Source organism: Cyrtonyx montezumae, unplaced genomic scaffold (genome assembly GCF_038088225.1).
Source record: "Cyrtonyx montezumae isolate F1298 unplaced genomic scaffold, pur_monq_1.0 scaffold_4, whole genome shotgun sequence".
Taxonomy (NCBI): domain Eukaryota; kingdom Metazoa; phylum Chordata; class Aves; order Galliformes; family Odontophoridae; genus Cyrtonyx; species Cyrtonyx montezumae.
Window position 1 is genome coordinate 5,461,179 of NW_027072045.1, and position 72,089 is coordinate 5,533,267.

The window sequence follows — 72,089 nt, forward strand, 5'->3', positions numbered from 1 at the left end:
CCTTGGACTGCCACCCCACTCAGGCTGTGCTGAGGGCCCCCTTGCCTTGGAGATCAGCAAAGGTAGGCCAGCTTTGTACATTGTTCTCTGAAATTCCCTTCTTAGGCAGAGGTCTGGTAACACAGAGAAGGGCTGGGGTGGCATCCCAGGAGGGATCTGCTGGTACTGTTCCCACAAATGACAGCCTGAGAAAGGGCCTGGCAGCCTGGCTCAGAAGCAAGGAGACCTTGGGGACAAGTGTGATCTTTGGAAGTCAGAAGACTTGGGGGCTTCTTTCTTCTTAAGGGAGGAACTTCTTGAAATTCCACTCAAAATAACTCTAGTATTCCCCCAGCCACACGGTATCTAACTTAAACTTATGTTTATATGGTAATATTTAAATTACAAAGCACTAGCCTTTCACCTTTAGGTTCCTGACTGGATTCAAACTCTCCTCCTATGGGAAATGAGTTTGGTGGCCTAAGCTCAGTCTCGAGTAGACAAAAGTCCTTATCTGCAAACTCCAAGCATAATTCAGCACAACATGGCATGATTGGAAGTCCCTGCTCAGGAAAAGACAAGGAATGAGCTTGTGTCAAAAGTAAATTACCTACGTAATCAAATCAATACTGAATTCAAAGTGGAAATATCAAAATTATCAGGTGGTGCTGTGGAGGCTATAAAATTGCTGTTTAGCACAATGTTTTCCAGCTATATTCAAAATGAGAAATGTCATTTAGAGCAGATAAACTACAAAAAAATGAGGGCAAAGCTGCAAAGAAGCATAAGCTGAGAACCTTAATAAATTAAAAAATTTCCTTGAATAGCACCTTATCTCCCCTGGAAGAATGCATACAGTCTGGAACTGTGTATCTTCCTCTCTCCCAAGTACAAGGCATAGAATGGGCTCAATCTGCATCTCAGATATATTTAAAGATGGTGGAGCATGTTGTAGAAATATCATTTCAAGATGAGTCCTTAAGAAAATTTGATGAGTTTAAAATCAGACACTGCAAATTGTTGCAAAATAACTATAAATGAACTAAAACATCTTTAAGTTTAAAGAGATTTGAGAAAATACAGAAAAGTATAGTTTTCTTCTTGGGTTGGAGGTGATAAAAAGGTGTAACAGTCTGCAAACCTCTTCACCTGATGACGAAAGAGGCAAAAAAACTGTCTCTTACTGGAAAAAAAATGTTACGTTATGATCCTTAAGCCATTTCCTGATCAAGTTAACAAGACATTAGATATTCACTTCTTCCGTGCTTGCTTCCTTTACAGCCTCTGCTCTTCTCTTACAGCAAAATGGATGACAGTGTCATTACCGAATGGCATCACTTGTCAAACTTTGAATTACTGATCATAAAAATATCAGTTATTCTTTGAAGGATTGTTTGAGCACTCTTTTTTTTATTATTATTATTTTTTATCAGCATCACTGTTTAGTGCAACACACACAAGGGGCTGAGGGGGGAAGAGATGGTGGAAAGAAATCAAACCTGGCTGAAGAGCTATGAGTTTGCAATACCCTACCCATACAAACAAGCTTCTATCACAGTTATAGACAGCAGAAATAAAAGGCAGCTTTTTGGCTCACAGCTATAAAAAAAAATTATCATAGTGATGAAGTTCCTCAGCCATCAACAGAGCTGTGATAACGCTGTTTGATGATGATTTTCCCATGAATGTTAAACAGCCGCCACTGCGGAGGAAAAGGAGCTTATCTGCACCTAATACTGATCTCTAATTCCTGCCCTTCTTGAACCATCCATTTTCTAACAGCATTAACTGGCAAATTTACATCCCATCTTAATGCTGCTAAAGAGGACAGGAGATGAAGAGTAAATGACAGCAGTGTAATGAGGATGGCTTTTTTCTCCTTTCTCTTTAATGGCTGAAGATTTACACAATTGTCTGTAAGCTTATATAGAGAGCTTACCTGAACCTTTTGCCAGCATGGATTCAACTTACAGGAGCTTTTGTTAACTAAATACACATAAATATTTTTAAGGAGGTTTAATATTGTGACTTCAAAGAAAGCTAAAAGATAGGATGAGAAAAAATATTTTTTAGCATTTTGATGATGGATAAAAATTGCTAGTATTTCTTTCCTAAGCAGATGCAGTTGTGTTTCCAAAATACAAAAATCTGATTGTAATAAAAACTCTTTTTCTGCTGTTTTTATTCTTTTGCTCTTCTTCTTTTATTTTATTATTATTTTTTTGTATGATATGGAAGAAGAATCTTTTCTAAGGTTTCTGAATTTCAGTAAAGTATTATCTCCAAAACTCAGAAATCAATGGTTATCCAAGTGCATGGTGTAGAGCTGTGTTTCGCATGTCACCCACAATATGGATCGCTCTCTGATCGTGTAGCTTCCATCCAAACAGAGGGCATTACATTACATGGCAGAAAGGAGAGTAAGAATGGAATGTTCTAATATAGGAAACCACAGCAACAGTACTTGGCCAGATTCAGTCCAAATATTTCTATACATCCAGATGATAAATTCAGTAGAAATTAGAACCAGTTCAAGATGTGTTGTTGATACTCAAAAGGTTATTGGCCTGGCTCAGGTTTGTGCTCAGATATAAAAGACTAAATTTAATTAGTAAGAATATTTTTTAATATAAACAGCATTGTTTTCCAATTCCTAATTTAGATCATATACATTGTTTCTCCAGGGTGTATGAGAAAGCTGTACTTGAAAAGAAATATACAAAATTTTGTTCAGAAATGCAAGGGTTCAACTCCCCCCTCCATGAAAGACACACAAGATATGTGTGTCTATGTATATGTGTGTCCCCTATGACTTGCTGCATTTCGAAGACTTTCACTATAATCTATTAGTTTTACTCTTCAGAAATTTCAGTGTTTGTTTAACATATATTGCCATTGTTTCCTTTTCATGCATGCATATCCAAGAACCTCACAAGTATTAAATATGTACAAGATACATATTTATTTATTCATGTATACGTATCTACAATCATGTAATATTGTAACAAATATATATGAAAAACTTTAATGCCTAGCATAATAAAATATTCAAAATGAATTTATTTCTTCTTACAGCCAAACTATATACTTGCTCTTTTTTTTTTCCCAATGGGAAAACTGTAAATGTACCTTCACGAGAGCTTCTCAGCAGTGTACTACTGCCTTTTTGACCATATACCTATCATCATTCATCTAATAATGTTTCATGAGTCCTGGACATGTTCTGTAAGTGGTAAAAACCAGTAGTTCAAGGCTAACTACTATTGCTGTGCTAACTATTTTGACCCATGCTCCTGGAATCACATGTATCTTAAAGTACAATTTGTTCTTTACACTTTAGATAATAATTGACATTTACGTATACAAAATCTAGGCCCTAAGACTTCAGGGCCTAGATTTTCAAATAGATTTCAACTTTGTTTTACTACCATTGATTATCCTGTCTATTTTTAAGACATATTGAAGATGAAACCCAAGATATCCAAAATACAATTTAGCACCTTTGCCATCCTTTGCCATCATTTAAATGGAAACATGGGTTGCTGTCTTCTGCTCCTCTACAGGAGTTTCTTGATCCTAAGAGGCTCAGCAAATAAGTAAGCTACTTTAGAAGCTGCCATCCCAGTCCAAAACCACCTAAATAATTTGTGCTTCATTGCAGTCTAGCCAGCCATGAATACCAGAAAATTATCTGTATCTTAGGCACTGTAATTGCCCACTGTAACTAGATTTCAAAGAGTCAAATGGAAGTGGCATGTTTTTAGATTAAATAACAAATTATTTCGAGTGTTTCTGTGTTTCTGTCTATTAATTCTGATCATAAAGCAAATTCCCTCTTCCCTCGACCTGATGTAAATTCAGTATTAAGTAACAAATTATATGTTGCCATTACAGTACATCACTTAAGTCCCATAACCACCAAAGGAGTTGTCACAAAGATGTGCTCAGGCTCATAGAAGAAACACAGAAGCCTGTATTTTGTGATTGATCAAATGAGTTTCAGAGGCTGACCTTCATGCATCATCCAAGCTTTCACTTAAGTTGTTTTTTTGGCAGGTAGAAGTGTCCTGTTGCTGAACAGTTTGCTCCTTTCAAATAGATCTATGTAGTTAAACAAAAGTTCTTCCAACAGAATCACTTTCCTCATTTTCCAGATCCGAAATAACTACATGCTTATTAATTCAGCTAACTGCATGCCATTTTGGTACTCTCCAATCTCTCTTTCCTGGTAGTCCATCCTTCTAGTAGGTTACATGCGTGCCTGGAGTACCAAAACTATACCTTACTATAAATTGCAGATTTTTTTTTGTGCATACATTTTTACATAACAGGACTTAGTAAAGATGCTGTTTCAACAGTACTTTGCAAAGTAATTTCTCCAGTGCTGCATATTTTGGAAGAGAAGGGGGAGAAAATAATGGAGAAAAAAATACAAAAATTAGAGGTTGGAAAGAAGGTGCAGACACAGCCTTAAAGCAAAACAAGGTTTTAAAAAGCCTCAACTGTCATACAAATTGCTTGAATAACTCATGATACCCCAGATTCAGTTAACACTAAGCCTTACAAAGAGAGATGGAAAATATGATGTGGGAAATACACTCTGCATTTAATCAAGGTGAATCCCTCTTTGCTGATTATCAACTGAGGATAGATTTCCTGCTCCTTTCTCTATATGAGAAGAATGATACTGTGATTGATAGCATCTAAAACCATAATAAGAAAAATAGATTATATTAACTGTTGCTTAAGAAGTTTCTTTCTGCCAAAGAAACAAACAAATCGAAGGTTTTAAAAATCATAGGGCAATTTAATGCTGCAGCTCTACAGAAACACAAAAAGACTAATAAAGACATGCTTCCCTTGGTGCAGGTAGATCACACTGTCTTTTTTGAGTATGTCACTGGTGGCTTACTACTATCACCACCTTACATCAGCAGTGGGGATACGTGGGCAGAGCGCTTCATTTTCAAAACTGGATTATAAAGTTTCGGATTCAGATTATTGTATCTGAGAGGAGAAAAATCCGAGGACATAACTTAGGAAAGGTGACATTTGACATATCTGAGTAAGTGTCTTTTCATTGGTAGTGTGGCATTTTGTGTCCTACTACCTATCTGCAATTCTGAGCCAGAACTGTCCCTGAAGTTGTAGTGGCAATAGAATGTATAAAGGAAATACATTATATTTGGAAGAAAAGAAAAAGCTAAATACAGAATGAACAGTCTGCATCAGAGATCCCTAAGTCAGGACGCAGAACACTAAAAATTCCAATATTTTTTAATGAACTGAAAATCACTTCTCACAGAAGCATAGAATGTTTAAGTTATTACACTGCACACTTGACAAAGTTCATGAACAATAGGATCCTTCTGCAGCAAGAAGTGTTTCTTCACACAACATATCCAGAAAGTGGCTTTCAGGTGAGAGATACAGATGATTGTCATGTAGACTCACGAGATGGGGCAAGGACATTGCAAAATTGCAAGGACCAAACTGTGGAGCTCACCTCTGTTGATCCCCTTGATCTTCCACCTGCTCACTCACAGGAAGAGAACTGTGCACCCAGAAAGTCCAGTGTCAGTAGCTTTATATTTGTCATGACAGAATCCTGGCATAACCTAGAAATTTTCACAATTCTTTTGTGGGCACCTTTATAGTATGTCAAGGTGTTGCCTTCCTTTAAATCACAAACCAATATTCTTATTTCAGTCAATGTAATGAGAAAAAAAAAAAAGAGAGAAGAAAAAAGAAAAAAAGAAGAAAGAAGAAATTATACCATTGAGTGAGTATATATCTAACCACTCAACTCTGGGCATCCACACCTGATCAGATATAAGGGAACTGTAGGCAGTTGTAGAAGAACTGGAGTAAATCTCAACTGGCATCTCTAAATTTCTACAAAAACCACACTGTTTTGTTGGTACATTCATTTATTTTAGTGTGTCAAATTATGATGCTTATAATGCAATTCTGTGAATTCAGCCTGTACAAAATATTAACAATCACATTTTTAAGTGGTCCAGTTTAAAAATGTGACCCTTAGAGACATGGCAAATAAAATTAGCCAACTCCGTAACTTTAAAATAGCTCTTTTCTAATTAAAATGTGATGAAGCTTTCAGTCTATCTAGCTTGGGATGCAGAGTGCACAAGGAAGCCAATTAGAGATAGTGGCAAAAACAAAATGGTGTCACAAAAAGATTTACCACATCAGTCCCTCCAGTAGCTGTACCATTTATGCTGATAAAGGTGAAACAACAGCTACTGCTGCAGCTAAGTCTGAAGCTAATGTTAAGCTGACAAATCAACTTCTAGAGTCTTGGGAGATTCAGCAGAGCTATCAAGAGGCACAAAGGCTACTAATGCTTATGTCATACTCCTCAACTCTCACATTTTACCCAGGAGACACCAGATTTTTTTGGCTTAAAAATTTTTGATTTTTGTATTCTCCTGGGCAAAAATCAAAGAGACCCATTAATTCAATGAGAATTTCACATATCTTTCTGCTTGAATTTTTTTTCACAAGACTCACACTGTTCGAGGTTGAGAAGTATGTTCTACTTTGATAATGACACCCTGAAGGATAGAACTGGTAGAAAGATGAACTCGCAACAAAATCCCAGCTGCTGCAATGTGAACACTCAGTACATGTCAGTGCTTGAATTTAGGTGGAGAGACCACCATATATCATTACATTGCTTAAGACACAAAGAACAATGCAGCTAGTATTTGAACCTGCATAGCACAGAAAAGAGAACAGATTGGTCTGACTCTTGTATGCAAGCACACAGCAAGTAATAATCTGTCAAACATTTGCATGCCTTGTGATAATCTGGTTCACCACTTCTTAGAGGACGTGATTACATGCTTACTTGAACAAATCTCCCTGGCTGTCTAGCAGTGAGCATTAGTACAAATGGAACAAGACAAACAAATATGATGTCTGGAAAAGAAAAACAATGATTATTATGGCAGTCTTTTCCTAGTGCTGTTCCAATCTTTCATACCTCAGAATGCTTTGAGAAAAAACTTCAGTTGTACAAATTTTTGCAAATGTTAAATATCTAAATAGAGAAAAAAAAAAATTAGTGGTAAAGGGAAAATCAGGTTTTTGTAGGTGAAGTACTTCTTATGTTAGATTCAGCATAAGTTGCAAACAACAAGAGTAGAACTCCTTTTGCATCAAAAGCGCACGTGTTTGGGTACCTGAGGGCAAAATTACTAGATCTTCTGCATGCTATGTGTTTCCAAAGCAACACAATGTATTCTATGTTTACATTCAGCCATATCCCAGGTGGCAGATCTTAGTAGCACAAGATGACTGCTAAAAATCCAGGAAAAGTATGCAGCTCAGATTTTATAAACCTATATCTAGCTTCAAAGAAACCTGTTCTCTTCTTTGACTCGGTTACAGATAGTTTTGTAAAGAAACAATATGTGCATAATACACTATCATTCAGAAATGAAAGTGAAATACAGAAAACCAGATGTAAAGTTTCAGGACTCAGTGTCTCAGTATAGAAGGGTTTCCCACTCACAGAGTTCAGATTTGAAACTAAACTCGAATTGTAAGTGCATGATTCTTCAAATCCAGAGATTTAATTCAAGCTTAGCTGCAACATTATTAAAAAGAAGAAATAATAATTAAAAGACTGAGTTTTCCAGAGGAACTGTGATGAGCTATAAGAGAAAGAGAATTTTGGAATATAGGTAAATGTGAAAGAATGACATCTAATTAATTAAATGTAAAGGAGAATGGAAATAATATGGGCCAGGGACATGTTATTACTGCAGGCAGTAACACTCAGTAATGTATCATAGATTACATGAGATAAGTTGAAGAAAGAATAGAGTTTTTGCAGGTGCAGTCAGAAAAGGTTACAAGTAACCACTGTACATGTACTGTCTACAGAAGTGATAAGAAAGCTGGCCTTACCTTAGGAAATAGTATAGGCATGGTGGTTGGAGTCTTGTATAATTACCACTCTGTTTTTTCAGAGGAGACAGAACAAAGGTTGACAGATTTTCAGATTCATGGGATTTGCAATACTTGCAAAACATACTGAAAGCCTCTGCATTTGATGTACAGTGGTGCAGCCAGAGAGGAGGAGGCCTTTGGTAAGGAAATCTTACTGTGGGCTTGGTGATGGAAATGGGGAAAAAAAAAAGAGGCAGAGTTCTGACAGTTCTAAAAACTCAGAAAAAGAAAAAAAAAGATAAATTCCCAAGATTGACGTTTGGTTCGTAGTCTTCAAATAACAGAGAAAAGATGTTCAAAGAAATATTACTCAACCTCCAATAGAAATACATTTCTAATTGACTGAGGCTATTCCGCCATTATAATGCTGATACCTGTATTTCTGATTTTGTCTTACCAAAAATGTTCTCTAAAACTGTCGGTTTAAGCAGCACATGCAAAATACAATCTGTTTTTTTCCCGGGGCCAGCTTTTTTTTCTGGGCTCTGAAAGCATTGCTCTGATACAAATCTACATCTATGTGTGCCTGCTGCATTAGTGATCATACGCAGTGGCCTGTCTGCTGTGGGAGATTATGGGGATATTGCAGGCAGGGGGCACGGGATCAGCCAGGATGTGTACAAACTTCAAATTGCTGGCTACACCCCTGACTGAAGTCTACATAAATTATGTCCACCACGTTCCCATCATTTATTTCTTTTGTCATTCCTTCAAAGAAATCAGTCGTATTCTGTCTGACAGGATTTATTCTTGGTAAAACCATTGCTGATCTTCTTTTAATAACTCTTTCTCCTATAAATACCCAGCGCTTTCATCCCTAATGATTGATTCTCATATCTTAACTTTCAGCAATATATCTGAGGATAGCTATTGAAAAGCAAGTTTCATCTGCCAAGGCAAGTATAAAGATGAACTCAGGTGGCCCTGTGCTTAAATGTCTATGTATCTATTTATCATCTGCTAAGGTACAAACAGCTCATCATTACAACAACCACTGAAGATGAAAACAGTATCCTTCACTCTGTAAATTCTAAACAGGGATGCAGTGCCTGGAAATACCAGTTAAACTTTGTCGAACATAAAAAGGATAAACCAGACTTTTATCACAGACATTTTTTTTTCTGTCAGAAAATCTTTTCCCACCCTTTCCATCAATACATGTCCACTACAGCAAGCAAACATGTACTAGTAAATGTCATGAATTTGTTCTAATGTGGACTCCCAACTTATCTAGCCCAAGCTGTTTTGCCACCTACTTTAGTGGCAAAAACTTATGATAAAATGACAGACAAAAAATCAACGTTTTCTACTATTAAATCGTTAGTTAGTCAGTATTTTATCTCCACTTGTTTTGAACCATAGATTAAAAGCATGGTATCTGCTCTTGCTAGTAAAAGTGTGTATGCCTGTATCCACTCTAGAACCAGGTAAGGCAATTTCACATTGGCATTTTGAGGTCCTCCTATTGCACTGATGAAGAAACCTCAGTTAGTCTGGAGCTCAGCTGCTGAAATTTTGACTGACACTATGCATGAAAATCACATTACCCTGGTTGTAAAAAACCTTCTCTGGCTACCTGTAAAGTACAGGATTATGTGTAAAGTCCTAGTTATTAACTTACAAGTCCTTAAATTGACTTGGTTTTGAATACCTCAGAGACATTCTGGAACCATACATCCTCAGTCGTTTTCTTTGGTCTCAGTCAATTGGATTAGTTCTTTTTGGCTGAAGACATTGAGCTACAGGGCATTTTTAGTGTTTGCTCTCTCCTTATGGAATTCATTAACCATGGAGGTCAGAATAGCTGACTCTCTAACATGCTCTATATCTGAACTTAAGGTACGTATTTTCAGATTGCTTATTTGGATGTATACAAGTTATGTGATTCTCAAAGGTTTCACTAGTCTTTTCACACAGATTGTGGCCAGTATTTTGGAGCTATTATTAGTCTTGGCTTAAGGCTATTTTTCCTCTAGGTACTTCAAGAAGAAAGTACTTTCTATTATTGAACATTTTACCAATAACTTGCAGAGTAGAGACTTGGCAGATGGAAGTGTAACACTCAAAATTCCTATTTTTAAACCATGATCTAGATTAATGTTTCCAGGAAGGACAGGAGGTGAAATAGAGCGTAAAATACTTTTTAATTTTTTTGAAGTCTTTCATTCAAATTTTTGAATATTTGCTTTTAAGACATTTATTTCTGTCTTCCTTTTTCTCACCTATACTCAGCTGAAGCTCTAGCTGGTCTGCAGAACAGTAAACAAGCACTGAAACCAGGCGTTAGACCAAATTAAGCTCTAAGCTAAATAATTAATAAGACTAGATCAGATCATAATTTAACTGTACTAGCAGGCATTCTTATGAATGTCTGTGTGATGTGATGGAATTTACCTTCCACAGTGGTGCTGCAGGTGGACATATTATAAATTATAAAAGCAAAATAAACTTAAAAGCTTGATTAATGAGATGCACAGCCTAACGCTACCTGATTTGGCCCTCCCACTGTGTCCTGGGAAAAATCCTTCCCTAGCTGCAGTGAGGATGATGCAATCAGAAGAGAAAAGCGTGGATGCATATAATCCATGAATGCACTCCTTATATTGGTGTATCTTATAGAGATCAATTCCCTATCAGCAGTGTATGAATAACTGTCTTGAGCTTGCATGCCAATAGTTATGGGAAGATGTCATCGCTTTAAAAAATAAAAGCTGTTTCTGTAGACATGCAAGACAGATTGGTGATTTTACCTGGTTTAAATTAGGCTGAGTGGTTCATGATGGTATAAGGAGGGGAAAGATATTTTAATAAAACCAGCCAAATCAAACCTTCCCTGCCCAATCGACTCCTCACAGAACAGGTTGACAGAGTATTAAAAGCTGTTCCATTGCATTCTGCATGTGAAAAGGGTGCCTTGCATCTAGATTTAATAGAGCCCTAAATAGCTATAGATAATTTATTCTAGTTACAGCTTTAAGTTCTGTTTTTCACAGAATATGAGTCTTACAGAAATGGTTTCCATGCAAATCAAAACCAGCTGAAAGCTTGCCAAGGCCAAGATGTAATTTAAGATGGCATTTAAGCTGCTCTGTCTTTTCTGTCTCTAGAGATATCATCATAAAATAAAAGAATTCATCAGGTAATGTTTTCTTCATTATTCAGCTGCACAATTCTGAAGTGAAAAGATAATTAGACATACAGTGCTGTCGACACATAGTTTATGAGGAGATTCTGATTAATTAGCTATGGTAAAAGGTTTTTATATAGTCATAATTAATTTATATTTCAAGAAAAGAAGCAAATATTCAGTACACAGATTTTAATATTTTTTCCTCTGACAGATTTATCAAAGTAATTCTGAAGTTCTGTTGAACTAACTGCACTTCATTGTTATTTTATAAAACAGGAATAAGATCTAACAGCACAATTAATATTGACTTCCCTGGAGTCAGAGAGTTTAACACTCACACCACTTTGAAAAATGCCTTTTTTCTCTTCCAAATCAACAAATGAAACCACTGTGACTGATCAAAGTGACACACATTGATCAGATGTTGAATTTACACTGAATCAGGAATGAAAAACTTGGATGCGTCACATAAGTTGCTTTATGTGTTTTATCCCACTTTCTTCTTCTCACCTGTCCAAAGTCAAAAGGTCAGAAATCCTTTCCAGTTATTCTGTATCTCTTTTCACTTTACAGATTGAACTTGAAAGGAACAGGTAAATTGTCTTGAAATACAGTGTAGTGGAAATGCTAAGTCATGGCTTGAACCACAGATTGAGCACCTGGTGGGAAGGCAGGGCCCATCCAGGGCAGCTCAGGTGCAAGCAATGCTCCTGAGTGACCAGCAGGGCTGGAGTCATGATCCATCTTTCCCAGACCTCATGTAAAGGTTGGCAATAGAGGTAAGTGTACCCTTCTGGAGAGATCCCTGCATACCTGAGGCCTTCTGAAAGTAAGCAGCTTCTTTCCTTTATTTTTGTGCTTGCTGTTGTTGCGTTTGAGTTAACCTTCAGTTGCTGAAGCCTTGGATCTTGCTGCTCCGCTGACGTTGTTGTGCTTGGTGTTACTTATGGACGTGTTAGTTTTCTACTTGTGCTCACTCTCAAATCTAAACTTCCTAAATGACCTCACAGCCTGCATAATGACTTATGCTTTGGTTAACTCTGAAGTGAGCCAACCAGCAAAGCAGATGAAGAGATAGACTGATACTTGTCTATCCAGGGTGAGCCTACGTACTCAAGCATAGCTAACAGAAACAAAGCCACGGAGACTAACTTGTGCATCTTCAATAAATTAATACAGAAATTAATTTAAAGCAAATCTGATCTTTAAGACAGTCTTTAAACTGCACTGCTGTCTTTTCAAGTACACTAACCACAGCACCTATACAATTTAGCAAAACATTGATACACAGTAATTTAGCTCCAAGATTCTTTTTGAAACAATGGGATTATAAATTCATGTTTTGATATCAGGAGCGTACATGCAATCACCAGCTACTGATCAGAAACTGCCATTTGCTTCTTTTAATCAATTCTTCTGAGAGAGATTTAGATGTAAATCCTCCTCTTGGGACCTATGTCAACAGCTACTGGAGACAGTAGAATTCTGTCCAATATAATTCAGTGCAGTCCTCTGAAAATATTCAGGTGGAACTTCTATGAACAGAATCCAAAGTACTGTAAGAAGCCTCTTCTTACTCTTTTCACTAAAGTTCTTGCTGAAACAAAAGTTAGCCTTAAAATCCTAAACTGTAGTATACCAAGGACTGCCCATCCATTTTTTGATTAAATTTCTTTGATGCAACATATTACTCAAAATGATTTGGAGCTGTAAGAATAGTTACAGTAGTGAAGATTCCTGAATAAATAATTCTCAATTAAGTGTTAGCACCTAATTATATTAACTTATAGTAATTACTGATTCAATTATGAAATTGAAGATTAACCTGAAAATGCAGACTGGCTAATTTATTTTTGTGATAACTATACATGCAGTTGGACTTCTCTGTGCACAGGAAAGGCAAGGGCTATTTTAACACTCATTTAGGAAGCTAGTCAGTCTTGCAACACTTGAAGAATATCTGACTAGAATACGTACTGAAGTGTGTCTGAAGCAGTACTGTATTTGATTATTTTAAAGTCTCAAATATGCTGCACAGCTGTAGCAGAAGAAATAAACAGACCTTGTTATTTATCATCCATTGTTATGGTTTTATATGTTTTTCCCCAGTAAAAAATTAGTATGGGATGTTTCATGTCAGAATCTGACTGTTACAGTAAGTAGAAAACACAATTGCGAATGTTTGTGTTTGTATTTTGTCTTAGCAAGAGGAATGCTAGAAATTGTTTTCTGATTCAAGTATGGGTAGAAGAGAGAATAGGTTCAACTGTGAGTTTAAAGGACTTTAGTTAAGCTAGGAAATGCGTTTGAATATTAACAGTGGGGTAGGAGAATAAGTTGTCTGACTGCTGTGAAACTTTGAAGATCTTTAAGAGCAGGGTAGCAGTGAAAGTGATACAGCTAAAGCTTCCTGTGAGTCAGAGAAGATCAACAACACGAACTCCTGAGTTCCCTCCTAGACCTTAAATTTTTGAAGAGATGTAAAGTAAGAACTTCAGTGTTTGTTTTCTCTTGTAATGTCATGATTATATATATGCTTAAATGTAAAACAAGTGAAAGAAATTATAAGCAAATGCTCATTTTAGTATATTGTGCATAGCAGAAGAACTCAGCTAACATTCATGTTCTGCAAGTAACAAGAGTTTTATTGGAGATTTGTCCAATCGTACAACTAAAAATCTAGCAGCTTGTCTTGGAATTTTAAACAGGTGAATTCTCCCAAGTCAAAATTTCAGGGATTAATTACTTATTGTATTACTTACAATAAATATCATTATTCTAAACTACAAAGATAACTGTACTTGTGAATGGTGCATGTAGCATGTTTAAAAAGTAACAATGAAGTAAAGATTACTTCACGTGTACAGATTATGTATTATTTGTTAGTATGTCACTTCCAGTATTCTTTCTTTTCCAAGTGAGAGTATAAAAAATGTGTGATTAGCTATGACATTTTATGTGTTAGCTTTTACCCAGATAAATGTCAGATTTAGATAATCCTATGGGATCTATACTTCAAATGCTTGGAAACATGATTCTGGAAGTTTAAGAAAATATGTACATACATATTATTGAGATTAGTAGACCCAATACCAATACCACAGTCCTGCAATAATAATGTATGGAGCAGGATTGGGTTTAACAACCATCTCCAAACATCTCCTATGTGAATTACTCAAAACCAAGTGTATGGGAAAGGGGAGTGGATTATTCAGTGAAGAGGACTGTTAAATAGATGATTTCTCTCTAATCCGACTTGCTCCTAGCATATTTATGTATATTTATTTCAATACCACAAGAAAGTATATTTTTTAACTTTCAGGATGATAAAATGTAGTGTATATGGTTTCCAAGAGTGACTGATGTTTTGAGGAAGACATGCACCATTTCTTTTATTTCAAAGTGTGGGTTTTTGCATAGGCAACTAGTTTTTCCTCTAACTTTCTTTCCTGTTTTTAATTTTCTCATTTAAAGTACTGGAAAGAATATAGAATATTCTGACAAATATAGAATTGTTTATATAACAATTCTATATGTTATATATGACAAATATAGAACTGCTATAGAATGTTCTGACAAAATGACATTCCATATGAATATCTGCTTCAGAAGACCAGAAACTTTTTGGTGATAAGGAGTTTCTACAACTGATCAACATTGAAGGCTCACTGTGGGCTAAATCTCAGCTACTATTCAGCAAGACTTATCAATTACTACATTTTTTTAAACAGACTATTCTTGAGAAATGAAGCTTGCAGGAGATGTTGTAATTGATCTTTAAGCATTCCATTTATTTTACAATACTATTTTGCCTTTTTAACTTTGTCATTTTAAGGCACAACCATGCACTATGATGCTACCTTAAGTGGAGAATTATAGGTCTTGCAGAGCACCTCAGAGATACAGTTTTATCTGTGTACTTGCTCAAAGGGTGCTCTATACCTGGATTTTCTTTTTATCACATCTCATTTTGTTGTTATAAAGTGGAAAAGTCTGAGCCCTGACAATTTGTTCTTTTGCCTTGCTTTCCTCATCAGTTAGGTGCTGGAAAAGTATGAAGGATTCAAAGATAATAAAATATTTTAAACAATTTTACTTGTAAGAAGTTGAGTGTATGATATGAGAGTAGGAGTGGAAATTGAACCTTCCACTGTGGAACAGAATTTGATGTTGAATGTACAGAACAAGAAGTGTGATCAGCAAGTTTAGTGTTGTACTTGAGTCCTCCTTTTCCTGTTGATGATGGTTAATTGACAAATGCAAAAATTATACACCTGTCTGCCAACTAAGCACAACTGCATGGATCTTCCTGTTGATTCAACCATCTGCAGAATGTAGAAGGCAGTACAACAGAACCTTTGCATTCTTGAAACAATACTTGATTTGCCAAGTACTGCCTGCAACTCGAAAGAGATATCAATTCTTTGATCTTCTTGACTGACAGCTCTGGATTCAATTTGGGACCCTAAATGGACAGACCAGCCAGTTTCCGTTTTCTAAGGTTCATCCAGGGCCTGATGCAAACCTTACAGTTTTTTTCATTCATACACCAAAACAATCAGGTTGGAAGAATCAACCCCGCTATATCTATCCATAATAAAACAGTGAGCAGCAAGGAAGGTGCAAATCTTAAAAACAAACACTGAGAAACAGCACGCATAATTTTTCTAGCAACATTCCAAAGCCAAAGCTTTTGAAAAATTGCTGTTGAAAAATAAGGCAATATCATTTTGCAATAAGACGATGCTAAGTTATGCTGATCTGCCTGACATGTTCTGTATAGACACAAGAGGAAATCTTTTCCAAAATGCTTCTTGACTTGAGACCACTAATTCCTGTTTTGTTTAAACTACATATAAGTGATAGGTGGATGGATGGACTGGTAGGTCTTTTCCACCCTTAGTGATTCTATGATAATATTTTCTCATGAAGTGTTTATTTTTAATAAAAGATCACCACATAGGATACTTCTAAAAATGCATGCAGATAACTATATTCAGTTGCCTCTTCCATCTCCCAATAGACACACCAATTACCTTATCTATTCCAATGAATCTCAGTGTTTTTTACCATTTTAATTGAAAACATGGCATGTCAACTTCCACTGCAACCATAATTTCTGAAACTGTCTATACTTGCCAGTATGGTCCAAACATTTAAAACAAAAGTGAAGAATTGTTTATAAGTCCGGGGGCAAACAAAACTGTCTAATTTCAAATTTGGTCAATACTTAACGCTAGGTTTACAGTCCAGCTCTTATTATTGCATTCCCATGATATCTCGAATGTTCAGTGGCTCTCAGCTGCATAATGCCTGATAATGCTTTATTAGGCATCAGAATGCATGGAGTTGCAAAATGTCAATGTGTAGTGTTTTTAAGAGTTCATATATTTCCAAAATACTCATTTGACGTAGTTAAAAGCGAAGAAATAAGGGTAGATAGCCTGGCTGCACCAACTACAGAACCATGCTTTACTGATTTTAGCTTTTAAGGGATCATCAGGCTATAGGTAGTCCCGAGTATCACCTGGCATGTTCCTAACATATTGCCTAAGATAAATTGAGTTGATGCTTGCAGCTACAGGGTCCCAACATATTGGAAGAGTCTCAAGCTGGTCACTTGGGCTACTCATCAAAGACTTACAATGATATCTTCTATGCAACACAAGGTATTACAGTTAGAATTCATATTGATGCTGTGGTTCAAGAATTTTGTTATATGAAACAACAAACTGTGTTTACTTTCCCTAGTTATAAAGGAGGAAGAGCATTGCTCCAAAAATGTAAAGCTGGATCAGCAGTAAAAGATGTTGAAGCAGCAGCATTTCCCTGAGAAGCAGCCAACTTAGAAGTGGAATATGGATTAGTGTCATCAGGAGCAGCAGCAAGAGCTGCACAGGCAGTCTGATGGGGCACTTTCCTAGCACATCATACTGAAGCTGAACATCTGAGCCACTCAGAATATCACAGCTGAAAATTTTTGTCCAGAATCATCAAGCAGATTTGCACCTTCTGCACTTTGAATTTTGCAGGTTACTGAATAAAGATGAATGAATATCTTACATAGCTGGTATAATTTTGATCTTCATAAAATAAAAATGTAGTTCCACTACTGTATGCAGCAATGGCATGAACTACAGTTTGATATTCCATAGAGTATCTTTGCAGAAGTCTGTAATCTCTTGTTGGGAGAGGAAAATAAAAGCTCCTTTTGAACAATCCTGTCAATCTTCAAATTCTGCTTTAATTGTGAAAACTGTAGCTGGAAAGTCTCTAACATATTCAGATATAACTGGGAAACACTCAATTAATATTCTCTTTCAACATGTAATTTACTGATTACCTAAATAGCATAATTAATTGTAAACTAACATGAAATGTGCTAGAAATCAGTCTTCAACCATTAATTCAGTGGTAGCATTCATTTCTACTTCTGTTTAAATGGCTGTATTCAGCAAACCTGCAGGGAGTTCCTGTATTTACCTCTCCCAGTGGAAACTGGAGAGCAAATTTAGGATTTTTATGAAGGCACAGCTGCTGAATGACCGACTGCAAAGACCATTTGTTTTCAGAAGTACGAATCATCAGTCAGTATTTATACCCAAACATTTCCAAGTGGCAAAAGGTGTTTAAATTTGAGTTGCACATGCTCTCTAATGTATTCTGTCAATTTAAAAATATTCTGGGGAAGTATAGGGCAAACTGACATCACCTTACTAGTCTCACTTTAAAAAAAAATAAATTCTAGACATCTCAGTTTGTCTTCAGAGATGTCTCAAGGCACACAAATGAAAGTGCAAGGACTGAAAGTGATGGCATACTTTTGAAAACATAGGCATCTATTTCCAAAGCACAGGACATCATTATTCTTACTGATTTTAGACTCTAAAAAAGCCTTAGTTATTCACCACACATACTCAGAATCTCATGTGTAGTTTCTTCCCTCTTGTTTGGATTGAACTGGTCTCTCACTATGTCTTTATTTCTATCACTTGAGCTTGCTTGCTCTCTGTTGTTATAACCATTCTAAAAAAGTCTAAGAAGTCAAAATAGCAAGTTTTCCAATATGACAGTCTATAGTATTTACCATTACATTAGCAGCAAAAGACCTCCATGCTACCTAAGGAGGTGGACATTCCTGGTTTTGTAAAAGGGCACTGATGACTTCCTTGTGTTCTCCTCCAGCTTAAAGTGAAACAGTTTTCTAGACAACCATGAATAGCATAGCACCGTATGAAATATCTCCTTATTCATAGGATGTCCATTCCAGAGTGTATTATTATTTATATGGTACTGCCTAGCATGTCCTGAGAGTAGCTGAAAAATACACAATTCCTGATTTTAACTCTAAAGAGCTCTGACCAGAGAGCTCGTTTACCCCAGTGGATTATTCCTTTATGCTACTGGGAGGCATGTGAAACTATCCCCATCCTAAACAAGAAAAGGGTGAGGAGCCAAGACTACACAACCTATCGAATCTATGGGTGGTATCAATAATGTACAACTTCTATGTTCTTAGGCTGCTGTTCAGTCACCTCAAATTGTGAACATGGGTACTTGTAAACAGTCAAATTGAGCATATATATAATATATAATAACTATGCATTTTAATTATTATAATTACAAGTTTAATCTGAATTCTGTGTGTGTAATAAAATTTAGGCCAATCCCAAATATGTTTGTCAGAGCAGATTGCAATTTTTAATTTCCTGACACTGCAAATGTCAGAGTAGAGTTACTGTGATCCCTATGTCTTTTAATATACCCTAAAGATAACTGAATCAAGATGAAAAAATCCATGACCCATAGGCAACCTCATTACTCTGTGCTGTTTGTTTCCTAAGGACTGTTCCATATGAGTGAAATTATCTATATTCTAAGTATGCTGTAGAAGGGTAGGTCTATTTTGCATCTGCTATGCTTCTCCCACCTCTAAATGGCACTCCCCCTGTTGGCATAATCAAAAGGTGGACACTTGTCCACAAAAATACAATAAACATCTGCCTTCATGTATTTAATTCTATGTTTTTAGCAAAAAACACAAAAATCGTATGCAGTTGTTATATACTCTTAAAAAGGAATTAGGACTTAACAGTTAGCTACTTCATTTTGTTCTAAAATTCAACAAACTCTAAGAAAATCTCTTTTTATACTATCTCTTGGATATGTCATTTGCCATTTATATTTGATGGCCTTAAGGGAAAAAAAAGTTACAAAAAGGTATTAATGCAAGTAGATAATAAAGCTGCATTCTCTAAATCTATAGCAGCTTACAGTAATCATTAAAGCATGCAAAACTCTTTCATCTATTCAAAAATATGCAGTGCACAGAATGCCTGCTAAGGTGCATGACAAGTCAGAGTTAAATATATATTAATAAATGAATTAGCTTCATAAATAATAGCCATAATGACATTTTAGGAGACAATAAGTCTGAGGATTGTCAGAAAATGGTTGATGTATGAGCTTCACGTCTCAGTGATTCTTCAAAATGAATAGGCTTTGCGAGATAGTTCAGACCCACGACCAGCCTATTTCCTTGAATAATTTACTTGTTGTCAATTTGTACAGCCACATTACACATGCAAATTGTGCTGCCTGTGCAAACACCACTTGGAGATGATAAAAACAAATTTACGAAGGCTATAGAGGAAGGATTTATTTCACTTTCTCGCCCAGGTCAAGCAATACATGTATCTGACGATTGTGTGTACCCAATTTTGTTGTAATTATATCAGCAAATTATTCTTTATAATCTTATTATTTTTAGCAGTCTCCTTGTGCTTGGGATAATTAGCTTTCTTCACTCAGTGTAAAAACAATTCAACTTGCCAGCTAGGCAGGGCACAGCTCCATTATCTGTTTTGGGTTTAAATTTATTCCCTATATTCTTGGACACTTTGTGTAAATTAAAAATTTCATAGTCCCTAATACTGTACACGCTGTTCATTCAGTGATGAATTAAGGTCCCTAAACCTCTACGTTTGCTATTAGATATCTCACCCACTTTATATGTTAATCTGTGCTAATGAATTCCACAACCCCTAGCCACAGCGAGATGACTAAAATTATTACCACTTACAGAGATATGCCTTTTTCATTTAAAGTTCAATTCAAATTGCTCCCATAAACAGTCTGCCACACAAAGATACCTCCTTTAAAGAAGAGTTACTTACCTGTAAGTAGAGTTCTCTGAAGGTAGCATTATCTTTGGATACACATTCCTCAGGCACGTGACCTCTGGTTTGTGACACGGGGGAGTGGATCCACCCCTTGATTGTTAAGACTTTTTCCTTAATGCACTTCATTAGCTTGGTGGCTCCTGTGCCTCAAGGGTTATTTGTGCCAACTCCTGGCAACACAACTCCCCACTGCCTTCCCAGGTAGGCCCTCAGCTAGTCCGAAGAGCTGAGATGCTCATTAGAGAGGTGGCTGCCATGCTATTGGAACATCTGCACTCGCAGCCTCGTACTCAACAAGTTTCAAGGAAGTGTTTTCCCTCACAAGACAGCTGTCTAGAAGTGTGTCGTTCAAGGTAAGTATACCAAATCCCATGAAAAATAAGTATGCAGAAGGTAAGAAAAAGCTTACCTGTGTAGCACAGCTCAGCTGCCAGCTCCCTCATGGTACAGCTACATGACCTTCTGAGAGTCTGGAAATGCAGCCACAATTCTGCTACTCTGAAAAGAAAACAATTTCAATATGACAGTTTCCCCAGTAAAGGAAAATAGCAATACCCTCTGCTGAGCAATCGTGTTTCAAACCAGTAGAGGGCATTGGTACACATAGAGCCCGAGTAGATTCGTTTCAATAGCATGAAAAGTCAAATGCTGTTTATATAAAGGAAACAATAGCACCTTTCAAATATTGTAGACTGTAGCAAAATTAAGCCCTCCATGTAAAATCCATACAAAAGAACCCTAAAATGATAAAGATTCTCAAAAGTATTTCTAATTATGTAGGCCCTTATTGAAGTACAAATAGTAAATTAATTATTTGTATTCAATAGCTCTGAAAAGTAGTTAAAGTAGTGTTGTTTGCTTCACAAACTCAAGTAAGAAAAGGTGAAGTGAATTGTTCTAATGCCATATCTGCAGGTCACAGAAAGGAACTCCTTGCCATAATTCTCACCACTGTGCTTAATAACATCCAAACTAACATACAAAGAAAAACTGCAAACTGTTTGGAAGAGTGTTTTCTGACTCTTTTCTTTTTTTTTTGGGGGGGTGGGGCGGGGGGCTTGTAAATATTTAATTTAGTGCTATGGCAAAAAGGTCTCTCTCTTCTTTTGCTGGAGCAGAGCAGATTTCTCTAGGAACCCAGTTGAGGGGCACGATTTAGAGAGAACTATTGGTGATAGATGGACAGCTGGACTGGATTGTCTTGTAGGTCTTTTCCAACCTTGATGATCCTATGATTCTACAGTATATAGATTTTGTGCCCATTAAAACAAAACTTGAACATCTGGCAATGAACATCTGGGCGATGAATAGAAGACCCTACAGCAAAGGTGATATCTTCCTTGTGGTGAAATATATGACTGCAGATTGCATAAGTATGCTATATTCAAGATAGTATGTAGCTGGACCTCCAGTGTCTGGTTGTATGCTGCTTTCAAACAAGGAAATTCAGAAGTATTTGAAACTATACCTGGCCTCATCCAAAACTGAATGAAGCTGATGGAGATCTTTCCACTGACTTCAGTGGGCTTTTGATCAGGGCTCAGGCAAGGGACTGCCTGGATTACTGTCTTACTTTCAAGGAGGTAAAGAGAGCTCATATTACAAAACATCATTACTACTTAGAATATATACTGTAGAATATTTACTAATATACTTTAATGTACTGTCTTAGATAATGTTCTTTGGAGATTTCCATTAATTCTCTCTATGATGGTTCTTGTAATGTTTGTTTAGCAAGAATTAATTTGGTTCTTATATAGCACAGTATGTGGAAAAAAAAACCAAAACCCTCTGTAATCCTTTTAACTGACTTTAAATGCTCATTTGAATATAATTATTTTAAAGGATTAATAAAAAGTATTTTTAAGTTAGCAATGAATTAAAAGTTTAGGGAAAACAAAAAACAAAAAACAGAGGTTATTTTATTGTCCTTACATCTCACTTTTAAATCATATTAATTTTCCAATCCAATACTATTTTATTGTATTAAAATATAATCATGCTGGAAAAAAATTCTCATTATGTTAGCAAAAAATGAATACAAGGTAGATAGTATACTAACACAATGACTGTAATCTGCTAATACAATAAGGCCTTCCTATTATGATTAAACAAGAATTCAGTTCTTGATCATTTTGACATATTTCCAGAGCACTGTCTCAAAAGGATAAAATGCAGCATATTTCCATGCTTAAGGAAAAAGTCCTGTTGTCCTCATTTCTTGAAAAACAAACAAAAACAATCAAACAAACAAAACAACAACAACAACAACAAAAAACAAGAAACAGCTGATAGTGCATAATTCATGTTGTAGCAGATTCTATTTCTGTATTAGGAAACCATTTGCATATATTTTGTAGAAATAAGCATGTATATGATTACTTGTGATTAGCTAATCATGGCTTCAAGCATGCAGCTGAGAAAATAGTTTAGGCTTCCACTATGTCCTGAAGTCCATCAGTATGAGCTCCAGCCAGTTTTATGCAGACAGCTCCAACCTGAGAACATGCCCTGGGGGACTAGAATGTACATGAGCATCAGCTGTTCTGATATTCAACAAATTTGTCCACCTTGTTAAAATTAGTAATTATGAGAGTGTTTCAAAAAGAACATAAGGAATACCCAGTTGTGTAGATCACCATCAATGTTTGTGCTCTTTTTTTTTTCTTTTTGCCCAGAAATTAGCAAAACACTCCCTTGCAGTTCTGCCATAGAAGATGTGAAAAAAATCTCTTTTCCCACATTTATCTTCTGATGTTGAATACCTACAAACACTACTTTGTGTCTCAGTAAGAGTTGATTACTAACATGGTCAGATGTATTACCTTGAGACAACAGGAATATGAGGTTCCTGTTACATTTCAAAGACTCGAATTACACTTAATGTTACATTTAATTGCAGTAGGTCTTCCTTCATGTAATTTTTAATAATAGCATCAAAAATACTAAACCTAGGAGTTAGGCTAGTTTGATATTCCACAGGATTTTCAGAGGTATGACTTGCTTCATTCATAATAGTGATTATTGGCAGATCCCCAGAGCAGGAATTCAAGTGAAGAAGGAAGTTGGATCAGTTGATCAAAAGGAAATGAATCGGATAACTTGAATATTTGTCAGAAGAAGAACAGAAAACTGGCTAGAAAAGAATTCAACACTGCATCAAGTTTTGGATACAAACAACCTTCGGGAAGTATCAGTGTTGGTTACAAGGCTGTGTTCCCTCATAAAACGACTCAATAACATTGTTTAATGGCAGCAGCAAACATTAACAAAACCAAAACCAAAAACAAAGTTGCAAGGTCTTATAAGTAACAGTAGCTTCAGAAGTCGCTGGCCCTCTGAATGCAGGCGCTTCTGAAACACTGTAAGTAAAGGAGGAGCTCTGTTAATGTTTGTTTTTTTTCCTTTGTTTCTTCTGTGAGAAGTCAGAATCTGTTCAACTTTAAAAGTTATAATAACAACTGCAGGTGAACGTGTTAGCAACCTTTCAATATCTAATGGGGAGCTACTGGACAGAAAGGGACAGATTCTTTAGCAGGGTCTGTGGTGATAGAACAAGAAGAAGTAGCTTCAGTCTTAGAGAGGGTAGATTTAGGTTGGCTATAAGGACATAGTCTTTTACAATGAGGGTGGCAAGTCACTGAAACAGGTTGCCCAGAGATGTAGTTAATGCCCCATCCCAGGAGTCTTTCAAGGCCAGGATGGATCAGCCCCTGGGCAACATGAACTAGTGTTGGATGTCACCATTCATTGCAGGAGAGTTGGACTAGATGACCTTTAAAGATCACTTCCAACTCTAAGGATTCTACGATTCCATGATTTTAGTACTTTATTTGTGTGAGATACCTGTGCCAGCTTGTGCCAGAAACAGACTGTGGTCACTAAATCAAGATCACAGTTTTGGATACAAACTGTGACACAAGATGAAACTTGCTCTTTAAAAATACATCCCTTAAAATCAATATATCAATAGCAATATATTTATTACTTACCACTTATCTGTATACCAAATACAACCAAGTATTAAATGTAAATAAAATAAATCTCTTAAAAATTGATTTCCCAGATGAGAGGAAAAACTAGTTAGCAAGCTGAGTGTGAAATTTACATGTAGTTCATGAAAAAGTGATTACTTACGGAATTAATTGATTTCAGAAATGAAACTGAGGATGTAATATCATAGCAGAGAAAGGAAATGAATCAGATCTGTTTTACATCTATCAGAAAGGTGTTTGTCTTTCTTTCCATGCACAACCAGTCCCAGAAGATGACCACATAGGATCCTACTCACCTTGATGATCCAAGGTGATCCTACTAGAAGACACAGTTCTTACTGTCTGCCTTTATCTCTCATTACATTGGAACTCATACCCAATTCTCATTCCCCTCACATCTGAATGTTTGTCCACAAGTAGACCGCATCTTGGTGCTGGCAATTTCTTTCTCAGAGGGCAGAAGGCTGTGTTCTAGTTTTCAACCTGTCAGCTGCAAGCTGTCCTCTCTTTCAGACACATTTCAGTGCCAATGATCATGTTCATCATACCCTTTCATTTTTTTCTAGCCATCTCTGTGTACCACCTTTTCTGTCACCCTCTGCATGTGAGGTTTCATGCTGAATCACAGTTAGGCCCCTACTAGGCATCTGTTTCATGTCTCACCTAAATACACAGAGGACAAAGAAGAGAAACTTCCAAATGAGTTATGTACTTTGCTGGATGCCCTCCAGAGAGTTAGTGTTTGCCTTGGAGACCCTTCGTGTGGTGTTAATCAGTTCATAGTGACTGGTTTCCAAACACAGAAGCATCTTTTCCACATTCTTGGTGCAAAAAAGGGAAATTCAAGCTTTGCTGGAACAAGCTCACTTCAGGCTTTCCATCTACCACATTAGTATGAGACAATTCAGGCGATGTAAAAAAGATATTCTCTTCCATGAAGAGTAAGGTTGCAGACCCTACTCACTGTCCCATGCCAAACATTTGGCAACTGTACAAATTACAGAGTTTAGCTTTGAATACCTTCCATAATCCCCTATTACAGCTAGGAATACAGAATGTGACTTGTCTTTCTCTCGAGAGCACAGCTGTTATTCTGAGGTGCACACCTCAATTGCACGCTTGGGGACACGACAACAATCTGGAGCTGTCCCGGCTGCAGTGAGGTTACCACATCACCTCAGCGCGGCCCCATTGCATTGCACGACGCTGCCCCACTGCACGCCCTGCCCTGCTGTCATGGAGCTCACGGAGGCCGGGCATGGGGCAGCAAAGCACTCGCTGATTGGCTGTGGGTCAGCGTCCAATCAGCGGGCGGGGTATTCCAGAAGTGCCAAGATGGCGGCCAGGTAAACACGGAGCGCTGCTGCAGCTGGAGCTGAGCTCGTGGTTGTTCGGGTCCTGGTTGTTTTGTGGAGTGTCTGTTTTTATTCGAGTCTTTCTGTCTCTGTTCTGGAGCAGCGCTGCGTTCCTTTCTGCTTCATTCCGGGGCGGGCTCTTCTCTCCGTCCTTTTGCTTTCGAGATTCGGCCCTGCCCGCTTAGCGGTGCCGTAGTAGGGCTGCGTGTGTTCCTCCGCTGCCCCGGAGAGGCGTTACTGATGTGTCGTCCTTAAAGCTGGGAAGCAACCATCAACCCGACGTGAGAAAACCGTAAGGAGTAAGGAAGGGAAAAAAGGCATGCTATCTTTAATCTGTGTTCTTAAGTAAGTTCTCTTCTTAACTCCTCTCTGAAGTTACAAATACTAGCAGCTTTATAAAGAGTTTGTGTAAATGAAGCACCTCCGAAGAAATATTTCTGTTATTATGTTCTGGTATTTCTGACTCTGTTTGGGCCAACTATGATTTTGTCTCGGAACAGGTGTGCTCACATGACTCCTGTGTCTGTGCAGTGACTCCAGTGCCTTGGCCTTGCGTGAAGAGGAAGATGTGGAGCGGTCTATTACCTCCCGGACTGAATGAAAGTGATGTTGACTTGAGCTCTGAGGATGGAGAGGAGTCATGTATCTCCTGTTTGAAAGAGGAAGATACGAAAGAGGACACAGAAAGAGTTCAGCTTCCTGCATTGCAGGAGAGTGGACCTGAAAGTAATTCTATTGCTAAATCAGTTGCGATATCCGTGGCAGATGGAGAAGATGCATCTGAAACATGCCCTGCTGGAATTCCTTTAAATACGTGGAATGTGGGTATCGTACCATGGCTCCAAATATCCAGAGCATACATGAAGAGCTATTTTTTAAATTAACTCAAATTTGGATATTTTAGGTATACCAATACAAAACAAAATGTGATCAGTGTTGTCACTGTAACATACCTTAGATTACTTCAATTAGGGTGAACATGAATTTAGATAGGAGGAAAACCTTGCATTAACTTTTTTGTGTAGCACTGATTAAAAGCACAGCAAGGAAATGTTTGGGTAACTGTGCATTTGCACAAATACTTGTGTTTGTGGTGTTATATGGGTTCTCAGCTTCCTCATAACTGCTTTTTGTGTGAGTTAGGGCTTGTAGCTTAGCATGTTAATCATTTGTGCCTGTGAAGTAGAGCTGTACCTTTCTGTGTTGCGTAGGGTTTAGGTGCAGGTTTTCAAACTCATAGTTGTTTAGAACCTCTCTTTATTTTTCTTTTTGCATGTAAAAACTAGAAAGATGAAATATAGTCAGAGCAGTCTATGTTCCAGGTTTTTGAATCAAAATGAGAACTTGCAGGAATTTGTTGCTCTCCTCTGTCCAGCTGTGTAGATAGCCTAATGTGCAAGGAATATGCTGTCAGTAATCTTGGACTCTAAAGTCTGTGAAATAGCTAGCCATCGTATAGCTCAAGAGTGCACAACCAACATAAGTATATTCAGCATCGTGCTCCATGAGGAAACTATGTTTTGAATCCATCTGGGACTTAGGGAGGGCAGAAAGTCAGTGATACAGGTGATAAAATGTTAGAGCCAATGCCATTTTAACTCCATCAGGGTTGGATGCTCTCCGTTCTTAAGTCTGAATGTAACAGATACAGGAAGCAACTGTGAGTTACTAGGGCAATATTTCTCAAAATACAGAGAATTAAAGAATATTGATCCTTGCTTTTTTTTAATCTTGTAGAAGTTTTTGGAGCTTCAGAAGAAAAACCGTGAAATGAAAATGCAAGCAAATCAGGAAATCAAAGGCCGAAAAAGAAAGCGACGCAGAAAAGGTGTTGTGTTTTTTCCAGACCTTATTTTCTCTGAATAAAATTAGTATTGAGTTCATTGGAAGTGCACTTTAAGCTTTGACTAATAATTGAAAGCCTGAGTAGGTATTTTCTATTATATAAGATTTTATAGTTGCTACACATCCCTTCTAGGACTAGACTGTAAATTGCTACTTGGAACTTTCAAGTGAAAGATTCCTCTTCTTTTTAAAGAGGAGGCAGAATTTATTCGGTCAGTACTGACTTAAAATGGGTGGGCGTGTTTTCAGTACGTTATTTCATGCATTATTTTGTCTGCCCTGATTAGAGCTTCTTGACAGATATTGTAGGAGGTTCTCCATATGAAAAGCCTCACAGCAGAGTAGTTTAAATCCCCTTGATCACTTAGTATAGATGCTCTCGTGACAGTCTTTCAATGGGAATGTGCTCTATTAGTGATCTGTTAACTTTATTGGATGCAATAGGGTATCACTGTGTAATGCTGGATTTCTTTTTCTTTTCTAGAAAGACTGGAAAAGAACAAAAACAAAGTGACTAAGAGGTATAACCATGTCAATGTGATTATCTGAAGTCTGTTTTTCATATCAAGCAAAACTTGTAAAAAGTGTAGCTGAGTACTGGCTTTGAACATTGTCACATTAAGTTAAGTCAGATTAAGAAGTTGTTTGGTGGTGTTATGCAGTCTGAACTGACTTCCAGTGATTTCTTGATAGCTTATTGCTTGATTTAAAAACAATAGAATTGTATTACTTAATGCAATGTAAAATTAATTTATTATTATTCCTAATGGTGCTTGTCATACAGCGTTAAAAGCTTATATGCAATTATGGCATTGTGGGAACAGATGAAAAGGAATGACTTGCATTAAGAAATGTCAGGTGAAAAGAACACTTCTGCCAAACAGAAGAAGTTGTTTTAGTTTTGAAAGGAACGTTACAAGTTGTGGGAAACAAATGGTTATATTAATGAGTTTTATTTTTCGTTTTTTAGTAGTCAGCAGTTGGCCAATGAAGACCATTGGAAAGAGCTTACACAATACTTTGGAATCAATGATAGATTTGAATCACCTGTGGATAGCAGAGCTCCACAAAAGGTGATTGTTGTTACAAAAGCTATGTCATTTTTCTTAATAGTAAAAGAAGTCACCGTTAACTGAGATAAGAGTAAAATTCAATCTATTCAAAAGTAAGCCTATGATCATGTCACTCTGAGGGAGAATAATTTTGTGCATATTTTTAAATGAATTTATTTTAGGTATCACGTAAGTTGTACTTGGCTTGCAAGATTTCTGTGCTTTCTTTCTAGATGATATTCGTGCCTATTTCCTTTCTTGATTTTGTGTTCTATGAGAGACAAAAGATTTGATGGGGTTGATTTCAGTGACCTTTTATTGTGTTTTAACATCAGAGTGTGCCAAGTCAGTCCACTGAAAGCAGTGGCTTTTTGAATTAGAGGGTCGAATCTACCATAAATGTGTTGTAAATTTAGTAAAACTTTAATTGATAACTGTTGCTTTATAACTAGTCATATTTGAAATAGCAGACAGAACATGATAGGTGAGTCAGGAACTCGAAATATAATGAACTTGTTCTGCAGGTTTTCTGTAGTAGACCCGTTAATTTTAAGACATCAGATATTTAGTTGGCATCCTTTATCTCGAACTTTGTTTTTCATTTGCTTAAACTTCTTCATTGACACTCATATTGATCAATTCTGAGTTCTGATGTTTGGTGGACATTAACTTGTCATTTAATAGCTCAGTATAGATCTGGAATGAAGCCCAAAGTGTTAACATGCAGCTGTTCTCTATTTAAGTTGTGATTTAATTGCTAGTGGAACATGTCTCATTAATTCCAGAAAAGGCATCTAACAGTTGGCTTTTCAGTTGTGCACTCTATTAACTTTCCTCTGAATAATTAAGTGTTCTGTTTCTCAATAATTGTTTGCTTTTCTATTTAAAAAAAAAAGTATTTATTATGAAACCAACTGGATTGTTTTCTTCAGCATTGCTTATGCTTAAATCCAGTGAGGCTGTAAAATGTCTCTTGTGATTAATGAATGAGTTTTTTGTGAAATTCTGAAGCCAGTGCCAACTGCTATGCAAATACTTCTGGATCCTTTCAGAAACTTCCAACTGTAATTTCCATTAAATGTTTTATTGTTAAATTATTTGTAAATGTCATTAAGTGAGTTATGTTGATCATAAAGGCTCAGTTTTGAACTGATTTCATTGTTTTCCACAGGATAATGATAATTCTGAATTTATTAGTGTAGTGGAGTGGCACTGTGCCAGAGCTCAGTTTTTGGGTAAAGATAAGATCATAGAACTGTAACGATACAGTGGTAATTGCCATTCTTCGTGTTACCTGACACATATACTTCACATTTTGTTTAGAAGGCTCCAGGGATGGAAGAGATAAGCCAGATCTTCAGATGAATTTTATTGTGACAGGCATAAACTAGTCCGTGTAATTTTTTTTAACCTACAGTATTATCCTGCACATAAGGTGGAACTAATGCAATGATTTGTGCTCAGGCAGTCTTTCAGTGAATTCTTAATTATACTGTCCATTACAATCCATAGACAAAGTGATTTATGTTACATAGAAATTACAGGTTTATACAGCGTCTTAAAATGAAGACTTCTCTGTTAAAATAATGTTTTTAAAAGGAGAAGCTCCCTTTATATTTATTATTTCTCTATTTATTTATCCTAAAGATATTTGCTTTCTTCTTTCTAGTCTGGCCTTGAACTTAGCATCGAGAAGTCTGTGGCTGAAGGTGACATTGATAAAGCTGAGGAGCTGAGTGATAGATTAGCAACTCGTGAGGTAAGTGGTCGATTAACAAAAGCTTTTAGGAAAAAAAGTAGTTTTGGACATCTGTGTTGTTTTTTTGTAATTTCTTGAATTGAAATTCAGCCACGAATGTTCCCAAGTAACCTCACCTTGAGAACTGGATACTGGCTCAGTCACTAGTAACTGAGTCAGTCACTAGTAACTGAGGGTTTTTTTGTATTTTTGTCTGTTTGTCTATTTGTAGCTGTTTGCTACAACAGTCTGGTCTTTCAAACTTGTATGTAGTGCTGAGGAAATGCTAGGGAATCTATCACTTATCTCTATCACATATGGAAGTTTAGTTCATTATGAGAAATGGTTCAGTTGGTGCATGCATGGTGGGTGGAGTAGTAGCAATAGCAGTACTTCACTGAAATCCACATAGGCTGTTGTGCCTATGGGAATGCAGGCATGGGGAGAAAGTGCAAAAGAAGAAAAATTAAGGTGGAAATAGAATAGTTTTGAAGCTGAGCAGAGAAACCTAAATATAATGCTTTTTTAGGTGAGTGTAAGAACTAGCCTTAGAAAAACTCATCTGATTTATATAATTTCAACAAGGGCTTTGCTTTCTTTCATCTGTCTTGTGTGCTCAAATAACTTCAGATGAAATGAGAATTTTCTGTTCACTGCATGTACCAGAAAATTCAGAGGTATTCAAAGATATAAAAGGCATTTAAAGGAAAAAGAATCCAGAACATTCTGAATGCTTCCCATTCTCATACAAATATTTAGCATATTTTAAGTACAAAATTTTAAGCAAAGCTGTAATGTAAAATCACCAGGTTTGAGTTTGTTTTAATGGCATAGAATGTGATATTGCGACAGCTTAAACTAGATGATTTTTGGGACAGTAAATACAGTTCTTTATGGAAATGCAGTTCTTTATGTTCCATAAGTATGGTAAGGTAAATCCAACTTCCTCAGTGTATGTTCTTATGTATTCATTAGAAATTCCTACACTCAGTGCAGTTTCTTGTCACTAGACAGCCTTTTTCCACTTGTGATCACAGAACCTCACTGCTCAAGGGTAACAGCTTCTGACAATGACAGAAATGTAGCCTAACGTTCCGTTTAAGTCCAGCCAACTTTCATAGTGATACTGTTCTGTTACCTTTTGTGTATGGAATTAAAAACAGTCCAAAGCTTCTCCTTCACAAATGTCATTATTCCATCTAAAATGGTTAGGGTATTATAATCAATAAAACATACTAAGGTTCTACTGCAAGTTGTTTGACTATAAATACAAATTAGTGTAAGAAGTTTTAAGGCTTTGTAATATTTATGATAAACTGTTATCTGATTTTGGTAACCATGGGATTGCCACATCTAGCATATCACAGGTATACAGCAATATAATATTTGTGGAACATTAGCTCCAAATTGTTGACTTTCAAATATTAGCATGTTGTAATTCTGAAAACAAAATGCTTGAAGTATTATTAGTATTCACAGCCTTGATTTGGTTTTGGTTAAGTGAGTTTATCTGAATAAATAGTGTACTACGTAAAGAAGGGAAACTCAAATGACTCTGTCTTGATCTCATGAGGAATTCTGTGAAGGCAGAAATGCAGTGAATTCACTATAGATTTCTCTGGTGTTTCAAGGATTTGCTAAGTAACCTGCTGCAAAATTTTATTTTACTTTGTGATCTTAACAGCTTGCATTTATTTTTTTTTCTTTCAATCATTTAAAGTACTTCTTACTCTGAAAATGTCCTTCTTGCAGTGACTAATTCTGATTCAGTGAAGAGCTGTAGCAAAGGATTTAGTTTTAGGAGAGGCTGGCTGAAAGCAGTGCTACTTTGTGCAGAAGTCGAATAAATAAAGCACTGCTTTCATGTTGTGTAGTAGCGATTCAATCACAACTTTCCCCCGCTCTTTGCAATTTGAAGCTCGTTTTTAACACGCATTTTATGTGATACCTGTAAGAGCTGAGTTAATTTTTAGAGTATGGGGTTATTTGTCTCTTAACTTCCAAATTCCAAAAGCAGCATGGTGAACAAGTTAGGCACGTATTGAAGTGCGACACTTCTGAAGTCTGGAAAAATAAGTGGATGAATTATTGTTCTGTTATCTCAACCTCATCTTTTTATGTATAGCTTTAATATTTCTTGAGCAATGTTGCAGGACTGTGTGTGAGAAGTAGCTGCCTTCTGTTTGGGGTGCAGGGGGTACAGCTCCCCTTGTAGCCATGTGAGAAGCATTCAATGGGTAGGTGTTCCTTTTTGAAATCAGGTGTATGGGGTTTTAATCGGCACCATTTTCTTTTGCAAGAAGCAGTGACTGGAACCTGCTGATAAAGCTTTTGCTTTGAGGCACAGATCCCAGAGTTCTTAAAGCCGTTTTCTGCCTTAATAAGTGAAACTAATTTTTGATGTATAACATTTATAAGCCTGTGAAACTGATAGGGCAGCTTCAGTATTTAGAAAAATGAAGCCAAAAATAAACAGATGACTGAGAATGGGCAGTAGAAATATGTCCTAAAAAGCAAAGGAATGCTAAAGTGATTCTGTCAGTATGCTATCGTTATGACACGGTGAGGTTTTCTAAAATCAGATTTCCTTAAAATCAGTGATGATGTGGCCAATATGCATAATCTAGCAGCTGTGAGTGAATCACTGAAATGCATATCCTTAACACCTAAATGATACTGCTTCAAGGTTTTGGATGTTTTGGCTTCCATGTGGTACTTGTTGCAGGCTCTTTAAGAAAAATGTTGCTGTAAATGAGGCTCTGGGCTGTATGTTAGTTGTTGCTTTCTTCTGCTTGGCAAAGACACACAAATGCTGATTTTTTTTTTTTGGAAACAAAATGAGAAAATCTAGTAGAGTTCAAAGTTTTTGACTATGGTAGACACAACTTAGGTACCTTGTGCGTGAGACTTTGTGATTGCACGTGGATTTGCATGTAGCTTTTGAGACTGTTGCTAAAAATGTGTTACCCCTGTTCTGGCAATTACATTTCAATTAATGAATTGTACACCTAATGTCTTGGCTAATCTCACTACGAAGTGTTACCCCTTGTCTCCTGTTGTCCCTGCAGCATGTCTTATGGGGAGGTTCAGCTTCACCAGGGAGTTACGGTTATCCCAAAATTCTTGATTGCATAATTTGTGATATCCTTCCTGAAATAACATGTGCATGTCTGGATTGTGCTGTGCAGAATAATGTGGTCCATCAGTAACTGTCTGCTTCTTCAGCTGGACTGCTTCTAGAACCCAGTGTAGCTTGAGCATCTCAATGCTGCTGTGCGATCATAGTGTGGGAGATCAGCACTCCTTTTGTTTGATGAATTTTTGTTTGTGTTTGCATAGTACAGGTGTGTCACAGTGCTTAATTGCTATTCACTGTGGATTTTCAGTGTAGTGCAAGAGTGTTCTAAAGCCTGTACCAGGTTACTATTAGTATTAAATAACTAGTAAGTCAGTATAGTATGGTGGCACAATGTGAGAAGCTAAGGTTCACTATTGTAATCCAGTTGCTGTTTTTGTTATAAGTATCTTGAGTATTCAGCATTGGCAACTGCTCGTATTTTAAAGTTCTGCATTCTCAGTGTGGAATGGCGTATCTAAAGCTATAGTTTGAGCACTGCATTTAATTATGAATTGTTTAATTTAGTAGATGTCGAGATAAATGCTAATATTAATATAGGAGTCCTAGAATGAATTTTTTAGTGAGGGGCAAGTTTGAGGATGTTTAACTGAATTACAATGATGATTTTCTAGGAAGATTGAGATTGAATGGAAGCAGGTACTAAGGTAGTTGGGTCTGCATTTAGTAAGGAACTGACACTTTTAAAAAAGACATTATTAGTGTAACACCTTGATTTGTACTTCAGTTGTTGTTACTGTCTGTGTGGCTCTGCCTGGATTTTTTGTGGCATGAATGTTGAGTAGTGAGAGCACTGCGACTGTGTGGTTGGAGGTGAGTATCCATTTGAGTAAAGACTGTGTGTAGAAATGTCTGCCACCTTCACTTTACTGTAAACTGATTTCAGTTTAGAGAGATACTTTGAAAGGTCTTTTCATAGTTCAGTGAAATAACTCCAAAAAATTTTCCCCTACATCCTCAACTTGTCAGCCTGTAAATATTTTGCAGGCTTCTTTTTTCGTTTCCCAGAGAAAGAATTTTTCTTAGTACTTTTTCTTCCTGAAACGATTTTGAATGTAGACTTCTTATGGCTGTAATATTCTAAGCACTGATCTGTCTAAATCTCAAACGTTGTGTCTGGCTAGTGGGTTTTCTTGTTACTGCCTGGTAAGGAGGTGCCACGTTGTCTAAGAGCACATTAGCCTGGGGACTGTAACTTGAACACAGTAAGACCATGTTAGATTTACCTGTCAAAATGGAAGTTTAGAAATATTTTGTAATTTAGTACATCAAACTACTGAAATAGTTGTCAGTCTCTAAATAGTGCAGGCTTTTTGACAGCACTGTTTGTGTGTGCTTAGCTTCGTGGCTTCTGGCGTTTTGGTGAGGTTTTTTTTTAAAAGCTCTGATTTACAAGGAAATGATGGTGCTATAATCAGGCTTAAATGAAAGATCTACATCATAACGGACCAAATTAATTATCTGCTCACTGGGATATCCTTTTCATTTTGCAGAATTATTGGTCTTCTTGTTGTCATCGAAGTTTGTGTTGCATCAATTTTTACCATTTTGTAGCGTTCAAGTTAGTGTTGTATGTAAGAAACTTCTAGCTGTATCATTTATAATGGGAAGGATGTGAGCAAGGCTGTACATTTTAACAACTGAGAACCCTTCTCTTAGCTGTGTTTTGTCTTGTGAATGTGGGTAGGTCATACATGACAATGTCAGATAGGTTGTAGTGCCTTGAACTGACTGCTCTTCCTTAGGTTTAATAGAGCTTCATTTCTAAATTCTGTGCAAAACTCACTTTATTGTGACGCTTTTAGGTACCTAAGAGATTGATGCAATTTTAGCCAAATGTAACTAAGCACCAATTACCTTGGAAGTTTTGCCCATTGAAGGACTCGGGGTGGGGAGAAGGAAGAATTTATTTCTAATCTGTGAAGGATTTTCTTTCTAACACTTACCAGTGATGCTTCCAAATATCACTCCTCATTGAGGTTGTTTTCTTTTAACCTTTGGAACATGGCAGGGTTATCACCTAGAATTACATTCTTATGCTCCCTTAATTATGTATATCTTTTCCTTAACAAACCTTAAAAAAGATTTCAGATGTTACAAGTCTAATTAAAGAGACAGACAAAGCACAGTTTATACTGTAGATTTTTTCTGCAGTTCAATTAATCAGCATGTTTTCTCTTTTAATTAAAACCATTTTAGTAAATTAAAGCCCACAGCAAAACACATATATAATTTGTTTGTAATTAGCTCTTAATTGGTGGTAGTTGAAGCTTAGCACCCTTGGTTTCTTTCTTCATGATTGCCATTTTATTAGCAGCCAGTCATTAATTAATCTTTTTTTCTAATTAGCTTATAAAACTGTTGATGGCACATTATTGTAAATGTGATTTTAAGTTCAAAGCTTGTTAATAAGCTTTCTTACTTAGAAGAACAGAGATAAAGAAATTGCTGAAAACAGTACTACAGTTCTTTTTTTAAAACTGCCTTTCTTATAAGGGGGCTGTGTAAAGCATCTAACAGCTTATAGTTAATTTTTTATTGCTGTGTTTTCTCATGAATGGAAGAAGTTGCTGGCATTTAAATGTTTAATTCTAGAGAAGAGCTTAATGTTACAGCAGTTTTCTGTCCTTGCTCCATTACTGTGCCACCCAAACATAATTTGGTGTTGTAATACACGGCATAAAAATACAACAAAGGTATTACAAAGTATTTTACAGTGGGAGCTGAGTACATCATTGAAAGGGGACAATTTTCACTGCAAAATCCACTCTGTATTCTTGTTTGCTTTATATATTTTATATACGTCAGCAATGGATAACATTCCATAACATAAAAGGAGAAAATCATTGCTAAAGGCAAGCCTGAAATAACTAGATTCATATTTGATGAGAAACTGTAACACTGTATTAAAAGGCTGTTTGGCTTCACTCCTGTGATCATAGGATATTTCAGGACCTGTTTGAATATAGATGCTTTCTTAAAGCCTCTGCTGGTTTAGCACTTTGTATATTATACCTAAGTATTTGGGGAGCAATTCTGGAAGCTGTTGTCTCATGCCTGTACCACTCCGCATTTACGTTGCACAGTGTGATGTAATGAAATGTGCTTACTGTGCAGTACCCGAGTGTTAAATGCCCTGATGTTTTTCAAGGATGTTCTCTGGAAGTTGTAGCAGATGCTGGTGCAACTTAATACAAATGTTTACTCTTCTGCCTGAACTATTTCAACTTCATCCATTTCTTCGCTTGTTTTAAAAGTGTTTTATGATGCTGTGCAAGAAACACTAGAAAGGGATAGCTGACAAGGAAAAAATTAAAAATTGGATAAAAAGTAAATGAATAATGTCATATTACTAAAAAGATGAGAGGCTAATTTGTGCCGACTTTTTGCTAATTTTGTTCAAGCCTCAAAATGAGGAGCTGTCACCCGTTCTGTGTAGCACTGATGACAGTGCCAATGATCCATGAAATAAGCTGCCGCTGGCTTTGTTCTGATAAGAATGAACAAATCTGCACAATGTACGGCTCCCAGAATCTCATTTTCATACTTGCATGCAGGCTAAAAGAAATAAGCTGTTTGCAGGCTTGATTAATCAGACATTTGAGGGTTTTTTGTCTCTTTGATCTCTTTCGTCTCCTAGGTAACTTGCTTGACATTAATGTTGAGCTTGAGTAAAGACAATCAGGAATTGTAGACCAAACTGATATAAAAATTAAAGACCTTAACACTTTAAGTACTCCAGTAATGGTTCCGCTTTACTTCAGAAAACATCTGTTTTCATTTAATTAAAGAACAAAAGAGAATGGCATAAATATTTTTTTCATAGAGACCTGTTATTCCGTAAAAAGTGAAAGTTTGGTAATTGCTGTTTTTGAAGGCATTTGTTTAGGAAGAAGCAAAGCTTCAGGAATTTGTTACGAGGTAACGCTTTCAGATGAGTAGAAATATCATGCAAAATAATGGACGAGGAATTTTTCCCTTATGCTGCATGAAGCATCTACAGTGAGGTACTTGCCATGGTTATTGGTAAACTTCCAAGTGGAAGGGTCTCTGACCTCTTGGAAGCTAAGTTGTTTATTGAGTTTGTCTTAAATACATACATGCTTTGTTACGGGGTGACCCACTGTATCAGCTTTACTATCCGATGTGGTTTACAGAGTTTAAACCTGTAAAATTGAAAGGAATTTAAAAAAAAAAGAGAAGAAAAAATAAAAAAAATGTCGCAGCGCGTTTGCTGGAGGTTATGCAGACGCTTTTACAAATCTTCCAAGTGGCTGTAAAGATGAATGCCTCAAGGGTCTAGCCAGGGCCCTGCTTTTCCAACCAGCTAAAGCCCTTATCTTAAATCCAAGCAAAGTACCATTAATCTTTTTGAAAGACCTTTTATGGCTTTTAATATATCCCAAATTAGAACATTTTACACCCTTGGTTCCTGAAATATGGTGATAAAAAGCCTTTAGAGCTTAATTTTCCTTACTGCGTGCTCTGACCAATTTGCAGTTCTTTGTGATAATGTTTAGACACCTTAATTAAAATGCAGCAAAATATTGGATGTTCTATATGGAAAATGCTGATACTTCTACTACACAAGAAATTGTTGTATATATTTTTTATTCATGCTTTCTTACTTCTTTTAACAATGTATTTTATTGAGTTATCTGATGACCTGAATTTTTTTTTAATGTAAAACCCATTGACCAAGCTTTCATGGATTTCTCTTGGGAGGGGTGGTGTTAGATGCATGTGTGGGTGTGGGTAGGAGCAAAAGACATTTAATCTGACTGCAGTGTTTGTGTGTGTTTATATTCAACACATTTGTTTTTTACGTCTTGCAAATTTCTCTCTATGTAGCCTAGAAATGATAACATTAACACTGCAAAACATTTCTGCTTTTACTTCCACATACTCTACAGAGGATCTTATTATCCCATTTTTCTGTACTTTTCAAAGATGGAAGAACTCATTCTGTCTTCCAGGAAAGACAGATCAATGTTTTTTGTGGTTTTTTTTTTTCCCCTCTTGCACTCATATAGACCTTAGTAGTGTATGCCTGTGTGTGTAAGTGTTCTATAGATTCCTAGAATGTTATTTGTAGGGAGAAACAATTATCACATATTATGAGCTGATTTTTTTTTTTTAAGCATATTAGGATATAAAATGCAATTCAAAAATAATGATGGCATGATTCTGATGGATGTAAGGTATCAGGATAGCTCGAAATATAGAGAATAATTGTTCTGTTCTTAGTATTTTTTTCATTAATATTTTAGGTGACTTTCCATAAGCATATTTATAATACGAGTATCTGAATAACTCTGCCTAAAAATTAATTGACAGTGTGGAAAAAAAAAATGTTGTTTGGTAGCCTTTCAAATGAGATTCGGCAGTTCAGATGTTGACAATATGTTATGATTTATATAAAATATTGTTAATGCTCATTAAAAAAATACAGATGTATACCTAATAGAAAAGTTTGGAAATGTCTTGTCGCATCTTGTGCATCAGGGTGATTTCACAGGTACATATTTATGCCCTTATAACAAGCCTTTGCAAAAACTAGATTCAAAAATCGTTTAGTGCTAGTAATTTTGTACAGTTCCTTGGGGGGGGGGGGGGGGGAATCATATGCTTACCACTGCTCAGAGCCTATTGTGGTGCACAAGCTGATGTTAAGTGCCTGATATATGTGCAGATTCTCTTCTTTAGAAAGATTGGGTTGTTTTTTTTATTCATAAATACTGAAAGAACCTTAAGGTAAATAACGTGTAGTGATGAGTGAGAAGGCTTTTCTTCTTTTTCAAATCTGGGTATCAGCCTACCTTCAGGGAAGGTGTTAAATGGGAGGAAGGTAGAATATATACCAGTGCATCCTACTGTCTTAAGTTGAGCCTCCCATCTTATTTGGGTAAACTGGTTTTCAGAGTAAATAATTGCCTGTACAGATGCAGCAGATTGTTCATGGAAATACACTTCAATAATGGACCTCTAGCCAGTGTTCAGGAGTATTCTTTTGGTTAGATCTCCTATGTTTTTTTTCTTTTAATGATCCCATGACTTTTTGGGGCAATGCAGAATGTCATGTTACATCTTATTTGTAGGTTTTGGACTGGATAGAAGAAAAGCCTGCTTGTCCACGTCACAGCTTGTAGTAGTTCTGGCTAAATTGTTTTTATTGGAGAAAAATGGTAACTTCTGACCCCAAATTCTTTCATAGCTTAGTTGCAAATAATGTCAAGTCATGATAGCAATCACAAAATCTGACAACAGTGAACAAATTGTGAGTGCTGATTAAGGACAATAATTTGATAATAGTTTGTGGTACCTTCTTCCACCTCTTCTCCTCTTCTTCTCCCTCTTGATATGCACTAGTGTCAACTTTAAACTTATTCATCCAATGACAATTGTGAAAGTAAAGTATCACTGACCCACAGCCAGTAAGACCTCGTTTGGAAGGCATGCATATTATGGCACCCAAAATTTGGAAGCTGGTAATGTGAAGATTAAATGCCAGGTGCACTGTAAGGACATAGCTTCATTTACTTTCCCAACAGACTGACTGAAGCATGACTGCAGGTGCTACTGGAGAATGAGTTGTAGTAGCAGTTCATCCAAACAGTTTCAAACTGGAAGTTCTTCCTATTGGTGGGACCTGATGGTGTTTCAGCATGGTTGAGGTTACAGGCTGACTGTTTGAAAGAGAGAGGGAGGGAGTGTATGTCTGTCTGTATTTTTTTTAGAAGAAAAAACAAAACTACAAGAGTGTAGTGGGAGAAGTGCAGCTATTGCCCTTTGCTTTTGTCCTTCAAAATGAAGGAACTACGTGAAAAGGATTGCTTGCCACAGGATCCCACTACTTTATATGTTTCTCAAGAGACATTCTTTCCCATCCAATCTTACCGTATAACATCAGCTTAATATTGGAAAGATATTTCAATATTTATTGACTTTTGAGAAACAATACCAGACCAAGTAATTTGTGAGGCTTACATTTCACATGAGCCATTTGCTTCTATTCAGTTTTCCTTTGTTCCCTTTTATGTCTTAGCTTGGTGTGAAAATTGCCAAAGCTGCTGCTTGCCGCAACTTTGTGAAAGCCAAACAAGAAGCAGAGGCTGCCCAAGAAGCTCGAAAGAAAAAGAAGCTTGCTTGGGGGTAAGTCATTTGAGTATGGAATTAAACATTTGTCATTACAGTGGCACTCAGTGTATGCAGTGCAGTATCATTTAAATGTTTCCTTGCCTGAAATAGGCTCATGTTGCTCTCATTTGTTTAACCTTGTTGTTGGTTTTTCTTTTCCTGAGCAGTGTGTGAGACCTAAGGGCACTTAACCAGGATTAATGTATTTGTTGTATTGTAAAAATTGCCTTCATTTTCATTACATTATTAAAAACAAGTTTTGATTTTTTTCATCATTACTGCTAAAAATAATAGGGTTAAATACCCAATGTATTTATGTATGTGAGTCCTCATGTTGTTTTATATTTTTCAGGTTTGAAGCTAAAAAAAGATGGGAAACAAAAAGCAACATGGGATACATGTAGTCCAACCTGTTCTCCTCAGGAGTCAAATGCCCATTTTGTACTTGAAGAATTTTTGTGGGTGACTAAACACACACACACACACACACACACACACACACACACACACACACACACACACACACACACTGCAAAAAACCCTCAAACGTCAAGAGAATCAGCCGAAACAAAACAGAAAAAGAAACACATCAAATCCCTTGCTTCCTCTTAATCCTGTGAGATTACACTATCTTGGTTTGTCATTCTTACAAGAGCTTTTTTAAAAATGCTTTTATGAAGTCAGAACTATGTTACAGATGGTATGTTTCTCCAAAATGTAAATATTCGGGTAATGCATTGAAGAATGCATTTGAAGTCTGGTAGAAGGCTGTCTAGAGATGGAATAAAATACTTGTTCCAGATGTGTTCTCTGTGCTGTATTGTTATATGCCCATTGTGTGGGTACAAGGAGAGAGAGAGAGAAGTTTTGCTGTTTTTTCCCTACTATCCTGTACAGACTTAATGAAGTACTTCATTTTTTTTGTCAGCTTGAGCGTTTGTGTGGTGCGTGGGGTAAATAAGAAAGGGGAAAAGAAGAAACAAAACCAAAAGTGCTCAATTTGTTTAAAGCTATTATTATTTATGCATTTATGGGCTTAGTAAAGGTGTAGAGAAGCTGGACCAAATAGTCCATTATCCCTCTACTAGAGGAGAGTGTGATGCTATTCATCATGTGTGAGTGCCATGTTCTTCTGAGTGCTTCAAATTCCCTTGATCCTTTCCTTCTGAGGAACTCAAGTTTTTAACGTCCTCATTTCTTTGAGTATATCAAGAATAGAAGCACTTATCTTGAAATATATCTAGGATCTGTTACATTGTACAGTTGTCTGTACCCAAGAAACCAGGATTTTACTCCAAGCCAAATGTTTTTACGGGTAAATTAGGATTTGAATGCTTATAAGCATTATAACAAGAACTGATGATGGTGATTTCTCAAAATTGTTCTCAGTGAAAAGGACCCATTTGAAACAAGTTCTCTCCCTGAAGCTTTTGCGTGTATGTGTATTCACCACAATGAATTGAATTGATAAAATAAATGTCAGTTACTGTTAACCAAGATTAATATGTTTCAGGCCAAAGGTATGGTATTAGCGTAATGGTGATTTACTGTAAGTACTTGAGGCTGAAACAACTTGCCAGTAAATAGTAATTTGAAGTTTTATGGCACCAATTTGAAGAGTTTAGATTCACAGTCCAGACGTGGAAAAGTGCATTTTTGTTCATTAGCCTTCAGGTGGTTTTTTTTTTTTGGTATTCTTTTTTCTTTCAGGCAGAACATCATATTTCTTTCACAAAGATGTTTGCAATATGGTAATCTGCAGTTAGCTGTAATTAGTTACGATGACAGAGTTGCATGCAATTTCCAGGACTGTAGGAGGCTGAACAGATTTCTGCAGTATAACATCATAAATCTCACTCTGGTTTCCAAACGTATCAGCTGTAGGAGCTTTGCTGTGGATAGAGGCAAATGATATCTCTTGGTGTTTGTAAAGGTATGTTGTGTGTTTACTGTTACAACCAATCTAGATGACACCATGAAATGACATCTAGAATTTTCCATTTGTGATGTAGGTTTGTGCAAAACGTTCTTGTCCCAGACTTACAGAATGTGAGTTTCCATAGTTTGTTACTACTTTCAAGCACATGTAGATGAGTGTTACATAGAGTGGACCTTTCTGCTTCTTATATACTGAAAAGTGAAATGATGCTAATACTTCTGCATTGAAAGCATCAGTATTTGAACATCTATTATTGATGTACGTAAAAGTAGTGTAGATTAAGCATGTTATACGTCTGCTCATCATAAAATCTTTAACACTTTATTGTTGAAATAAAGATATTTATCTTAATCATAAGATCAGCACTGTTTGGAAAATATTAAAGAAATCCAAATCCTCAAGAAACTCCTATTGTCTTGGAATTCAGCGCTTCCTATTTGTCACAGCATTGCAAATTATGTAATATTTTTCACTCAACTAATTAGTTTTATGTTAGACAATAATGTAATTGTTAGGAAGTATGCAAAACATTTGCTTTGAGTTACTTAAGTGTTTAATTGAGAATGATCACATTCCAGGTATTTTGGTATACCTAAACTCCACTCTCAGAATGTTAGTTAATTCCCAGAATTATACTGTGTTCAAAAGAAAGCTGATTGCTGGGGAAAGCATAAAAGCCTAATGCAGCTGTATAGAGATAATCTAAATGCATAATAAATTAATGCATAATTATACCTTTTATGAATGCTCTAAATTACTCATCTAAGATGTTTTACATTCCTGACTTTTTTTGGTAGAGTACTCTTGCTCTGCCCTGTGAATTTTGACCGAGTAAAACTACCCTTTGAGATCCAACTTTTCCTGGTTTTGAACCATTAAAACAGTCCCAATGCTTGTTTCTGTTAACTGAAACCTTTCTAATCAGCCTCACTATATAATATACTGAACTGAATTTGAGATTCTTTCAGTAAATGAAAAGCTTTGATGCTATCTCCCAGTCTGACTGAAATTATTTACCCATAGGAATGTACTTAAATTATTAATTTGTGTGCAAGTCTGTTGTGTTGACAAAGCAAAATGTTTATTAGATCAGTTGTTAGTATCTTGGGTTGGGCAATAGATAAGCAGTCTTTTCTATGCTTCTTCCTATTTCAGAAGCCTCAGGGAAACCTAAATCTATGCACCTATTCTTTACCCACCAATTTTGTATTTCTTCAGACTTATAGTCTTGATGTTCTCATGGATAGCCCAAGGAGCTTGCATCTTTTAAAGAGAAAAGTTTGTAGCTTCACAAGTGTGATTTTAATGTGAGCTACCTGACCTGATCAGAGCTGTCTTAGCTATCCAACTTTGCCAGCAAGGCTTCTTTAACTAACTTATTACAGTAGACACCATAATACTGTGAAGTCGTTTGGGTTTTACAGTAGATTTGGTCTGTGCCAACTTAATGACTCTCCACATTTTCACTATGCAGTGTCAGATGCTCTTCATTGTAAGTTTCTCACTCCCATGGACATCGTACTTTTTAATTTGTCCAGACTCACGTTCTTACAACTCTATGTTCAAAGGCCTGAGCAATTAAGAAAGAAATGGTTTATCAACTCCTATGAGAAAATACAGTCTAAAGTTTGACAACAGCACACTAATAAAACAATTAATATTTCTAAATACCACATTCCTGAGCTCCTAAACCAAAGAGTGGCTGCAGGGACAGTTTGACAGATAAAAACATATATATAGTTGTTAGTTTTAATAGTTTTTTTGCCTGCAACCATAATCTGTATCATTATTTTTCAGTTTAATTCTACTGGACGAGTTTCAAAGATAAATATGGTGTGTAATAAACCTTTGCAACCTCTAATTTGTGAAGGAGTGTCTGTCCAGTTAATACTTGTTCATTGAAGCAGGGGGTTTTGAAATAGCTGAAGTACAAACTGTAATTACTGATGTCTGTTTCCTATACACCTATGGGTTCTGGCATTTGGTCAAAAAATGTAATTATTGCTTAATCTCGGAGCATTTCCCATTTTCAAAAAGAAAAAAAACCAAACAACTTGCCTTATGAGAATTGCACAGCACTGAACAACCTCAGCAAGACCAGAGCAGTTTTTATTTGGTATTGATCATATAGAGTTAATCCAACAAAGTCTTTTTCCCAGTTATTTCTGACTGTTGCCAGTTCAGATAGGCATCTATTTTTAATGTACCTACAGCTCAAGTTCTGAACATTTTTTAAATGTATTAATGTTTTGGGCTTTTTTACTTTACAAACGGGATTTCTAAAAGAGAGGAATAAAAATCTTTAACAATTTGTTCAAGGACAAACTGAAGCTAACAGTGAAGGGACAAATGAACACTCTTCCCTGTTTTGTGCATGGTTTTCTTAGCTGGTGATTACTTGAAGAAAGAAGTCCTCAAAACATGAGGTGGGTGTCTAAATCTCTTTGAAAGTCAATGGGAACTAGGTGCCTCATTGCCCTCTGCCCCACTGAGAGGGCAGGAAACTGGAACACCGAGTATGAATTTTCCAAATGTCCCGAGGAGTTAAAGGAAGCACTAATTTCGTTCAAGATAAGTTGTCATCTTTGTCTAGAAATGGTTGAGTTGCTTTTTATCTGCCCACAGCTATATTTATTTCACCATCAAATCTTGTTTTTCCAGTTTCCCTAGAAATGGCTGACAAGAGTTGAGATTTTTTTTATCTCCCTGTTTAGAATCAAATTTGAAATTTGACACTTCTCAAAAAGCATAGTAATTAGATGCTAATAAATGTGAATAGCCAACTTCATAGGTGAAATGAGCTATATGGATTCTGCATCTGATGACTCTTACCAAGCTCATACTTCAATTATAATTCATAAATACAGATACCATTTGAGTAAAGGAAAGCTATTTGTGGTGGAAAGACAGCCTTAAGCCAAGATATTGGTTGAGTTCCAAGTCGCAGAGATGTGTGTCAGTTATTGAATAATCATACCAGCTTAAATGCAGATTTCGTTGGTCTTGGACTTTTCCAAGTAGGCTCTACCACAGATGAATTGACTTCAGATCAATATTAAGCAAGTACAGCTAGATTTGAGCAGCTGTATATGTGTTTTATGTTTCAGAATGAACTGGCTTTTCACAATTTAATTTTTGCTGTAACTCAGTGTAAATTCACGTGATGAAAGAGGGAAGTTAGATAAAAAAGTAAGGATTGTTACTCACATGAGAAGCAACTGCCTTCTTGCAGCAAAGAGGAAAATTTGTTCATCCTTTTTGATGAGCTACCTAAAATGACTGATATAACTAGACTTGCTGCTTGTGGTTTATTGACTAAAACATGGTTCTGTCTGTGGTGTCACTTAGCTGGAAGGTATTTATGGTATTTTGAGTCTTTCTGTTTGGAGGGTGGGTTGATGACCTTGTGAGATCTTGCTTAATGCTGAAGTACTGGTTAGCTTTTACCAGTGGAGACTGTTAACTCCAAACTAATAGTCCCTTGAATTTTTCAGACCTGTTCAATTAGATGAGGGAAAATCACCTGTATCCTCTGATAAATGTGATGATTTTGTGAAAAATCAGCATAACTGGGCTGATTCAGATTTTTAAAAAACATTTATTCCTCTTCTATATGATTTATTAAAATACCTATTCCACAGTTACATTCTAAGTAGGTCATCAACTCCCCAGGCTGCTCTCTCCGTAATACTGCAGGTTTCCAAGAAAGCCCTAAATAAAACCAGGTATAATATGCCAACGTAAACTAAACATCCAAAGATCATTGGCACATTGGCAGAGAGCATGATTCAGCTCGCAAGGAATTGAGAATGGAGCTTTTATTTTTTTCTGGAGTTAATGAAGAGAGCATTGAGAGCAGCCTGCTAGCAAGAGCTGTCATCTGTATACAAACTGCAAACAAGTGAGTCAGCCAAATGGACGTTTCCTATTTGAATACTTCACTCTTTATAGAAAGAAATTTATAAAATGTCCGCAGCAGTGCAAAGGGCCCTTCTTGTGGAAATATGTACATCACAGGATTCTATTTTATTTTTTGCTACAAATAATTTCCTTCTCTGGCTCTGCTCTTTGTTTATTCTAACAAGCATTTTAAAATAAGCTTTGCTTCAGATTGCTTTAATTTTCAAAGAACAGCACAGAGAAGGGATTTGGGTGCACTCTACTGCAGAAGAGCACATTTCTCTAAGCTGCGTGGGACTGTGGTTTCACCCCAATACTTTAAGCAGTCTTCCTAAAAACTCACTTCCCACCTCAACACGCACCTTGATGCCACTACGGTTTCGCACTGCTTCTGTGTCAGATCACACCCTGCAGTGGACTGCTGGCCATTTGGGTTGGGACTTCAGGTTACCTGCCTCTGGTGTGCTTAACAGTTGCTGCTGCCTTTTCAATCTCATTTTCAAGTGCCTTGGTTTTAAAGCTTTTTCCTTTCATGTTCAGTGTGTGACTCCAACAAAGGGAGTGACAGCACATCAGAAAGGTCAGACTAGAAGGGTGAGGTTTCTAGAAGAGGAAAGAGGGAGGGATGCATCTCTTGACCTGATGTTACCTCAGGATATGCTGCACTCAGGAGCCCTGTGCTTAGTCTGACAGTGCTCATAGAATCATAAAATGGCCTGAGACGAAGAGGACCCCAAAGATCATCTAATTTGAACCCCCTTGCCATGGGCAGGATTGCAAACTGCTAGAGCAGGCTGCCCAGAGCCACATCCAGCCTTGTCTTAAGTGCCTCCAGGGATGGGGCATCCACGACCTCTCTGGGCAACCTGTTCCAGTGTGTCACCACCCATGGAATAAACCTTCATGGATTTTGATAGCTGTTGATAATGCTGGATGTTGTCAAATGTGATTGTGGACTGAAGGGTACAATAATCTGATGTAATTAATTTTTTATTTTCTGGTTCATTCATGTTCTAGGAATTAGCCACGGACAGGGCTCTGCAAAATCACTGGGGATCGTATTCCCAGTATTCTGCTGCCCTCAGTCAAATAGAGCAGTGCTCTTACTTCAAAACTTGTCACACTGGAACAAATAAATATGGCAAAATTTTTATGAAGGCGTGCTAGGCTAGGAGTGAGTGCCTGCATTTGCTAAGGGGAACAGATGTTAGCTCCTATTTCGATGCTGAGTGGAGAAGGGTTTATAAATCTTTAATCTGTGAAGGAAACTGTTAGGCAGAGGAAATGAAGCAGGCACTGCAGTGCTTGGTGCTGCTAAACCTACTGTAGCCCTGAAACAGCTCTCCTTCATGTTAACTGCCTTGCATCTACCTGAGCTCCATTCTTCAGCACTAGCATTCATTGATTCTAGCATATGCATGTTGCCAGATTTCTATTGGGGGTTTTCAGTTTCTCAGAATGTAATTCCTATTGGAACTAATGGGCTCCATAAAATATCTGCATCTTGGTCTGAGAGCATTTGGAGTATCATCTTAAGTAAGGTGAAGTGGAACAGATTATGGAGGCTTTAACCAACAGCTATAAGAAAATGTGTAATGTCCAGACCTGATTTCTTTGATGCTAGGTAAAGGGTACAATGAATCATTACGGAAGTAATTGAGAGCAAATTAGGCTGAAGGAACAGAGATTAAGTAGGGCTGGTGGAAATGCTTCCAGGTCCACTGATGTTGATGTCGAGATAGTTTCTGTGTATTGAAAATCAAATAAGCAAATAAAGATGCCTTACGTAGCAAGTGACATGCCCTTAAGCTAGGTACAGGATAAGTTAGGTACTCAAGGCTGTCTGGAAAGTATCTGTAAAATTCAGCACATCTACTACTTCTAGCAGAAGACCTTCCCAAAAACGATTTTTGTTTTGTTCAATGAGAGTTTATCACAGCTGATGTGCCCCTGTCTTTACCCTCACTCAAGGGATGTACACCAGATATGTACAGGTAACCATCACTAGCACTGTAAGTAGACTGTTAAGGACTGACGTAAAAAACAAGAGGACCATGTAAGACAAATTCTCAGTGCCATTTGGAAGCACACACCTTCCTCATCGGTTTCTTAGCTTAAAAGGAGAGAGGAAGCTGCTGGACAATAGGAGCCAAGATGTCAGCAAGTGTATTTTAGGGAGAATGTTTCAGTAATCTTGAATGGCTTTTCAAAGTATCTCCCTCTAGTCATGCAATGGGGAAATTAAAGCCACGCTGTAATTTCTGCTTGTCATATCCGAGCTCCCTCTGGGGTAGATAGAGCATGTACTGCTTGCAGAGATGTGAACAAAATATGACTTGAGTAGCAATTTTACTTTCATTGCCACTTAGTCAAATGTTCATTCCTATTGCACCGGTTGTTTGCAGTGCTCTCAGTTAACAGTGCTGACTTGTAAGGGCCCGAGTATTTAGTATAAACGTGCCTTTCCCCCCTGCCCCAGTAAAAGCATAAACGAGTTAGGAGTGTTGGCCAGAGCCATGGAGAGCATGACTCACAAAATGTAGAGACCTGATCTCACATGAATCATAGCAGGAACAGGCAGTCTGACACTTGACTTTTATATGGTAAGAACCTGGCAGCAACCTTTGTGATTCACAAGTAATCTGTTATAAGTCCGTTTTCTACTGTTCGTAACCTTTAGGCCTTCTGTGTTTTGTGTTTGTCCCAGGCTGAATGCTTTCAACTCAATTATTGTCATAAGTAAATGTTAACTGGGAATTTAGGTGTGACAATCGTATCCAGGACACTATTTTTGGAAATAATGGTTAGAAAATCAACGTTCTTTCCATGTTATTTATTTGTTGTGAAATTCAAAAATTTTGATGACATTTCAAGAGTTGTGTCCTCAGGGTGATGATTTGCTAGTGTGATGTGCCACAGACTAAACACCTTCTGTGTAGATCTGAAGTTTTATTTATTTTTATTTCTAGTTATTTTTTACTTATTTGATTTGTTTCAGGCTAGTATTTCTGACTTATCTTAACGGCATTAGAAGCACACCTCACTTGATATTTACAGCACTGTGCAGTGATGCTGCAGTTCATCATATAAGCACAGATTTCTACTAAAAGAGGAGTGTAAATGCTTAGATCACGTATACACCAACTGAAAAAAAGATGTCCATCTAATAACAATAAGAAAATTGAATTTATCCTGAGGATAAGTGTATACGCTCTATTGAAGCAAGTGGTCTTTTCATGTAAGTGGAACTGCACATGTTTTCTCCAGGGATCACTTCACTCTACTTTGCATTTGTGGTCTACACTGAAATTCTTTAAGATAGGAAAAACTTGCAGAGTATTTGCATGTACTGAGTGCCTGGCATAGATCAGAGCCTTTATTTCTTACTTTTACTCACACTACAGTCATTTAAAATTAAAAGAAAAATAAAACAAGTAATTAATCCTGTATGAATGTTCAAACGTTCTGTTACTAAGAGTTAGTTTCTCCCCCTAGACCTAGGACTTCCTCTGTGTATGATCCAAGTAGGTTAGTAAAAGTCCTCTCTAGGAAAATACAATTTTCAAGCACCGTGACTGTGCTATGATACTAACTGTACCTGAATCTTTTTAGATAACAGGCATCATGCTGTCTTTGCTTTATTTATCTCTGATCGAAGAGCAGGAGAACACAGAAGTAGCAGTCAAGGAACATATTAGGAGTGTACACGCAGGCTGTGATAGTAAGATCAAGCAGAACTTGTGAGAAGGAGAATTTTCTTCATCTAGAAATTTGGCTGTGCTCATTATAAGATCCACCCTCACAAAGGGAAAAGAGCAATCTGGAAAATCTCTCTTCTCCCCTAAAGCACAGCCTGATGTTGGTTTAAAGATGTGGGTTGGGACTCCAGATGTTTTTCCGTGATCTTTTCAGACCAGTCGAAGTAATCACACCATCTGCAGTCCGTGCTGGCTAGCAACCATCTAGCTCCAGTCCCAAATCTGTTCAGCTCTATTAGTGCAGAGCTGTGTCCACTCTATTAAATCCTCTGAGAGACCCTAAGCCTTGTTTGCAAATATCTGGATAGACGTTCCTCAGAAGATATTAGTTCAATATCCAGCACTGGCACCATTTCGCTGTGAGACCCTGGAAAAAATGCCTTGAGCCAGATTTTTAAACACAGGGAGGCATCCCAGAGCCCGCTGTTAAAATGCCACTGATCTTTTAAAAGACGCTGCTCAGTTGCAATCCATGTTTTTGCCAGAGGATATATATATATAAAGCCACTCAAACTTTGACACTGCCTCTTGGGGAGGCTGTGAATGGACTTGTGCATTAACCCCGAAGTACAGGCACGCTCGTTCTGATCCAGTGGAAATGTAATTATTTATGCAAACTGACATGACACAATTAAGAGAGAATGATTCAACCTCAGGATACTCGGTGTCTCAGTGGCCAGGATATTTCCTCAGCAGAGGGAAAGAAGTCCTCCATTCCAAAGAATGATTCTATGCAGGAACCTCCCCTGCTTGCAATATATCTTTGAAAAAGGCTTCAACCAACACCTAAGCTCCCAGCTCTTTCCTTTTCAAAGTACTCCTGGACAGAGCTCTCTGTTGTTAGAAGAATAAAGGCTTTCACTACAGTGAAAGCAAACATAGTTGCTTCTACCTCCTCCCACTGGACAATTCTCTTCTTAGAAATTTGTTTCTGTATTTGTAGTTCTCTGAGCCTGGCTCTTCAACTCTGTCCAAACCAGGCAGCCCAGTTCCTTTGGCGAGCATCGTTTGTTGTATTGGTGCCTGCTACTGATTACTTTTCCCAGGACAATAGGTAGACTTCATCCCTTTTCTTTCAGGTTTCTCAAATGGTGGGCAGCCTCATTTGCATTTAGTATACTGAAAGCAGCTGCAAGAGGTTAAAAAGCCAAAAGAGGTAATGGAGAATTTGCCACGAGTTATATAGAACTCTGTAAGAAAGGCGTGTACAGTCTGTTTTATATAGGCAGGTAATTAAAGATAGTTGGAAAGCTTGATTTTGAAATCCCTTTCTGAATGAAGTCTAAGAAGGTTTCTTCCAAAACCCAACTTCTTTTACCTGAAGTCCTAAATTGATTTTAATTTTGTTTTCTTTCCTCATGTGGGAAGAATGAAGGTAAAAGTACAGTTTTGTTAACTTCTCACGTGTCATTTTGCAATGAATACCTCTGGAAAGATCTGCAGGCGGTTTAAAGAAGCCTCTTCATAGGAAATACTTCCAAATGGTGTTATAGGATGAATTGAAGTTTGGCCTGATTCTAAGATAAAACCAACAAGAGAATTGATTGCAGGAGATGCTGGATGCAGTCTCATTCAGAAATATTTACCTGGTCTCTGTATAATTCTTTAATGAAAGATGTACACAGTTTAAGGAGAGGATGAAGCCTTTGGGATAACCTGCTTTTGTGAAAGAAAGGGAATGCTCTGGTTCAGCTTTTCTTCTCCAAGGTAGCCACTGTCCTTTCTGTAGAGGCACCTCACAGTGAATAGCAGGGAGGCTGTATATGCTAGAGGGAGGCTCGGATGTAGAAGAAGCTGAATTTTTTGTTTCAGCATAGCCTGGATTAGAAACAAGAGCTGTAGCTGTCCACACCACATGAGGACAGCAGCACCCCAAGAGCTACAAAGCTCCAGCTGTCCCCAGTACTGGTGCAGAGCGTGGTTTGCATGGCTTCCCCCAGCTCACTGCAGCTTGGGTATTGTAATTCTGCTACAGTCGAGCATGCCATCTGAATTCATTTGTCATATTCTATGAACTAGAATTCATCAAAGCATATTCACTGGCCTTTTAATTAGTGTTAGATTAGCATTTTAAGATACGGATAAATTCCCAAGTCTAACTTTGTTTAAAGGTGCATATTCAATACAGTATCCAGGAAATCATGTATTCTCGTGTACTTATTACCTTAGTAATGTAATGCTGTGAGGGAAAAAGGCAGATAATACTTCCGACAAATATTAAATGTTATTTGTATAGTTACTCTCTGTGAATTTAAACGGAAAACCATTCCTCACGTCTTGCCATGAAACACACACAGATTTCTTTTGTGGCTTTCATGTTTCATTAAAGCTTTGTATGTGGAGAAGAGGAAAATCTAAATCGCTGCTTAATTAAAGGGATACTGTCAGTTTAGATATATTTTGAAGAAATGAACTTTGCTTTTTACCTGTGTTGTCAGTAACACCTAGGTTTATTAAAAATGAAATGTTTTTTATACATCTAATATACTTCCCACCATTTATCAAATGGAGTCTTTTCTTCTCTTTGGCTGGTGAAACTGAAACAGTCCCTTGCTCCAGCTTCATTGTCTGGATCCTATTAACTATGCCAATGCTGAAGGACTTTAGGTTGTAAATGGCAGGAGATGATGCTTATGTATAAACAAAAAAAAAACCAAAAAACGTCTTCCCCCCTAAAAAAATCCATAAGAAAATAACAGACACAGAGCTCTGACTCTTCAAGACTGGTTTTGTTGTTGGATTTACAGGAGTTGCAGAAAGGATATAAGAGATATGTGTTATGTGTTAATGTTATTGTGCTCAGAAATAGCAACATATTCTGCAATTTCAAAACTCTGCAGTACCAGAGAGTACACTATTTACTAACTGACTCTACCTATGTATAGCAGTGAAGGCTCTTTTTGGAGTTTCATATTAATACAGTTAGCATCCTCATGAACCTATCTGATAATACTTCTACATGGAGGCTTAAGCTCCTTAAGCATTGTTCACACCTTCAGGAAAAATAATATAGCTAAGTTCTTCCTTTAAATAAACTTTCTAAGCAAGCCTATTAATATTTTTCTGCTATCTGCCACAAGGGGAAACATGTAGACAGTTATGTACAGAGTTATAAATCTTGGGCTGCTGAGTATTAGGTAGTAAATTAAATGAGAAGTGAGAGCTCCTCTCAATGGATCTTCCTCTTTCATTTTACCACGCAGGAACATTTAAGTTGTATGCTGAGGAAAAAATCTGCCCCTCTGAGAGATGTTCCCATGTTCTGAAAAATAAACCTGCCATGTAAAAGGTGCTTCAGAATGCTTTTGTGGTAAGGATTTATCACCCAGAAATGTAAAAGCTTGTGTGGTGTCAAACACGGTTTTATCATTTTAACATGAGTATGTGCACAGCAAGTCTGCTCATAAAATCAGACTTCAAGTATCTGAGGATGTCCACAGGCTTCAATAGCAAACAATAGCATGTGGTTTGGCTCCTGCCAGAGAGTTGGGCAATTGGAACTCAGTTCCCAGGTCAGTGATTTCCTCTCACTGGGAGCAATTCACTTCATCGTTCTCTGCTTCACAGTTCCCACTCATCAGGGACGGTGAGAGGAGTGAAGGAGTACATTCCCACCCTTGTGATGGCTGGGGTGGCCAGAGGTCCCCATGGTGGAATCTACACAAATCACTTAGTGGATAGAAATTCTGGACACAACCGTGGACGCTAACAGGAAATTCTGTCTGCTTTGAAATACTGTCAGGCCATTAAAAGAGAAGAAGAAAAAAGGCAGCACTCTAAATAAGAAATGTAATTGTAAATGAAATATTGTCAATGTTTTGTGTCAGACACCTTTGTGCAACATCTTATCATTTTCGTCCCATTTGTTGCTGTATGAGTTTCCAGTAGTGCGGTGGAATTTCATTTGAACAACTACAAAATAATAATAATGAAAATAATAATAAAGAAGTGAAGGATTTGGATCCTAACCGTGAGAGTTAAGCTAGCTGTGCTTATAATATGCCATAACCAAGCAAAAATACATAAATAAGGAATCAGATGTGTACAGACAACACAGGACATAGATAGTTCCTTCAAGCAGGAGGCATATGGCCAGCAGCTGGCAGAACTCTGCAGATCTCTGTGAAACTAAACGATAATGTAGACATCCTTTGCAGCATGTTCCTGGGTGACAGTAACTGGGAGGAAGAAAAAGATTGGCCATTCCAAATCTTTATTTTATTTAGCGAGGCTTTCATTGTTTTTGTTTCTATTTTGAAAAGAGTGAGGAAGAAATGTAAAGGCAGAAGCTTCCTGGAAAGTATAAGCTTGTATGAAGGACAACAATGGGAAAATAGGCTTTTATTTTTGCTCAAAGACTCTAAATTAAACTCAACTTTCAGCATATGTTAGTATTCATAGTTCTTGCTGATCATGCATCAGAACGAAAGACTTGTGACGATTATTAGTTCTTTGTATTGCGGTAGGTCCTAGAGATCAGGGTGCTATTATGCTAGTTGTTCATAATTAGTGATTGTGTACTCCCTGGAGTGGTGTCTATCTCCATAAACAAGACAAAGGATGAGAAAAAGGAAATAGTATTGTTCTCATTTTCCAAACAGCGGGCTGAGAAACTGGAAAATTGAGCTATTTGCCCAAGTTCATGCAAGAAATCTTAGTCAGATTTTGGTAAACAAAGGTTCATGTTCTGTTTGTCTTGTAGGGAGATGTCTGTCATTTAGGTATGGAAAGAAAGCGCTGTTTTAAATATCAAAATACTGTCAGGTTGGAACAAGAAATTATTTTTGTCCCCTTTAAATCTATTGCATGTGCATATGTCATTATTATTTTTTAATTATTGTTCAGTATTTTTAATTGTTGTTCATTTCTTCTCTTTTCAATATTTCAATCTTACTTCCATCTATATTTCTATTTAAAAACAGGCTAGCATGAAAACTAGGAGAGGAAAGAGCTGAGATATGTAGTGAAAAAAAGCAGTACACCAGAACTGTGATGAGACTGCATGTGAAAGTCAGCCCAGGAGTGCTGCTCTTTACGTGACTGATGCTCTGACATCTTTGGGCTGAGCTCCAGTGCTCCCCTGCCCCACTGACAAGAAGTGCTGGAGTCTGGATTAAGACAGCTCCTGGTGCATTTGGAGGTGAAAGAGGCTTTGTTGTAAAATAGAGTTAGGTTGAGAAAGCAAGGAACTTACATCACTGGGGATGTTTCTGTTGTGAATGGCATGTGACGTTTGTGATCCTGAGCTCTTGTCCAGCTCTTTTTAAACCCACAACTCTGCCTCTTCCCTATCTGTGTCATCATGGACTTGCACGAATTTCCTGTGCCTGGCAAACCTGCCCCATGTTTGCTGAGCTCTCAGGAGCCCATTTTACTTTTCCTATTGTCCATGTGATATGAAGAGTCCAGAATACAAATTAGGATCTTATTCTCAGTGCTGTTCCACGTGAACATATGAAACAGAGATGCTGAATGCAGAACTGAAAGGTCTCTTTTTCCATCCTTTGATCCATCCTCTCTCTACTTTAGTACATGGAGGTGTTTATACATAATGAATTACAGTCTGTTTCATTCGCCCTTATTTCTTAGTGCCAAGAACACTGGAGCTCATGACTCCTAGGCTCATATTGAGGTCAGGAGGTTCCCCTCAAAAGGCAGTGATGAGGATCCTTGGACATCGCCTTGGAATTTCTTGCTGCAATGTAAGCCAGTGCTGAACAGGTTCAGAGACCTTCTGGGGTGGCAGTGAGCCCAACACTGGCACAACATTTTGTAACACTTACCGTACAAAGTGGAAGGAAACGTAACCAAATTAACAAAACAAAAACCACGGCTAAAACTTAATACTATTTGGAACACGGAGTTGCCATAACAACTTGATGCAAAAGTCTTTGGCAGCAACTTTGTACTCGGTCCTATTGAGGCTAAAATAACCTTACTCTTGTGTTAATACTTAGCCAGCATAGTAAATACTATTGGTTACAGAAAATTAAAACTTTTAAATAGTGAAACTACTTTTACTGAAGTAAAAGAAACCTCTTAAATCTAAGTGTTTTTCTCCTTTTAAAAAAGCATAATTTGTCAGACATTAAAATAACAAAAGGTCTTTGAAAAAGGATTATGGTTTCTGATGTTTCACTACTAGAATGGATTTACTTTATATCCTACTGATGTTGTAATCTTGAATTCTGAGGTAATGTTTTAGCCCTTTCTTTTCATATAAATAAAGATTTCAATGATAGCACTTCATTTCTTCTGTAGACCTTTCCTTTATTTTTCAAACTCCTCATTTTCTCTTGCTTAAACCATTTCATCCGAATAACATACAAATTGGATGCAGTGCTTATTAGGAGGAGGGGAACGGTTAGAAAGGCAAAGCATTTCAAATCAACGCACTGCTGGCTGCTAGCTAGATTTTAAATGGAGAATTTCCATATTATATGTTTTCCTTTATGGTTTGCTTCTAAAAAAGTCCTGTTTTTAAAATTTCCCCACAGAACATATAAATATAGATATTTTAGCACAGCATGTTGTGGTTTTTTGTATATACTGTGTATATATATATATATATAATTTTTTTTTAATCCGCTTGAACACATTGCTATGTGAAGCACAATTATTTTCCATTAGTATGAAGCGCTGATTTTAAATAATGAAAAGGTGTATTTTAACATTTCTACTCATTCCTCAATCAACAGTGCCATGTGTTTCTCTCTGGGTAGCATATGTTTTCACTAACACTGAGTAACTTTAAAAAGTCAAAAATTCCACATCTTCTCTAAAATTAAATCAACTTTTTACACTCAACTGTGGGAAAGGCCTCCTCAGAAACTGCTTACAAGACGGATTTGTGGACATTGGAAGCATCAAGGGGGTTTCTCATTTTAAAAACTGATGACTGGAACCTGGGGTGTGGTACAAGGCTGTGAAAACTATACTCTGGAGGAGAATTGATCAGTCAATCACCTGCTTTTATTTTTTTTTAGTTCTGTATGAGGTACAGAACGAAGGATGAGGTGCCCTACGGCCTCCAGCAGGACATCACTCTGTGCACTGAAAGAAAAAGAGGAGACCAGCGGGGCTCGCAGGGGCAGGTGCTGCGGAGCTGCAGGACGGCTTTGCCGAGGATGGTGCAGGTGAGGTGGGACAGTGCAGGTGAGGTGGGACGGTACAGGTGAGGTGGGGCAGTACAGGTGAGGTGGGGCGGTACAGGTGAGGTGGGGCAGAACAGAGGGGGCTGCGCCCTCAGGTTGCGGTGCCCCAGGACGGCCAGCAGGGGGCGCGCCCCACGCGGCGCCGCGTGTATTGCACCGCTGCCCGTGTGTTTCGGGCTGCCCCACCCCGCTCAGCCCGATCTTCGCGCCCTCTTGAGATGTGCGGCAGACTTATTTCTACTAATTTTTAAACATCGAGTGTATCTAGCGTACTTATTACTCCTAATTAGTGTGAGAATAAAGAATCAAAGAGGGTATTCCTCCGATGACTTGTTTTTGAAGAGTGACAAATTAATCCCCTTGGATGTGGCTGAAGCCAGGAAAGATCTGTTAGTTCCTCGAACCGACTGCAGCCGTTAAACGTTCAAAACTCCTCTCGTGATAAACAGATGTAACAGCTCCTTATTTCCTTGTGTAACCCAGAGCCCAGGGGCTCACTTCCCGGAGCCAGGCCGTCCCCCAGCTAAGGAAGGATGAGGAATGCACGCCATGAGATGCTGTGAGATGTTTGCCTCAGTGCAGTGTGCATCCCTGACCCACTGCATCCATTTGGTTTTTTTTTTTTATGCTCTTGTGAGCTTTGGACCAAAACCCTCACTGCTTTGCTTGCACCATTAGCACTGCCCACCTTCCTTGAAACGGCATTTGGAGTGTGATAAGGGAAAATCTTACGGCTCAGTATTTTTTTCGTGTGGCTCTCCCTGTAAATGCATCGTAACATTTCAAGGGGATGCTTGTAATCTGCTTTAATAGGGATCATGTGGCATTTACAAGAACGATGCCAACTTCAAGGGTGCTACTTTAAGTCTTCCCCCGTTTGCTTCAGCTAGAAAGTGTGAGCGATGCGGAGGCGATAAGCCAGAGATGAGATTTTGACAGATGCCTTTTCCAATGGGATCTTGAGATAAGTGACAGTGAGATTTCCAGCCTGAATTGCTCTCCAGGTCCCAGCGCTGGGCTAGGAATGAGTGCGACGGGGAAGGCGTGGAAGCCACCTTTGTGTTCAGTGATCAAAGCAGGGCACTGACGGCTGTCTAAATGCTATCAGCCCATGACAGGCCCCCACGGGGCTGCTGCACCTGCTGACCGTGCTCCTTTATGGCCGTGCTGCATCCCGTCGTGTGCTCCTCTTACCCTGGGGTGATGCCGAGCTGACTGTGCCTGCGGGTGTGCGCTCACAGTGGGGTAATCCTCAGCTGTTTGTTCCAGCAGCTCAGAGGGAACAGCTGCTGGTCCACTGTGGATAAAGGGTGTACAGCTACAGGCAGCCACGCTCAGGTCGAGCAGGGTTAGAAGGTGGTTTTCCCCCATGTGCTGTCCCTGCTGTGGGCCTCACGCAAAGCTCCCACTGCAGAACAAGATATATGGAGTAACTGGAGACTGCGATGTTTAAAACTCTTATCCTGACCCTTTCACGGTCCTAAAATTTGTGGCTAGCTGAATATGATAACCTCAAAGAATTCCCTTTCCAAGGGAACATACGAGTCTCTTACACACTTAAGGCAAGGAACGTAATGCTTCTACTTCACATCAGGCAGGACAAAATATACCTAATAAAATCCCTTTGCTGTGCTCGTCTTCAGAAATGTGACATTTTCACATGCTTTTTCTCTTGGATATCAGACCTTTTTCAAAAAGAACCAGGCTCTAAATAGCTGTGAAAATCATGGAGAAGGGGAACTTCTATGAAACAGAGTGTGCCACAGGATACCAAATGAATGCAGATGAAAACATATGGATTTGATTATTTTTATCTCATACACTACACTTCCAGTGTCTTTTTTTCATACTCTCAATTAAGTTTTTCAATTGAATTCCATAAAGTGATTTCCAGAATTACTAGGAGGAACAAAGAGGAAAAGAGCAAATCAGGCAAGGAGGAGAGTAATGCAATTCAAAAATAAATGATAATGCCATGTATGTAATCCATAGTGCCGAGGAGTATTAGGCCTGTTCCCACCAGCAAGATTTGTAATGAAGAGAATGGTCATGGCAGCTTAAGTTAAAGGTATACCATACTCAGTGCTTCTGAGCCAGACCTGAGGTCCTGTTCCCTGGAAACCAAGATGAAGTTTGAGGATAGGTGAGATGGCCATGATTCTTTGAATGTGAGGCTCAGAAGTGGGAACTTGAGAGCCCAGAGAGGAATGAAGCTGCCTCTCAGACACAGAGAAATGGATGAGGCCCAGATAGAAGGTCCAATGTTGAGTGCTGCTGGAGGAGCAGTGAGAGACAATGGAGACAGTCAGAAGATGAGATACACGTGGAAGACAGAGTAAGCCCATTTTTTTCCCCCGGAAACAGTGTTTAAAAAAATAAATTTCTAGACATAGGGAAGCAGATTTTTAAGTGAAACACCAAAATATTCAGACTTGCTGTAGAGTCATGAAAGGAGAGAGTGCTCTTGTTGGATCTAAGGCCAAACAGAGGTGAATGTAATCTCCTCTTTGCTCTTTCAACTCTCAGTATCCCAGGTCCGCATCAATTTTCACCCAGATATTATATGGAAAAGGTTGCACAAATGAAGATATTTCTTTGCTTCTTTCTACTTCTTCCCACCTGTGGCTGCTGTAGTTCACACCGGCCTTGCCTTTCCCTCAGCACAAAATCTTGCTGCTGAAGAACATGGCTAGACTGCAGCGCAGACTTATCACTTTATTTTCTCCTATGAGCAAGGAGTGGGAATGTCTCATCTGGTGTGTTGAACTCGGATCTAAGTGCTAAAATGTTTACTGCTTTCAGTCTGCCCAGCAGGAGGCTCTGAATAAAAGTGATGGTTGACAGCCTGCTGCTGTTGGTACTGTCCAAGTCACAGAGGCTCACAGCAAATCTCACGTGATGTCTGAACTTCAGACTTCTAATTTTTTTAGGGGGCTTGTTCCACAGGTAATTGAGATGATAGTCTATTAACATTTGATGACATCTCAGCATTTGAAATATGTTTAGTGAGATTACAGCATTTATATCTAGGAACTCTTGATCATCATCTACCTTCCCTAATTAATGCATTCCTGCACTTAATGGCATTCGTAGCAACAAATAATTTCTGTTCTTTGCACCTCGGCACTACGACGTGGATAAATACATATATGTTTTTGTTATTTTAGAAGAAAAATCCATGCACTGTGAGTAATGAATTGGAGGTTAAGTGACAATTTTTCTTTATAACCCCTCATGTCTTACAGTCTGTGAACTGAAAACTGGATTAACCTTTAATTACCCCCTGTGATCTCTCAACCCTGAAACAACATTACCACTCCTCCTAGTGTTATTTGCATACAGCATTTAATGAGAGAAACATCTGTTTGCATATTTGGTGTCATTAATATTATGTAGATGAGCTGAGTAGTCATGTTGCAATAGGCAATTGTGCGGAAATCCCCTTTTCTCTCATTTTGCTCTATTTTCCTCCTCCTAACAATTCTGACTCGTATTAATTAGAAAAAAAAGCTGTCTGGTGCCAATAGTCCTGCATATATAATGCACAGCTGCTATGTGATCTGAATGGCAGCACAGCAATATCCTGATGAATTTATAAAATACAGGGTATTCATTTTGAGGATGTTAGGCAAACCTGTTGATATTTTTTGAGGAAAACTTACCCATTAAATAAAATACATTACTGAAAATTTAATTAGTACAAGTGAGATAGCTAACAGATTCTTTTTTTTCCTCCAAACTCTACTTATTATTTCTGTCTAATAAGATAAAACATTAAGTACCTAATCCAGCTGCCATTTGGTTAGATAGGCTTTAGTGTAGAGCTTGACACCTATTTCTATTCTCTCTGACAATCAGAAATGTTTCTTATAGCCCCACAATGAAATCTTTATTCTGTACTGATCCACAGTCATTGAAAACTGTTGGGCCACTGCAAATAGTGAGAGCATTAACCTGAGGTCTGGAAGAAGATCCTGTTTGGCTGGTTTTTTTTTTTTTGTTGTTGTTGTTGTTTGTTTTTTTCTTTCTTGAGAAATGAGAGGAATTTTTTCCTTTTGTTTTGCTTGAAAACTGTTTTCTTGAAGTTGTTCTTCAGAAAAGTCTAAGCTATTGCTGATATAAATACACACCAAAGAAGTACTGATATATATTTCAGAGAGAGGCATGGGGAGACTGAACTACGGAGGAGAATTCTAGGAAGAAATAGAATATTGATTTCTGGGCTGCAAGTTCAAACTCCCTAAATCCCAGGTGTTACCATTTGATGAATGTTTAGCCAACTTGAAATGTGTGTAACATCCTAGGTTAGATACCAGTAAATAAAGTCCAGGATCTTTAGAACTGTGCTTTTAGAGGAGAAGCTGAGGATTTGGTAGACTTCTTTTCCTGTGCTATTTTTTTATTGTCTTCTGAATTTCCACTAATTCAAAGGTGGAAAATATTTCCTACAGTGAGACAGATCACACGTTTTCCATAGATCTTACATTCTTATCACAAATGTCATCAGTTTGCCTTTTTCTACTCAAACTGAGCCACTGAGTTCATGTCAGTGACTACTGAAAGTTAGCACAGCTCTAAGCGTTTCTTTATCTAGAGTTCCACGTGGATAAAGAGGAGTTTCATTGCCAAAAATTACACCTGAGCTGCATTTATCTGTTCAACCATTCCTTTGTTGAAGGCAAATGAGTAGAATGGCTCCACAGTGGCCTTTGTTTATTTTGGTGTTGACAGACAGAGAGTTCCTGGTATCTGCTTAGCTTAACCTGCAGAAACATCACAGTTTGAGACACAGTAAGAATTTCAGGCAAGAATGGTATTTACATTCTCTGCCTGAATTTGTTTCTTCTCTGCTGAACTTCAGCTAAAGTCAGAACTGTCTGGTGGTGATGCTGTCCAACAGAATCACTGCTCCCGAGCAGCTGCTCACCAGTATCACCCTGGCTATCTGGGACCTGGCTAGCTTAGAAAAAGGGAAATCAAGTTGTTTTTTTTTTAATATTTGAAAATAACTTCTGTGTGGGGACCACTGATGATTCAAATTGTTGAAGGCTTGCTAAATTTCAGCAAAGAGGAAACCAGAAAATTGAAAAAATCAGGTCTGCACTCCAAAATTCAGTGTACTATGGATGGGTGAGGTTACTCTTTAAGTTGGATGTTTACATCTGGATGGCTTCCTTCCAAAGTTTCCTTCCCAGCTTTTCCTAAAATAAGAGGAACCCTAGACTAAGTGTGAACAATCTCAAGATTAAAGATGGCTGATCAGATGAATGCTCAAGTACCATTTCTTTCCATATCTGCTGTAAAATAATGACACTGCTCACTTTTAATTCATGACTTAAATTTTGCATGAGGAATTTGTGACTTGGTTTTCTTTGCAATGCAAATCATTTTCATGATCAGTTGCACAAACATTTGGTGAGAACATACATTCCTTGAAAGCAGATTTTCATAGTTTAAGAGTTGCTTTTTGTAAGCCAAGCTTGTATATCTAAAGGTCTGACTTGCAGATAGGATTACTGTGGTTTTGTACACAAGTCATTACGTTGGCATCTAGCAGGCAAAAGAAATCCTTATGTATGCAGACCATTGTGCATGCAAATTATAGTCCTATGCCTGGAATTTAGGCATGCAGGCAAGCACAATGCTTTCCCATGTAATTGCCTGACTTCTCTGCAAAGTGTCTGTCTCCTGAATACCTGCATTTCTCTGGCCAGGTACTGAGGTATGGTTCAGGTCTGGCCATGGTTCTGGAACTTGGATTTGTTTGGGTGAACAGGTAGTCTTAGTGGGGACTGGGCTTTATGTCAACCTGACTGTTTATTTCTTAAGTCTTTACATTTTAGGAGCTGCTATTTATGAGGAAGGATATCTCCAGTGATCAGAGTCCTGGAGAGGCAAACGAAATCTGGGAGAAGGTCATATAAATCTTATCAGAGTTGGGGAATAGAGTACTGTTATTCCAATGCTGTGTTTTGTATTTCAGCTATGCAAGCAAATTCTAGGTTGCCAGTAATTCTTGGATAAGAAGGATTTGAGCTTACCATGGCAAGTTTTGCTGATATGATGTTATCTGGGTATTTCAGATGTAAAACACACAGTCTCAATTCACGAAAGGGTCCATTTTATGGGTAACAACTGTCTTGGAGAGGAGTTAGGAAAGCAGTGGGGCCATTTTTGCATTTACCACAAACTCCTTACGCATCCCAAGGCTCTGGACATTCCAAGGCAATGTTTCTGATAGCACTGAATGCAATGCAGTGGCATCTAGAGTGAATTAAAAGTCGTTGATTAAGCAGGTTAAGAAATAATGCCCTCGATTGTTCAAGGGCTTTTGTCAACACAAAGTTAAATCGTTTTTTTTTTTTTGTTGGCATGGATGTTGTTTTACACACTGTGACCAAGAAAAGCAAAACCTGTAAGAGGTGAGGTCTTTGACTGTGCTCAGCACTGGTTAACTATCCTTGCTAAAACAAATGTGTTTTGTGGCAGAATTTAACTGAAAGCTTGTGTAATTTTAGTGAAATTTATTTAGTTGGGAGTTCAGCACACCCATGCTCTCTCTAGCTAGTTTATGAAGGCACTTGCTCTGCTTGTCCTTGGAGTGATATCACACTAATATCAGTACTTGAATATGAATGAAATTGCTTTGGGATCAGTGAAGCATTCTCCAGTGAACCACTTTTTCACTTCATTCAGCTGCTTGCCTCCATGAAGCAGCTCTGTAGGTTCTGTTTGCATGCGTGTTGGGAAAATTGCTAAACAAGAAAAACAAGAATAAGATCAATGTCGTAACTGAGTTTAAATGCAGTGCAATTTGTGTTAATAGAGGCTTTTATAGGCACTATTATATAGTAAATTAAATTATATCTTTATTCTTATATCTAAAATAAATAGTAAGTGTGTAATATATCAGTAATAGAAAACCCTTGGCATTTAAGAAAGAATTGTGCTTTAATGTAAGGACGTTTTTATACCTCAGTAATAAATTAACATTTCAAAAGTACTTTAGCCTGCTGAGATGGATCATTCTATGAGTATGGGTAACACCATGGACTCCAATAATTAGTGTAAATTGCCTTTGAATAATACGGAGCTGGGAACAACTTTCAGTGCTTAATGCCCCTTGCAGTACATGATGAAGAGTCCTTAATGGAGCTTGGAAAAACAAGTAATACCTATAAATCAAAGAAGAAAAGCCGTTTTTGATGCATTTGTCTGAGAGTGTGAGTTTTAAACCAAATTGTTAACACTCCTCCCTGCTGAGGGTCATGGATTAGCTAGGGTGGGAGTTTCTTATAGGATCTTTCACACTAACCAGCAGAGGTAGGGGGTTTCAAATACAAGTGTTTTCTTAACCCTAATCCCTGCCTCCCTGACCAGTAGAGCTCTGAATTTCTCTCTAATTAGGTGGAGAATTAGTAGGTGGATAAATGTGTTAGTGGATGAGGATGAAGTGATTAACGTGCCCCAGACTATGATAGTGAGTTCAAGGCGCTACTGAATTCATTTTGTTTCTAATAACTTTCTCCCATATTCCAATGTCACTACAACGTAGTACATGAATTTATATGTCTAATCTTACAGCACTACATTCTGTTGCCTCCTTGCCATATCTTTATCTGCCATATCTAGGCAGCAGAGCAGTATATTTCCCAATGTGTCAGTTCACATTTATGCACGCTGTTTAATTATCTGAACAGCTTTGTAACCTAATCGAGATATTGAATTCCAGTAAGACGGTATATATGAAAGAAGTGTGACATTTCTTACAAGAAAATGAGACTGGAATGCATTCTTCAGGTACTTGCCAGCTGTACTTTAAACACAAACAAAACCTGCTTCCTTGCTGCTGCTCTCTGTTCCATGTGCAGGACAATGCTGTAGCTGAGGACAAGCCGTGGCATTGTGGTTGTATAAGACACTGCTCACCTGCAGCAATGCCATTTTCTGTATCTTTACTGATGCATCCCTGCTTGCAGGGTTGGGAGGGATTTGTAGCAATGGAGGGCAGGATCAGGGCCTGGCTTCACCCTGAAATCATGGTGGGAATCCCTGCTCTTTCACACCAGAGCTGAATCATTCCTGCTCACCTTTATTCTTCTTACTTATTCCTGCAACAGTGTCTCAACTACCTCAGCATGTTCCTATCTATGTGGTCACTGACTTTCAGTGGCTTACTCAAACCTGTGAATTTACTTTACCCCAAAAAGCAAAGCATGCTGTTTGCAAAGCAGCAGACCTGGCAGCCAGAGGGCAGGTGTCCAAAGCAAGCTGCGGTACAGAAAAGACCTTTCCTGGAATGAATTTAGGAGTTTTTCAGGCCAAATCAGAACTAGAGAGGGTGCTAGCAGGTGCCACAAGTAACAATAGTCTGGGAAAACAAACTGAGACTTAGAGTCTATGATATTGGGTACTGATATTAACTAATTATTAAAATTATTCAGCATCTTTCAGAAAAGGATCTGGAGTTTCCCCAGCTTACATGTTGAAGGTGAATCAAAAATGCCATGTGACAAAGCTGAACACCATGTCTTTTCTAATGGCTTTCTAATAAGAAGAAAAGAGCCAGCTGGACAAGGGAAGCAGCACTTCATGTTGATAAAGCCTCAGCTGAAGCACTATGTTCAGAGGCATCACACTTCTAAAAGTGGAGAAAGGAAGCAAGAATGAGTAGAAGTTCAGAAAAAGTGATTAAAGAGGTAATGAGAAAAAGAAAGGTTCTAGTTTGTCTGTAGGAAGGGAGGTGAGGCAGTGCTTATATAAACATGCATGTACAAAGCAGAGGGGTGTGTGTAAGGAGATAGGTAGTAACTTACCCCCCATGTCCATAGTGTCTAAGACAAGGAGTGGATTTCATTTGAAACCCACTCCTTCCTGCATGTGCATCACAGATGTTCAGATGAAACAGGGAAGATTCAGTACTGATGGTAGCTGGAACTTGCTAACAGGAAAATAATGAAGTAATACCTGGAGAGGATGGGAAGACAAAAAATAAAAGCAACTTTGAGAATTCTGGTGTTTTAGCATTTTGTGTGATATTTCAGAAAATGGTTCTTTTCTTTGAAAGCCTGGAGATAGCTGTACCATTGTAAACCACGCTCTGTGAGAAGCCAGGTCAGAGAAGCTTGGTGGGTCAGCCTGGGTAGCTCGGCTTGCATGACTGAGTCATTAGACCGGGTATTGTGTGTGTATCCAATAACTCAGGCAGGCAGGAAATTTAAAGGGAAATATATTTTCTATGCAGAGCAATCAAAGTTGATTTTATCCTTATCTCAGCTGCTTGCTCCAGTGAGCATCAAATGCCTGATTTGATACTTGAGGAGGCTGCTGAGAAAGCTGAAGTCTAAAGGGCACACAGTTCCATGGTGGCAGAAAGCAGCCCCATGACAGACAGGGACAGCCCTGTGCCTGGGGCTGATGGGTGCTGCTTCCTCAATAAAACAAGGAATCTGGGCATCAAACATGAGGCCAACCTTTAGAGTACAAACCCAGTTATCTCCATCTTAGATGCCTACAGACATCTACAGTCTGTCTATGTCCAGGATGTGACAGAAGCAGCATTAGCTTCAGAGATCCTTAGCAACGCATCCTGAACGGGCTGCTCTTCTGTGCTTCTCTTTCCTTTTGTCCTTTTAGTCTGTAGAAGCCTCTGCCTAAGTGTCTGAGTAACAGAACACACACTGACACATCTGGAAAACATGTTTTGATGTATTCGTGTCTGTGCTTTTCACATGGTGCTCTGACAGTTTCTTCTGAGTGGATAATGGTGGGGAGCTGTATGATTCCAGTATGCAGCTCCCTGAGATGGGTGTAAAATGCCTCCTTCCTTTTAGGCAATGACTTGCACGGTTCTACATGTTCAGTAGGCAAAACCCAAGAATGTCATTTAGGGGCAGAGTTAGCCATGTAGAGGACATTTCCCCAGCCCAAGCCTCCTCAGGTGTCAGGATTGTCTTTCTGATGTTCAACTGTTTCACATACAGCATAGAAGACATCTGCATTAGCCAAGATTATGTTGTTTCTCCATTTTATCAGATTTTGCTCTGCAAACTACTAATTCTTTCCAGTGTATGCAACAAGACAGGTATCTCTGCAAGAACCAAGTGCTTCAGTGGCTAATTTCAGAAGTGACTAATGCTATCTATGGAATTTATCTTCAGTTTTTTACAAAGCACGGCCTCATTAACACACTGAAAGCCAGCTTTTCGTTCAAGAGATAACCTTTTTTTTTCACTGAAAATGTGAAAGAAGCAGTCAGAGAATTATCTTATTTTCTTTTCTAGCAGGCTATGCTACCCCTTGAAATAGTTTTATATATTTAAATGGTTGAGGATGTAAATTGTACTTCCAAACTATTAAAACCAAAAGCACACATTATAATATGCTGTGAAAAGAAGATAGCTTCGGCCAGTAACTCTTAAGCCTAAATGAGTTTCTCCTAAGAGGAGAACAGCTGCTCAAAGTACATATATTTAAAATTAAATTTCTTTATTACAAGTTACTTAGTGTATTTTGGACTTATATGTTCTCTAGCTTAATTTTTTTTTTTAATTGCACGAAGCTGTGGAAAATAATCAGAAGCTCAGTTAGCATTACAAATTGAAAATCAGAAATTATACCAGTGTTTTTTCAGGTTCTCGAGTTACATAGGTGTATTAACCCTCATTAGTCATTTCGTGGCAGTGAGAGATTTGAAAACAGAATTCCATTACTGTATTTATGGTCAAAATCTGATATGATCAAATAATAGGTTTCCCAATAGAAATGTCTATGTGCCATGTAGTAAACTTGATAATTTTAAGAATACATTTAATGCAGTAGAACTGAATACCGAACCAGGAGATTAACATTTCTGTTATATAATTACAAGTTCAAGGAGTTCAGCTTCTTATCATGCTACAGTAAGTATAGAAAGTAGAAGTGATCCTCTTTAATTTGTAATTATTTAACTGAAATAGAATGTCTCCCAGTCTTATTCTTACTCTTCCACACTGAAGACATTGGTATGCAGAAATCATGCACTAAGGAATAGTACACTATCAGAGTAGGACATGTTTGAGTATTCTTTAAAACCAACTAAGAGAAGTTAATCTCATTGAACTTCTTTTTATTCAACAAAAGAGTTAGATGTTTCTAAGTCTAATGTGACTATAATGTTCATTAAATGGACTTCTTTACACCTTTAAATGGATTAACTGTACATCTTCACACTCTAATTATTATACGTGTCGCTCACAAATCACAGATCTAATTTAAAGCACGGGAAGAGCTCTGTTTATGAGCATTAGAAAAGGAGGTACAGTGAGAATTGAGTGTGATTTCATCTGGGTCATATGAAGGAATAAGCATAGTCCACATTACAGTACAAAAATGCAAGTGCCCTCTCTTGGTGACTTTTTCTTCAACTTTGGTCACGTGATGGCCTTTTACAAAAGTTAAGCTGCAGGCTGCTTTGGCACCTACACTCCTTCATTTGTCTGTAACCCCAGTGATCCCTGACAAAGATACCCCCGCTTCAGCTGAGCTATTAATAATGCCCTAAAGATAGTGGTCAGTCAGATAAAGGATGATATACAATTTTTCTAGTATCGTTTGGATATTTGGGAATAACTGTGATTTAGTTTGTTGTCTTAAGCTAGGCTTGCTTATCAGAAGATACGCAGAGAGGCATTCTAGTGAGCAGATTGGGAAAAGGAGCTTGGTGCTTTACCACAGTGCAGTCCATACGTAAACCCTTTAAATTTATGAAGTTACTTCTCTATGTTTTGCCTCACGAGAATCATTTTCAGCCTGTAAAATCCAGTGGAGCTGGACTAGGTTATGCGGGGATGGAGACCAGGGTGATAAATTAGCTATTAAAAGATCTTCATTTTCTCTATGGATGGCAAGAGCTTATCACAGGGTTAGAATACATGCAATGACAATACAGTCCTAAGTGAGAATGTTATATCTGTAGAATGAAGCAAAATTTTTTTGTTTGACTATATATGTAGAAGATGAAGGATCTCAAGATGATATCAAAGATGTTTTCAGGTTGACCTTAAAGTTTTTACTATGAGGTACTATGATAACAACAGTGCAGCTATTATGCAGCTGTAGTATGAGGCATATTGTCACAGAAATCCAACAGGGCAAAAAAATTACGCTCTGCTTCCAGGTCTGGCAGTAGCTTAAAATGTAATAAATTCCTTGCCTTCTGTCTTAGCCTCAAAACCTTAGATATTCCTGTCACATTTCTATGTAAAAAGTTATAGATTTCTGTGGCAGATGATAGTTTAGATGATTACAATCCTAAAGTTGAAAACCATGTAGATAATAGCTCTCTGGGGAGGCTTGCAGGGCTGGCAAGGTGAGCAGAAGTAGCACCTATGCGAGAAGTATGGGGCAGCCTTCATTGCTAGAGGGGCATGAGGAAAAGTGCAATTGCGTCCTCAGTCTTTGTGACAAGATGGAAAGTAGCCCTCTTTCTGTGTCCTCCTTGGTGTCACTTGTACCCAGGATAACTAAAACTGCCTTACTGAAGTGGAGCATGACAGTTCAGTCTAAAACAAGTGACTAGAAATAAAGGATTGCACTCTTGCCAGGCCAGACCACTGCTTCTATTCTATTCTCTTCCTCACAAAAGCATTTTACTTCATAAATACCAGTCTTCAGGACTCCCTGCACCACAGGCTCCCCTTCCCTTGGATATTTTCATGCTTTCTAAATGAATGTTTGCTTCACTTTCCTCTGTGTCCTCAGTACGCTGGGTGCTACAAAAAACACGTGTTCATTCACAATTATTTCTTCACTGCAGGTATGATGGCAGCAATATCTGCCACAGCACCTTGACAGTGATATACCTGCCACTGCCAGATGCTGACAGAAGCACTGGAGTGTCCAGCTGTATTAGAGGAATTTGGTCAGAGCCACCTAGTTGTATTAGAGGCAGCTCTGAGAATTTGGTCAGAGCCATCCAAAAGCCCTCTCCCTGCACATGCCATGTCTAAATCTATCACACTGATTTAGCCAGCAGACTCTGCAACAAGTTTGCCTACCTGTGGCCTGAAGATACAATTTCAAAAGGTTTCATACTTCCATAGACTTATAATGTAAGGGTTCATCTAATCATGAGGTATTTGTCCCATCATGGTACAGTAACATGTTAGTGTGCATGTTTTACAGCTCCCAGAGGTAAATTCTGTACCTGGGTAGCAGCATGCAGTGTCTTTGAAAGGCTTTTAGGATCAGGATAAAAGCAGGACCCTGGCCAAAATAGATAAAATAGCAGAAAGGCTTTGTGAGCAGTACCTCAGTGTTGGGTGGAAAGGATTTTTCCTTTAACTATTGTCTATCTGAACAAGTGGCTGGATATGATTCTGGCATGCTGGCTGTTCCCCTGACACCTTCATTGAGGTAAATCCATTTCTTGCTCACTGTGCTCCTCCAGATGCATGGTGTGTGGCTGGGACTGGTGTAATTGCAGCGGATTGGATTTGAAATGCATGGGGTTTTGGCATCAGGAGCACAAGACAGGAAAGCAAACAGGACAAGGAATTAATTTTTATTGCTCCTATTCTGTTTCACTCTGCCAGGTTCCTAGACTGTATCCACTTTGGAGTAGATGGGTTTAATTTGGTATTGTTCAGGTTTTTTTAAAGATTCTATTTTATTTATTTTAAGAAAAAATGGCGTATATATATATATATACAGCAAAGTTTTCTCTGAGCAAATCAGGTTGGAAAAAATGTGCCCTTATCAGTCAGTTACCTGATTTTCTTACACATTCTTTTTTCCCCATGAGACACTTTCACCTACAGAGCTAAGTAAGGAAACAAATTATGTGACCGTGGTCACACACCAAGAGCAGAACTGGCCTTTGTGGCAGTAGGATAGGTACCCAAACAGATGCTACTCCTGTTGCCATTTTATTTTCATGGCTTTGCAAGCATTCCAGGTGTAGCAGAAATGCTAAGTCATGGCTTGAAGCAGTGATTGAGCACCTGGTGGGAAGGCAGGGCCAACCGAGGGGAGCCCAGGTGCATGCAATGTACCTGAATGATGGGAAAATGTGGAACCAGGATCCACCCCTTCCCAGACCTCATTTAAGCGTTGGCAGTAGAGGTGAGACTTTCTTACTGGAGATCTCTGTGTACCTGAGGTCTTGTAAAGGTAAGAGGATTTCTTTTTTTCTCCTTTGTTTCTGTGTTTACAGCTGCTGGATTGGAGCATATTTTCATTTGCTGTGCCTTGGGGCTTTGCCCCTCTGCTGTCATTGCTGCGTTTTTCCACTGAGTTACAGATTTACACCGTGTAAACTGGTTCTCAGATGAAAATGTAATCTATTCCAGGGATGAAGATGTAACAGTAAAGAGTAGAGGGCCTAGTGAGACTTAGGGAGGGTGGAGGTTCTCAAAGCTTTGCTTAAAATATAAGAGGGAGCAATGCCTGTAGCTATCTGTGCCTCGTTCCAGAGAGGGAAATGTGAATGAATCAGCAGGTAGAGGAGAGGATATTCTGTGGTGTTTCCTTCCTGCTCATAATTCTTTATCTTCTAACAGGTCAAATTAGGGTCAATTTCAGATGAAATACTGACTTCATGATACATTTATTGTTATGAAACACTACCTATTTGGGAACAGTCTGTCTTTTCTCTTGTATAAACATGAGTCCCAGATCCCTTCTGCTCTCTGTAACTCTGGCTCTGGCCATGTTAACCCAACTTGTGTCTTTATTATCAGAATTCAACTACAGTTGCACAAACTGTTAAATAACTTGAATCCTAAATGCGTAACTGATCTCAACAGAGATGTCAATTCTATTAGTATTACAT

General features: G+C 37.8%; 1 protein-coding gene across 3 annotated transcripts; it reads left to right on the forward strand.

Annotated features, from left to right (window-relative positions):
- Positions 1-25,581: 25,581 nt before the first annotated feature.
- FAM204A (family with sequence similarity 204 member A) lies at positions 25,582-41,013 on the forward strand. 3 transcript variants are annotated; one of them, XM_065746137.1, is made up of 8 exons: positions 25,582-25,609; positions 26,119-26,439; positions 27,356-27,446; positions 27,948-27,984; positions 28,434-28,536; positions 30,185-30,274; positions 40,435-40,541; positions 40,879-41,013. In XM_065746137.1, exons 2-8 carry the CDS (start codon positions 26,185-26,187, stop codon positions 40,928-40,930), a joined length of 735 nt encoding a protein of 244 aa, XP_065602209.1. In that variant the 5' UTR covers positions 25,582-25,609; positions 26,119-26,184; the 3' UTR covers positions 40,931-41,013. The 3 variants fall into 3 exon arrangements, with proteins under 3 accessions (XP_065602209.1, XP_065602208.1, XP_065602207.1); XM_065746136.1 differs by lacking the exon at positions 25,582-25,609 and adding an exon at positions 25,744-25,910; XM_065746135.1 differs by lacking the exon at positions 25,582-25,609 and adding an exon at positions 25,951-25,963.
- The last annotated feature ends 31,076 nt before the right edge of the window (positions 41,014-72,089 follow it).

Excerpts from the sequence above, each read along its gene's own strand:
- FAM204A (XM_065746137.1), top strand. The coding sequence starts at position 26,185 with ATGTGGAGCGGTCTATTACCTCCCGGACTGAATGAAAGTGATGTTGAC. Across the intron at positions 26,440-27,355 it reads TTCCTTTAAATACGTGGAAT|AAGTTTTTGGAGCTTCAGAA; the intron begins GTGGGTATCGTA and ends TTAATCTTGTAG. Across the intron at positions 40,542-40,878 it reads AAAAAGAAGCTTGCTTGGGG|GTTTGAAGCTAAAAAAAGAT; the intron begins GTAAGTCATTTG and ends TATATTTTTCAG.